Source organism: Rhipicephalus microplus, chromosome 8, assembly GCF_043290135.1.
Source record: "Rhipicephalus microplus isolate Deutch F79 chromosome 8, USDA_Rmic, whole genome shotgun sequence".
NCBI classification, from domain to species: domain Eukaryota; kingdom Metazoa; phylum Arthropoda; class Arachnida; order Ixodida; family Ixodidae; genus Rhipicephalus; species Rhipicephalus microplus.
Window position 1 is genome coordinate 76,439,801 of NC_134707.1, and position 72,089 is coordinate 76,511,889.

Here is a 72,089-nt window from a genome sequence, read left to right on the forward strand (position 1 = left end):
TTCATTGGCTGGACTTTCTTTCGATGACAACCTATATGGTGCTGACGCTCGCAAGCTGGACTGGCATGTGATGGCAGGTCAACAATTGGTGTTGGTGCTCATCGACTAAATTCCTCAAAACTTACATGATAAAAATTTTCACTTGTGCACATTAAGTGGGTAGTCTCACGGTGTGAGCCTGTTAATATTTACGTAAGATCATCTGATTCCTGTCCTACCATGGCTGCTTAACACTGTCCACATTTGATCATAAAATGACGTCTTGAACATTTCAACTAAACATTTCATGCAGTGTTCCAATGACACCGAAGTGGGGGAGGCGATCGTTCCCCTGAAAGAAGTCGACAAGTTGGTGGAAGATCCAACAAATCACATGCTAGAATTGGAGCTGAAGAAACCTAAGCAGGTGAAATATTTTCACTGCATACTATTTTGGGTGATGTTTATAGTATTGTGTCTGTGGCGTATCTTCGGCTGCCAAAACTCTTGGTGTATGCCTCATCGCATCGTCTTTCCTTCAGAAATATGCTTCTGCTGGTTTCGCCGTGCGATCTCGAAGAAAGTTGTCTGCAGTGTTTTTTCTAAACGCAGTAAGCAGGCAAGATTGTTTAGAAAAAATACTTCGCTGCTGTAGGAACCTGATAGGGTGAGATGGGGGAACATACATAGTGAACGTTAGGGTCTCGAATTGGGCTGGTTGATATATACTGATTTTCAAAGAAAAAAATTATTCTTGTGTTCGTGCTGTTGGCGCACAAAGAAAAGAAACAAGTCAGGGTTATTAGAATTTCCATCTGGTCACTGTGCACAGCATGCTTACGAAGGATCAGTTGCTCCTAATTGGCTGCTGAAACAGAGCAAAATTTATTTGTTTTCACTAATGGCAACATTGATTGGCTCTGTTAATTCACGAGTCTTCTTTCTCTCGTCATTGCTTCTTCCAAAAGTCGCAACGATGTTGTCTTTCTACTAGCGTGTCGTAAGACACACTGGCTGAGTTCCTCATCTCAATGTTTGAGACATTTCATGAAGCACAAAGCTAATTAATAAATTATCTTTAAGCACTATTGTCTAATGTTTGAGCCTCTAATATTTTTATAAAAACATGTTATAGGTCTGTGCTGCATACGTGCCTCACTTGTGTTCTAAACAAGATGCTCAATGAGCTGTATCATTGACAATTCTATCCACTCACTGGATTGAGGACGCAAATTTCAAAAACATTGGCATGGTAAAGACAGGATCACATTTAAGTACAACTATCTCCGTGGCTCAGATTGTGAAATGTTCGCATGCCTTATGGCAGCTGCCACGTGGCATACAATGAGTTGGAGCTATTAAAACACAACTCAATAATCACACTTGTCAACCACGATGATAACATTATCCATAATATTTACGACGAGAGGCCAGCAGTTGTCTATTTCTTGGGTATTCACAAATTACAGAAGTTAATGTTGGAAGTAGAGTTCTCTCAAACAGCATAAATATAAATAGTATAATGGCATCATGTGAAAAAAAGACATGCCCATGTAGTCATCAATATTGCTGCGACATTCTAGAACTGAAATTGCGAATTCTATTTTCTGCTCTGCAAACAGTTCAAGGGAGAGATTCTGTTCGGGCTGAGCTACCTGCCTACAGCCGAGAGGCTCACCTTTACCATAATGAAGGCCAGCAATTTGGCATCGCCCATGAACAACCTGGAGTCTTTCTGTAAGTTCAAGCACTGTTTTTTGTCTGATATACTGAGGATATTTTTTGCTTGCTCTTTGGATACACATATCTCAGCTTACTACATCTGTATATGTCCTAGCCTTGCTTCTATACTCGCTTAAATATTTCCATGAAAAATGATCTGAATAGAGGGCTTAGCTTATGCAATAATTAGAAATATTGTCGTTGTGTGAAACAGTATGCGTTATGGGAGGAACGGTTTCACTGTAGATACCCTAGACTATCAATACTTATGTGCTCTTCACAGAAATTGAAGCCATCACTTTTTCAGGCTCTATCAAGTCGTTGTCTTGCTTGAAAAGCACTGAATCAGAGCAATTCTTTATATCTATAGAGATATGCTGGCATTTTGATGAATGCCTCACTAAAAAATGCAACAAACATATTCTGCATAGCGGAACATAGCGTATTCTTGTGAAGTGCTAGTTGTGCTCCAGTGTTTAAGAACAAGTTGTCTAGTTATTTCACCATCTTTTCAGCTTGATGTTTGATAGCTAAAGCATGCTATATTACAAATGGCTAGGTCAAGAGCAGAAACGCAGCTCTATTTTTTTATTCATAGCACCCATGTTTTGCAAAGCATGACTTAGCTGCTCCACTTTGCTCCTAGCTGTGTACCAGCTTTGTATACGATTGTGAATAATATATCGAAAGCTTAAATGTATTAGGCATGTTAACAAACAATTTGTGTGAATGAAACACAGGTTAACATTTTCAGAAATTATTTATATACAGCAGAAGAACAATATTTGCAATACTCAAGAAAGGGTTACAAATTTACGGATGCATGCACTCTCTTTTGCAAAATAGAAAGTATAGTAGTCTTTCTTTACAAACACATTACAATAGTCATTACTTTTAAAATGGCCGACAACTTTTGCCGCGGCCAATACACACATACAGAAAGCTTTGCAGAAGCCTTTCAAAACTACTGCAAAAATGCTTTTTAGGGGTCTATTAAGTCTAAAGAAGAAGCAAAGAAGCCTTCCTGACTTCTTTTTCACATTGAAGCATGTGGAAATAGAAGCTAGTTTATATAAACTCGCTCGTATGGGTGATATAAACGAGCGAAAATTCAGTGTGAAGTTGGCAGGAGTTCAGTTGGGTGAACGTTTTTGTACTTCAAAAAAAATAAATGATAATAATTGTTCATCTTGGGTAAGATAGAATACATTTCTTGAGTATGTACTCGTTGTTAGTAATATGTGCATTTCGGCCATATATCCTTGTTTTCAGAACCTTGTTCAAATACCTTAAATCTTTGACGTAGAAAAACTTCCCTTTGAAGGAATTCAAAGCCTGTATATATCAGTTTTACTACTTTTTGACCAAATGGTAATCCGTTCAGCAAGAAGCTTAAACAAAGCTTTTCGCCTGTCCAGTACAAATTGTTAGAGCAAGTCATAAGGGCAATTTTATTATAGAAGTGCAACAATGAATCCAAATACATGCATATAAAAGGAGACAACCAGAAGGATAGAGAAGCTTGCGTGTAGCAATGGCAGTGAAGTAAGTGCAAAGTTTTTCGAACATACGGGTCAATATTTTAGTAATGTTTATCAATAATTTAGAAAAATGAATGTGTTTGACACCCACATCAAAATTTATTGCCAACATAGTGCTGCTTTAACCACAACTAAATTCGTTTTGATGGTACCATACATGAATGGGGCATTGAAAAACAGAAGTATAAAGAAATCGATTGGTAAATAGAACTTTTTTATCCTCCTTCGGAAATTGGGTCACCATTGCACCTGGTTAGAGGCGCATGAAAAAATAAAACTTAAGTCACAATTTTTTTTCATTTGAGCATGCTCCGTCATAGTGTTCCAACCCGAATGTCATCCTGAGATGTCATGAACTTGATGGGCTTTATGTAGATTCACCAAAAGGACAACAATAACTTCATTCGTTTTGTCATGTTATGTTCCCAGGTCTAAAAACAAGCAAGCTATATTTCAAATTCATCCCATTGATTATGAAGGCTCTTACAAGCATTGTTGAAACGCAGTATGTCGCTGCTAATCAGAGAGAAAGCATATATTGAGGGTCGACACTTGTTTGTGTGATTCTTGTGGTACGTCTAGCTTTTTTATCGTAGCTAACTGAACTCAGCCTTTATTACTTTGTATCCTTTTTCATCCTTTTATCTGTCTTGCGGCTTGTTAGGAAGCTTTTTGTGGGAGGAGCAATCTACCTGTATTCGCAAGATGTTTTCTCCTTTTATTCTATTCATAACGTGTCCTTGATTGTATTCTATATCGCAGATCCGTGTGTTCGTGTGCTCCTGTTCCATAGCGGGAAGCTTCGCAAGAAAAAGAAGACAGCCGCCCAGCATGCTACGCTTTGTCCTGTCTACAACGAGTCGCTGACGTTCGACGTGCCGCAGACCGAGCTGGACAACGTCGTCTTTCTGGTGGTGGTCAGCCACCGGGACCCTTCCCAGACCGTCTCCTCACCGGAGTCACCCACGACTCCCGTGGCCGGAGCCCCGCAGCAGCACGTCGGCAAAGTGGTCGTCGGAGCCTGCGGCCGCAGCAGCGTACTCCACCACTAGAACGCCATGAAACAGAGCCCGCGCAAGCAGGTCACCCAATGGCACACGCTCCAGTGAATGGACACGTTTCGCGCGGCGAGTGCAGCCTGGTATGGACTAACTTGTGTGGACATTACAGGAGGCGAAACAAGCAGCGAGCACGTTCAAATATCTGAAGCGATATTTGCTTACGTGCAAACACCAGAGTCACCCTGGGGCAATCGCACTCCTCGCATGTGCTTCGAAATTGTTAAACCAAGGCAATTAATGTGCACAATTTGGAGGAGTGGCCATCAGAGGTGCACGAGCACTTTCTGAGGGCGACATGTCAGTGGTGTTTAATAGCACATATGAATAGGTAGAAAGCAAACCCTCCGATGGATCTGAATATACACAGGAATGGCAATTGATGGTATTGTGAAAATGAAACTGGTACTGCGATTTCCTTCCAATACCCACCCACTCCTGTAGTCTTGTACGATTACTCATGTCCCTATTCATGTTGGAAACTGACTGAGAGAATTTATGGAGGCTATCAACTGTAGTTTACAAGTCTCATAAACGATGACAATGTGGCATTGTTTGTTTCCGAACTTAGGATGCCGTCTTCATTGAACAGCTGGGAATTCAGTCACCCAATGCCAGAGACAAACTTCCCACATTCGTTAACCAGTCACAGCATGCCGTTTGTTGCCATCCTGGTTTATTACGGTTCATTTCCTTTCAAAATTCAGTGTATATTGTCAGACTTGCATGCCAACACGACCGTTTCGTTTGGAGAAAAAAATCCCCGGGTTATTTGACAACTTCCGAGTGCACAGCTATATCTTTGGCATAAAATGCACTCGATTTTTTCACTTTGGAGTGGCGTGGTGCTGGAGACAGTCAGAGAGCAGTAGTAGCGGACGATACCAAGTAGGAAGGTACATCGATTTTCTGTGGAATCCTTTCTTCGGGGCAAGAGCGTTCTCGCTATGAAATGACCATCATAAGAAGGAAGTTGTTACCAACTTCAACTCGTGTCTCCATTCTAATATAAACCTATTTCTCTATACGCAGAACTCATCACTCTGGATTTACATAAACCACAAATTGGAGGAATAGTGGCAGTTTCATCTCGCGACGTTGCTTCATAATTCACACGAAATAATTGTCGTGTATTATTTTGTCACCGTCCACGTTTTTTGGCGTATGTTGACATGAAGTAACTGTACTTTCGTTCATTTTAAATACTGTAGTCACAAAGTTGGGCTACTATGCTCAAGAAGGCGTGTTCGATTCCCAGCCGTCGTGACTGCTGTACCATTTGAACTAAACACAAAATGAAAAAAAAAACTACCTTGTACTTCCATGTCAGTGCACTTTAAAGTTGTCCTCAATTAATTTTGAGTCCTCTGTTGTAGCATGACTCCTAATAATGTATTTATTTTTCTACGCGAAACCTGAGAAAAAAACTATCATTAACCGTACTTAGAAAATGGGGGAACTGTGAAATTTAGACAAGCAGGTTGGCTGTTTATCTGTCTCAATGCTTATCAGCTCTCGGGAACAGTTTCATTGATAGGTGAAATTTGGGCAGGAAACTTGTAGCGTACAAATCATATTCTTTGAAAAGTTTTGAAGAAATCGCAACCAGCGAAGCATTCCCCATCCTGTGTGCTAGACTATAGGCCAACTCTGCACTAGTACACTAAAGTGGTATTCTAAGCGAGTGCTCAAACTCATGGCCATTAAAAACCAATTTCGGGGAAACAACCATAAGCGGCACTATATTTACATAAACTATGGCATTTTTATTGGCTATATATGTTTTAGGCTAGGATCGATTTTTGAAAAAAAAAAGTGCATGCAATGTGGTAAAATTTAGTCAACTTGGACGTGGCATCTGTTATGTATATACATAGATGCACCTCTTAGAAGTTCAAATTTGGATAAAATACTTGATTTGTGATATTATACTGACTGTTTTTTAATCTCGAAGACTTATCACTTTTTACTGTCTAGAAGTACCTTGGTTCCGTTGGGAGGGCAACTGATGAAGTTGTCGTAAAAACGTGACATAGTTGATAGGCAAAGGCACGCTTGAATTTTTTTCTTGTGCTCCTCTTCATATGCACCACTCGAATAACAGGCAAAGGAACAATGAGTTATTGTTTTACGGCATATTTATTGTTCCAGAGTGAGAATCCAGGCTTGACGTTCCAACACTACAGCACGATGCTTTGGAGATGTTATAGTTTCTTTGTCTACCTGTATGCCTCATAAAAGTACCTCCCATGAAGTATTTGTTTCCTCCTCCTTCCTAACTCATACCACAAAAAATTTATGACATAGTTGGTAACATTCTGCATGGTTAATTGGGGCTACAGGCATGGTGAAATAATTTGTTAAACCCTTTATTGAAGTCCCAAGGTTTATGACACAGTCATCGTGAGCTTCGGTACTAATTGCTGATGCTGGAAATGCCAACTAGTGACGTTTCGAAATATCATTGAAATATCTGTGCTTCCTTGACATATGTTTTTTGTCCTTTTGATGTCCTTTTTCTTCAAACAATAACACTCCCGTTTTGTTGCGGAAGAAGAATATGTGTGATGTATAGCTACCTTTCCCCATACACTGTGCTCGCACGACAGGGATGTATTCTCGCTGTGAAACATCCAAGTCCACACAAATTGACAAACTTTTCATATTCTGCTAATGAAGTTTCTCGCATGTGTATACTTGTACACTTCTTTTTTTGCATGGGGCAAGTGCATCTAAGCAAGCAAGTTTATAGTATTGCAAGAAGTATATAAACAGCTGAATACAGAAATAAATTAGTAACAATTGCCTGCAAAAAAAACAAGTGGAAAACACTGAAAATATTAGAACATTTTTTCTCTCACAATTATTAATATCTGAACTTCTGTGACATCTACAATATAATAATATTTTAATGTTAATTTGTGGAAAACAACAGTTCAATTGGACACTTCTTCGCGATTTTCAGATCAATCTGCAGAAACATTTACTTTTTTTGTTGCTTACCACTAAGGCACCTGAACTCACCAGCTTTATGCGTAAGGGGGGTTTCAGTGGCGGTTCTCTAGTTCTGTCACAAGGTGCCTATTTCAATTGTAATCTGCAGTTACATTTTTAAAAGGACCTTTATGAGTGCTTTGCAGCTTGTTGTGCCACCAGTATTTCTGGCGCGAATAAGTTGCTTGCCATGGTCAGGATTTATTTCTCGCAGCTTTTCCTTCACTTGTTAACATTTGCACTGTTGTTGAAAGGAGATGGAAAAATGATGTCTCACACAGTGAGAATGGTAATTCTTGTTTGTAAATGCCAGTGTTGGATGTTGGCTAGCATATATTTCAAGACGGACTCCTGTAAACTTAAGAGGCTTTCCTAGCATAGTCGGTAGGACCTGCGACCATGGATCTGTCAAAAGTCAGATAAACAGGATGTACTCGTTAGAGATGTTTCCCATTTCGTACAAAAGTTCTTCAGTTAAAATAAATATGGTGTCTGGGCTTCTTATCTCTTTATTAATAGCACTGCAAGTGCCACGATCCAGACACACAAGTTTTTAGGGGAAGGTACATGCTTATATTTCGCATTTCTGCTCTTATGGCATACCTTTGTCCACTGCAGAATTCACAAAGTTTTTGTGATGCTTTGCCTAGTAACAAAGTAGTTTGGACCTGTCAATTTTAGTGCTCAGATCAAACATTTCTTTGAAGAGTGATATCTTTTGTCGAAAGTATTGTGATTCGAAGCTTCCATAAAATGGGCCGCCTGTTAAGTTGTTGAAAAATTGTTTTTGACAAAACTAACTACTGGCTAGTTTGCTAGCATAGCTATAAACAGGCAAATAATACTGATATTTCACTATTCTACAATATCCTGTACTTTCCCCCAAACATATTAGATTACCTAGCTGTATCATTCTCTGTTAGGACTTCTAGGCATTACAATTACTTGAGATGCCTTTTCAGTGAGCTACCCATTTTACTGAGAAGGGTAACAATATGGTTTCAGGTAATTACAATGCATATAGTTGTATTTTAAGTGTTCTTTATCATATTAATTTGTAAACCACTTTCTAAACTGAGCGATATTGAATCACACAACCTTACCCGCACTTCACATTATACATGAATAATGTTTCCCACTCACGAACAGAACTTGTTAGCTATTTATGACATTTTTTGTACAGTGAGGTCATCTCACGAGATATCTATTTGAAAAGGTGCTATCAATCCATGAAGTGTTCACGGCGCTTTGCTAGTGTAGCAAGAAAAAGTCTTTGCGAAGGCATATCTTTATGACAAGGTAGATGACGACTGAGGGATGGCAACAACGCGTTCAGTGGACCAGCAAAAAAAGAATATATAATTTTAAAATAAAATTGCTTTCAAATTTTGCTGGAAATAACAATAAAAACTTGTAGTAGTAAGTTATGATTCGGTATTTGTCTCGACCCTATTCAAACAATAAAGTGTGTGTGTTATTTATGAAATATCTGAATTAATTACATTTAAATTAATTTTTTATTGCATTTATTTCTGGCAGTACAATTACTGTGATATGAAGCCCCACCTAATATTTTTTCTAATTATTTATAGCAGCAGCTTCCAGCACAAAACATGTGTTTATAAATATTCGCAATTCATAATGGCCCTTAAAATAGAAATAATGCCTATTCTGGGTGCCCATAATGTAAATAACGGATATCACGTATAAAGTTTTTGTGTAATAGTTTTTTTTGCTTTTGAATAAAGGGCTACTTGCTAATGAGAACAGAGCGCCTATTTCACGCTGTAACAGGGTTGAAGAACCACAAAGCAATTCCAACTGAAGGGAACGCTTATCACACATTTAACCCAGCGCTGAATAACGCAAGCAACCGGAGTAGTAAACCTAAACTAATAGCTAACATAAGAAATGTAGTGGTTTTCTTCCTTAGTATACAAAGTTTCTAACGGCACACACATCTTTAACTTTTCGAATACAAATTGGCAATTGAGGTTTGTCTGGTTATGGTGGTGTTTCGAAATGCTGGGCGACATTTTGAAATAAAATGACATATATTTTATTACAATCAAGCGACATTCAATATCACGGCTCGGTCACTCAGTGTACATCTGGGATCACTAATTGTATCCATAAAAATATTGGTTCTTTTAGGTTTTTTCTAAGTTGAGCCCCTTTTATATATCAAATTATTGTAAAATATTAAGGAAATACATTACATCTACACTTCAAAGGGGTGAGCTGCAACAGACAGCGTATTTTTATCTAGAATATTAGAACGTCCGTGAATTTTGAAGTATTAGCGATATCTCTGGTCAGTGCTATTTTTATACCAATGCCCACGAACTACATTCCATAAATGAAAACAGTAAATGGCTTTCCGTGCAATGGAAACTCCTACACAGAAATTTAGTTCAAATAGAGGCATTGCAATAGCACAATATTTTTGCTCTTGGCTTAGAAGATATTTGAAATCACAGGCAATTTCAGACTACCAAGTAAACTGGCGTAACTTGTATTGGCTGAACGATTGGTGTCTCAATAATCAAACGGTAAGTTGGAGCCCATCGGTAGTTTATGGTAAGAAAATATTGTCACTTTCCCCGTAACATCATTCCCCGTAACAATATTAACAAATATGCACAAAGCGGACAGTGCTTAAAGCAGCAAAGATGCACTGTTTTTTATACAAAAGTATGAAATGCCACATAGCAAACAATTGTATTAATATAAGTATGACTTGCAAAGCAGCAAATAGATACATATTTTTTTCCCTGTAACGAGAACTTCACATATTGGAGAATGAAATTTATAAGACAAGGACAAGCTGATAGCGATTCGTCGCGCCCCTTCACTTAGGTTGATTTTATTATTCTCTGTAGAAGCCTGTTCTAGCATACCACACGTCTTAAAGACGGTTTCTGTGTGCTCAAGCTGCAGTGTAATTTTATTGCTGGCGCAAATTCAGTAAGCGCCATGAACGATCTAACAAATCCTCGTGAAACATAACGCTAACACATTGAGTGACACATGCTGAACTAATTTATTATGACAGAAAAAAACTTTGTTGCCAATAATTTAACTCATATGTCAAGGATGTTGTAATGCAAAGGTGCATTTCAGTGTCATGCTTGCACTGAGCTAATTATTCCAGGCTATTTTATGCAATTTAAGACTACTCAGGAACTATTTAAAATAACGATCTGGTGACTAATGTGTTTTAGTAATTCAAGCTGTTTGAAACTCTAACGCTCGGTTGTTTGTTTCATTTTGAGAAATATTCTTTGCACCCTGTGACGCGTGAATTATAACTTGCTAAAAATGTTTTCATTGATCTTGCGTCGGTAGACACCAGGTAAAGAAAGAAGGCCCAACAACTAGGAGCCCAATTCACAAGCAAGACAAAACGTTTAGGTAAACAGGATAAAGGTGCATTCGCAGAGAGCACAGAATGATTAAGACCACAGCTGCTAGATTATTAGGATGACGTACATGGCCATTGACTTCAGATGTGAAAAATTGTGCTAACATCAAAGTTTCTGACACTTATCTCCTTTAGATACAGATGTATATTGCTAATGCGATAAGGAAGTGCACTAGTGTGTTCGCTAGAGATCCAGGACACACATATTTAAAATGCAGTGCGTGTTCGTACCGATTTTCATGTGACTGTGATAAGACAAAAATGTGCATTTGATTCGCGGTAGAGCGAAAGTGAGACTGTTAGTGTTTTATAGAGAGCGTAGATGCCATATTTATTGCGAGTGACAAACACACGTAGCCTTTGGCCCGCAGTGATGTAGATTTCAAGATTGGGACTCGGAAAAGTCCATTTGTGCGTTTCTCACGCAGCGTTTTACTGGAGATTGTGTATCTCTAAAGCTTATTTCTTTTTCAAGCACTTCATCATTTGCCCATCTTTTAACCTCTCTAAGGACCCTTTTATTGTGCACTTTATGTTACCAGAGGGCCTGATGTCCGCAAGCACAGTTGCGGTTGTTTGCATTGCATATCCAGCTTAAGTGAAGCCTGGCGTTTCCTGAAAGAATGATAGCTTGAAGCGTCTTTCTTGAAGGCTAAGTGCCATTCTTCATATCTACATAATCACTCTTTCCACATATCTCTGGTGTATGTACTCGTTGTTAGTAATATGTGCATTTCGGAAATATATCCTTGCTTTCGGAACCTTGTTCAAATGCCTCTTTTTGAACGTACTGTACATGTAGTGTCCTCAACCTTATGTGACGACATGCCTTGAAATAAACGTGAGCCGACATTCTCCTGGAGATGCTGGCATATGGGTAACTGTCTGTACATTTTCAACTGTCTCAGAATAGTCAATATGAGACAATAGTACCTGTATTTTATTTAGTAAAAGATGTTAAATAATCGTAGTAATTCCTCCCAAGTCAAGTATCTACATATAAGCTGTAAGCCTACAGCGCTAACTTTTCTAAGCTATCTTTCATTCTGGTTAACACATAACGAATGATTGGGCCGCACGAATGCGTGGTATATCTTCCAACGGTGCGCACTATCTGTTGAAAGTACCTCAAGCTTACTTGAACTTGTGTCCAGCAATCAAAGCAATCAAAGTTCATAAGAGATTTTTCGAAAGGGTGCCTTTTACAGTTTCAGTTAGCGCACTTCTATCTTTCCGAAGCAAAGAGAAAATGGCAAATTCACTGCTTTTGTATCAGAATGTATCCCAGCTTACTTTAATCGTCCCACAATATTTTATCTTAGTTTTATAAATGCTTTTTCAAATTTAACGTCAGGGACAAGAATGAGAGCTACAGCTTTCTTTGTCAAGAAGCAATCTCGAAGGCATATCGTCACATTTTGTGTGTTCTCCTATTTTACTTCTATAGCACTGTAACATGTTGCCACGTATGCTATGTGAGCGCCTGTATGTTGTATGATCCTATCTACATAGTGTACTTACCATTCGTCAGGACTTCTTTCAGAGTATTGCATGTTGACTGTTCTTCGGCGTCGTTGTACCCTATGGATGTATTTGGTGTTCTCCAATGGCCAGTTTTATTCTGTAACCTTTGTCTCTGGATCTTATTTCCCCATGAAGTGATCAAGGTGCACTGCTCTGGTACCTTCAGGCACATGTCGGGGTGGAACGTATTCAGCGGTGAAGTTATTGTTTCTAGAGTTGTTACAATTACAGGTACATTGAGCCCCAGTCTCTATTGTTCGTTATCATCACCAAGCCTCACTCTACGTAACACCTCCCCACACATTGAGTGAACGCCACTGCGCTGCGCAATATTTCCTACAGAATTTGGTACATAGCAATCGACAGCAATGTCGCAGATTATTAGACCTCATAATAGATCAGCTGGTATTTTCGCAGGTATTTTATTGCCTACAAGCCTTGGCACTAAGAATCAAGGTCATGTTCCCAACTTACAAAGGGCATCAAAGTTCATGTGCAATATGGTTTTACTAGAAGATGCGACAGCAACAAAAAACTATTTGTCATACCTCGAAGGAAGATGGAAATTTGGGTCCTTTATTTATCGTTCCATACTTCATAAAGGGCCCCGGAAGTGTAGTTTCGATTTTTAACCTTTGGCTTTTTCAGGACGAGTTTTCCAAGGAAGGATGCCCGTGGAAGCTTTGTCTGCGGTGTTAGATTCATTCCGAATGAGATAATTGTATCTTCAATATTTTTATTTGACTGTGCAACCTTGCATAATCTGAACCTACTCTAAAATCAAGGCAAGCAAAAGAAATATTCCCTGCCTCTCGGTAATATTTGCGTGTGTATTTTTTTATTATGTCGTGGGCATTCGGCTGAAAACCAATCGTGGCGATAAAAATACAGAATTTACACATGATTTTTCTTATCTTGAAAAAGCAATATCTAGAGCATAAAAATCTAACTTTTTATGCGAACTCTTTGGCCAAATGCAAGTTTTAAAATAATATTTAATTAGAAAAGACAAGTAAGTCATTTAATATAATTAAGGAACTGCATCTTCATGTTCCCTTAAAAAGTAAGAATAGTACATGGTACTATAAGTTCACAGCTCCTTTTTTCAATGCAGTGCCTCATCCAGGCGCTGTAGCTCACGTTGTTATTCCTTCCGTGCTTGGTATGGTTGAAGGTTGACTAACAGAGCTACTAAAATTGTTTGCGTATATCAGAAGTAAATTCAAATTTAGTTATTTCAAGTTTGAATTGAAAACAGGAAAGTTTGTCTTTTTTATTATCAACCCTGCCTACCGCTAGATATTTTATTTTACATAGTATATAAGCCTTACAGATGGCGGGATTGAATGGCTATAGTTTAGATGAGCAAAGCGTTCACTATTCATTGCCGGTTTTTGATGTGTTTTCCCCATGGCTATTTTCTTTTTTTTTTCGTAAATATGCTCTTATTATTATGAAGTTTAACCTACCCAAGAGGGTATGCGAAAAAAGAGTGGGTTAAAAATATATGAGAAACCTCGCCTGATCAACGTTTTTTTTATTATAGTATTTGCCCTATTCGCGCCTTTATTTTTCTACCGGCTGTACACAAAAGCATCACGCCTGTCTGTCATTTCACTTTCGGCAGTAAAGCGGCATAATTGAAGATGCAAGCAGTACCTGGAGTATTTTATTTCCTGGCTCTTCTCTCAGGATGAAAAGTGAGATGACTGGAAATATATAAATATATATTATATACATGCATTTATTAACTCCTATTTATTAACCTTGACGCCAAGTAGTTTTGGAATGTACGATATAATAAAATGATGTTCATCAAATTTCAAAGGATTGTGTTTTATTCTGGTTACTCGAGTACACAGGTAAGCTGAACGAGATTTGTCTTCATTGTTCTGGTATTGACGCTGGTCTCTGAACTAATTGTATACTTGGTCGATTCAAGCCCTTTTATTAAAGAGACTAAGTACTGGCGAGAACGTTCAATTAGATCCTAGCAGAAAGACAATGAAATATTGGGGTGGAGTTGAACTTCATTGGCGTCTGCGTATGAATATGTTTTCTACAGAGTTTGAAAATAACAAAAGAATTGGTAAGTCGTGCAAGCCCAGTGGAACAGCCGCGGATCTGGATTATAGATTCTATCAATTCACTGTTCACAGTTTCGCAGTCTGAAGCTGTCACGCACGTCTTATTTAGGGCTCAAAGTTAGAGTATGTATATTAATATTCATACCTCCTCTATCTATGCTCGTTACAAGGTAAATGATCCACACAATGAGAACTGTTACTGTCTTCGCAGTAGCCAGTGGACCATCTGAAGCCTCGGCGCGTGCACGGTAAGATGTCATACTTGAACACGCACCGATGTCAGGCTCCCTGTTTTCAGCATGTGTGGAGATATGTGTGTAAGACTTTGTATTTGCCGCAAGAGTGAAAATTCTGAATACAATACTTTCACGGCGGTTTCCAAGTTAGCATTCTGTGATAAGAGGCTCTGACTGGTGAACTTTCTTTTGTGCCTTAGAAAAATAGGTTCCAAAAAAATTTGGTTTTCGATCATTTTAGCGATAACTGTTTTAACCGCAGAGCCGCTTGAGCTTACGGTTAGTTAGTTTGTGCATGGTTAAGACACATTATCATCATAATGAACAGTTTTGCGAGGCAGTTCATGTGCACAACCATCTTGCTCTACCACGTGAACGCATACTGCTGTGGAGCAGGCTACCATTTTGCCAGCCCAACAAAGTCATCTCCCATTCACAACGCTAGCAACAACTCATAAATTTTCGTAAGGAAATGCTATAACTGTATTAGCTGTCACATCGCGCAAGCAGCTGTATAAATAAAAAGAGAAAATGATTGTTTAGATCACCATGAAACGTAATCTACGTTTCTGGTGCCACATGTCAACAGCGGCAAAGTGTGGGGAACATGATGATACAATCAGTGCACCACGGTTACACATACTTCAGTGTTTATTCCACGCCACTCTTCGTCCAAGCTGGAGTAAGCTCTCTGCCGTGCCTGTAGCTTCAGGCGGCAGTGATCTGGAGGTTCCAGAGTAGTGAACATTTGTACGAGACGAGTCCACAGTGAAAACAAATATTGCGATAAACAACCCTTGTTAGAGGAGCAATAAACTCTACACAAAATTAAAAAAAAACAGACAAAGAAATCACCGAATGGTGCAAGAAATGAAAACGTATCTGTTATATAAACCCTGAGCGGTGATCGGTCCCTCTTGTGAGTACTGATCGCTGTGGTCGCAGAGCTAAAAGTGAAGTGTAATATCGAAAGTTGTATAAAAATTTCGCCTTGATTTTGTAGTCTTATTCATAATTCAAAGAGACGCCATAGTCTTCATGAAGTTAATTTGAATGCCTTATGAAATAGAATTATGATAGGGAACAATGTTGCCGAAAAAGTACACCCACCATGAAATTTTTATAGTTTGCAAAGCCTTTTGGTTTCGCCAAGGCAAAATGACGCTTTGCAACAAAGATCCCATAGTCAATTTCATAGCAACAAGTACAAGGGAGTTTCCAAACCAAAGTTTCCAAACCACTATCTTACCAATTTCTATGGCAGCATAGCTGGGAACTAGGACTGTACTTCCCTGAATCATTATGATTACCACGTCAGAAGTTGATTTCAATAATGCAGTAAGATTCAATTCAATCTTGCGGCGTTTCCACTTGATTTAAGTCTGTCGCCCACCGTTGTAACATTCGTGACATTCAAGAATGTTAGGCACGCGCTTAAACTTCATTACACTATAAGTTCTCGCGTAGAGGCTCTGTGTTGCAGCGGTCAACGCACTGGTTGTTCTTCGATCTCCTGAAAGAAATATTACAAACATTGTAGACAACAACGTTTCCCCCTCCCCCCAAACAAACATGTGAGAGGCTTATAGGGCTAATTACCTACAAACTTCTTGAGCCATTTTTTTCACGTTATTCATTAATTGCGCACAAAAAGCTTTTAAACGTTGTGCATCCTGCTTGAACAGAACTAAAATATTTTATGATTGGCCGGATGTTGTCTACAAAAGAATGGGCTACGATTATGTGCATATATCAATATATCCTTTAGCAGTTGTATGACATGAGATCAATGTGTGATGACTCATCACCTTAATGAACAAGTCAACGCTGACCGCTCTCTCAGACATGTCTTATGAATTCCCGGCTAGTTAAGGTGATAGATTTTTCAACAATGCCTTATTTTGTACCGCACGTATTCTATGTCAGCAGTTCATATATATACACACATACACTAGGAGGCGTTTCAATAAATGCGCCCCAAAATTTTTCATTGTAGGAGAAATTGAATATTTACTCACCCCCTTCCTAATTACTTAAGATGTAGCAGTAGCTCACCAACATTATCACATACAAATAATATGACACCAATCATATCAACTAAGGTAAATTCTATTTAGAGGTGCAGGTCGCTCGTGTTATATGGGAAAATTGAACCCCTCCCTTCATAGAGCCGACTGTGCTCTGAAGTGTTTAAAAAGCAGCCTGTGGTAATTATGACAAACTTCAACTGATTGTTTCAGAATAGCCACTTATGCTTTAGTATACTTAGCTGTCATATGTATTCATTCAAATGTCTAACAATGTTTTTTTTTAAACTTCTCCATCGTTGGCTCTCCCAGCGAAACGTCACCGCTAAATCCAGTGTGGCATAGAACACTTGATTAGAAAACATAAAACGCTGCCTCATCTTAAGGTGAAAATGATACTATGGGTAATAATAAAAAAAAAGATGCCACTCATCGCTCTGTTACTTACTTCGAGTTTCCCAGGTGTACGGATTCATGTATCGTGTCGGGAAGTGCCACCCTGAACGTCTCTGGTAGCAGCAGCATCAGCATTGAAGCAAGTGTCGCGAAGCCAACGAGGATAGCCATTGGCAGAGAGTAACTGGCGTACGTTCGCTGCGTAGAATCGACGTATGAGCGTGTCACACTTCTGAACACATCTGAATTATCGGTTTGAGATAGCGCAACTTGGTAGTGGATATTAAAAAAAACGTACTAACGATAACAGGGCATTCTGGATTACAAAAATTAAACGTTTCCCATGCACAGCGTGATGGTAGCTTACTTGGAGCTTTCACGAGGAAGAAGGAATTAGGAACGAAAAGAACCTCAACATTTCTTGCATGTCATACTCAATACGAACACATATGACAAGTGAACTTGTAATGTTGCGTGGAAGTGTTAAAATACCCAAATATAGTCGCATTTGTATCTCACATTTGGATGTGGAAAGCTTGTATTCCGACCTCCACTGTCATCACCACCTCAAAAACTGCACGCTAATAAAACGCCATCAAAAGTTCACAGACAAGGCGCAGTAGCTATGAACCTAGGTGCTGATGTATAATTTACCTAGCACTTTTGTGACGAACATTATCACTCTAATACTCGTTTCACGGGAGTGTAATTAGGAGCTATCACCTATCATGCTGTTATGGGACACATTTGTGTACAGATATTTTCAACTTTAGGGTGCATATTTGTTATTGAAACTTCTTTCTTTAAACGATTGGCCTTTGTTAAGAGAGAAATACTTAATCGAAGAGCTGGAGATGTTTGTCTGGCGTTTCGGCTCACATGCTACTTTTCGTTCTGGGTGATTATTAATATATATAAACACTTATAAACACATAAGACAAAGAGCCACACACGCACGTATACTAGACTGTTTGCAGAGTTTTTTTTTCAGGCTTGTGGGCCGCAAGAAAGTCAGTGGGGTTTTCGTGGTGCGTAACCTGCTCCAGCTGCTTTGGCGTGGCTGAGGTTACTTACCAGTTCGAGAAGCAATGGTGCGGTCGAGGACCCAATGCGTGTGCCGACCAAGCAGGCGCTCACACCGAATGTCCGGAACACTGTCGGGAATATTTCGGCAGCGAAAATCCAGAGCAGCGCAAGAGACACGGACGCCAGCATCTTGCCCGCGATTCCGCATATCTGGCGTAGTACAACCCAATCTAGGTAAGATTGGAAGCGATGCGTTAGGAAACGGCAAAAGAAAATTGCGTGAAGCAGCGACTCCATATAGTCACTTACGTGAATTAGTGTTAAGTTCGCTTAAGGATATAGTGGAGACGCCTAATAAACTTTGGTGAACTTTGTTATTGCGAATGAAACACCTCTCAACGATTTGCCACTAAGATGTGCTACTCAAGGTACAATACTTATGGGCCATGTCGTGAGCGTTAAATATGTGGTGTTGAGAAAAGTAAAATATCTCTGTCACTGCGGTGTGTCGGCTCTAAGCCGATAAGTGGTATCAATTGATAATGTTACGAGTAACTTGTTTAATGAGCTATTTACAGCGCAGAGAACCCGACGAGCAAGATGGCGTCAGACCAGCATCCAACGGAAAAACCCACTTCGTCCTCCTCTTTCATGCAGCCGTGTTTAGCGGCTGTTTTGTATCATAACCCCCGGCGGTAGAAGCACCGTCCCGGTGCTAAATTTACGCAGATGATGTCGAAGGGGGTAATAGGGCTTTAGCCGAGCCACGTGAACGGTGTCGCTCGGAGCTGACGATGACGTTGTTGGATCGGTTGGAACAATCTCGTACGTGACGTCTGTCACTTGGCGAACGATACGGAATGGTCCAGTGTAGGGCGACAACAGTTTTTCCGACAGTCCCACACGCCGAGTAGGTGACGAGAGGAGCACGAGAGAACCCGGAGAAAAGTGCACGTCCCTATGGTGAGAATTGTAGAGCTGATGTTGGCGCGCCTATGAAGCCTGTAGACGGTTACGGGCGACTTGGCGCGCGTGGTCGGCGCGGGCAATGGCTTCACCAGCATATTCAGTGGCCGCAGGTAGTAACGTGTCTAAGGGTAGAGTTGGGTCCCGGCCATATAGTAGATAGAAGGGCGAATATCCGGCAGTGTTGTGACGAGATGAGTTGTAGGCGAACGTCACATACGGCAAATGAATGTCCCAATCATGGTGGTCTGGCGCAACGTATTTGGCAAGCATATCGGTTAGGGTCCTGTTAAGGCGCTCCGTGAGGCCATTTGACTGGGGAAGGTACGAAGTAGTAAATTTGTGCTTGGTATGGCAAGACCTCAGGATTTCATGAACGACAGCTGATAAGAACGTGCGGCCACGGTCGGTGAGAAGTTGACGGGGAGCACCGTGCACTAATATTATGTCGTACAGCAGAAAGTCCGTAACGTCGGTAGCGCAGCTGGTCGGAAGTGCTCGTGTGATTGCGTACCGCGTCGCGTAGTCCGTGGCAACAGCAATCCATTTATTTCCGGCTGTGGAGAGTGGAAAAGGGCCCAACAGGTCGAGACCAACTCGAAAGAAAGGCTCGTTGGGAACGTCGATCGGTTGAAGGTAGCCGGCTGGGAGGGCAGACGGCGTTTTGCGACGCTGACAGGGCTCACAAGCGGCGACATAGCGTCGAACAGAGCGGGCAAGTCCAGGCCAAAAAAACCGACGTCGTACCCGATCGTATGTGCGAGAAACGCCCAAATGGCCCGTCATGGGAGCGTCATGAAGTTGATGCAGGACAGTGGAACGCAGGTGCGCTGAGATGACAGGAAGTAAGTCTGATCCGAAGGAATCAAGGTTCCGGCGATATAGGATCCCGTCTTTCACCAAAAACATTCGTAGGGACGGGTCGCGAGGCGTTGACTCCAGTTTGACAATGATGGCTCGTAAAGAAGCATCCCGACGTTGCTCTTCGCCAATGTTTAACAGCTGCGACACGGAAAAAACGTCCGTGATAGCGTCAGTATCGGTTGCTTCGTCAACAGGGTAGCGGGATAAACAATCCGCATCCTAATGTAATCGCCCTGTTTTGTACATTACAGAGAACGTGTACTCTTGAAGGCTTAGAGCCCAACGAGCGAGACGTCCCGTGGGGTCCTTCAGGGAGGCTAGCTAGCAGAGCGCGTGATGATCCGTGACAACACGGAATGAGCGCCCGTACAGGTATGGGCGAAACTTGGCGACTGCCCATACAAGGGCGAGGCACTCGCGCTCCGTGATGCAATAGTCGCGCTCGGCTGGAGATAGCAGTCGACTTGCGTAGGCTATAACACGGTCGTGTCCGCGTTGTTGCTAAAATAGCACAGCTCCTACGCCGTGTCCACTGGCGTCCATGTGAACCTCGGTTGGGGCTAATGGATCAAAGTGAGCCAAGATTGGTGGCGTTGTAAGCAATGTCATAAGTTGCGAAAACGATGACGCTTGGTCATGGCCCCAGGTAAACGAGGCGTCTTTCTTCAAGAGTTCTGTGAGTGGGCGTGCAATGGTCGCAAAGTCCTTAACAAAGCGTCTGAAATATGAGCACAGCCCCACAAAACTGCGGACATCATTTGTGGTCTTCGGAACGGGAAAATTCGTGACTGCGCGAATTTTATCTGGGTCTGGACGCACGCCTTGAGCATCGACAAGGTGACCGAGCACGGAAATTTGACGACGAGCGAAGCGACGCTTGGAGGCGTTAAGCTTGAGTCCGGCTCGACGAAAAACGTCCAGAATAGCTGACAAACGATCAAAATGCGAGTCGAATGTGGGCGAAAAGGCAATAACATCGTCAAGGTAACACAAGCAGGTGGACCATTTCAGCCCTTGGAGCAATGAGTCCATCGTTCTTTCAAATGTGGCTGGTGCATTGCAGAGTCCAAAGGGCATCACTTTAAACTGATAAAGACCATCAGGAGTGATGAATGCGGTCTTCTCGCGGTCCATCTCGTCGACGGCTACCTGCCAGTACTCTGATCGAAGGTCAATAGTTGAAAAATAAGTGGCACCGTACATGCAGTCGAGGGCGTCGTCGATGCGAGGTAAAGGATAAACGTCTTTTTTGGTAATTTTGTTAAGGTGACGGTAATCGACACAAAAGCGCCATGTTCCATTCTTCTTCTTAACAAGGACGACTGGAGAAGCCCAGGGGCTGCATGAAGGCTCTATAATGTTTTTCGCAAGCATTTTGCTGACTTCATGTTGTAATATTGCACGCTTCGACGCCGACACACGGTAGGGGCGTCGGTTAATGGGGGTTGCATGGCCAGTATTTATGCGATGGGTGACAATGGTCGTTTGGCCCAAAGAGTTGCTGGCAAAGTCGAAAATGCTACGATAGCCCTCAAGAACGTGGCAAAGTGCTGCAGCTTGCTCAGACGTGAGGTTCGATGACACCAGTCGCTCGATGTCGGCGCCCCAAGAACGTGATGGAGTGAAACCACTGACTGAGCTGCAGCAATCGTGAACTCTGAAGGGCTCGACATGGTCATCTTGGAGAGCAGTAGTTTGGGCCAGGGAGATACCCTGTGGCAGAACTTGGGTGGTGAGTGAAAAGTTGACCAGTGGAAGGAAGGTGCGGTTTCTCTTAATCGTCAGAATCATATGCGGCACAGCAACCCCATGCGTAAACATCACTGCAGGAATCGGGGCCACCATGTAATCACCATCAGGTACTGGTGGCGTGGAGGATAAGTCGACATGTGTGACAGAGTTAGGAGGGAGGCGCGTGAAATCAATGCAGCAGAGGCTGGTTTGCGGTGGGCTGGTCGGGTCGGAAAAGAGGGGTAAATCGAGATGGAGAGAGCCAGCTGAACAGTCTATGAGGGCAGAGTGCGTGGCTAGAAAATCCATACCGAGTATGAGTTCATGAGGGCAATGTTCGATAACGGCGAAAAGAACGAAAGTGCTTCTCTCCCCAATAGACACTCGTGCACAGCACATGCCAAGAATTGCGGCAGTTCCTCCATCGGCGACTCGTACAGCTCGGTTGAGGGCGGGTGCGACAACTTTTCTAAGTCGGCGGCGAAGGTTAGCACTCATAATGGACACATGTGCGCCAGTATCTATCAATGCACTGACACGAACATTGTCGACAGTAACGTCCAAAAGGTTCCTGTTCAGTGTTAATGTTAATCGAGAATTTCTTACGAAGGTCGTCAACGCAGTTCCACCTCCAGAAGCTGCACGGCCTAGTTTTCCAGTCGGAGATGCTGCGAATAGGCCGGGGAGGCAGCACGGCGTTGTGGGGGCGACCGGGACTGACGACGAGCAGGGGACGGTGACCGGTCGTAGCGAGGTCTGCTCAGAGGTGCTGTAGGAGCGGAAAATGTGGTCGGCGTTGATGGAGAAAGTGGTGGGGATGTCTGGCGAGCAGAAGTGGTGTGATACTGAGGTGCATTATGGGACGGTGGAGCCCAGCGGCTGCGGCAGTGACGAGCGATATGACCAACGCGTCGACAGTTAAAACTAATGGGCCTGTCATCAAGAGTAAGCCATTCGGACGAATGGCGTTGTATGCGAGGTGCAGAAGGGGTACAATAAGAAGGCTCAGCAGAATATACGGCAGGAACAGGATGTAGGCCGACATTCGAAAGCTCTTGATGAACGACCACTTGTATTAAAGAGATCGTGGTCGGGGAAGGCGCAGGCGTCGGTAATGGCGTGGCTACCGGTTGTGCTGCCTCGACCTCTCGACGAATGATGCGTGTAAGGTTGTCACATCCAGGGGCCCGGTGGAAGGCGTCCTCACATGAAGAAGTGGCCGCTGTGTTCGGAAGGCGCACGATGCTTTGGGCTATGCGGCGGGCTTTAGCTTGTGCGAGACGTCGGCATTCTTTAAGGATTGTGTCGATGCTGGAGACGTTGTTAAAAACCAGCAGGTTGAAAGCATCGTCAGCAATGCCTTTGAAGACGTGGTTAACCTTTTCGTCTTCCGACATGCACTGGTCGGCCTTGGAACAAAGGGCCAAGATGTCAAGAATGTAGGAGACGTACGATTCGGTAGAAGACTGGGACCGTGTGGCAAGAGTCTTCTTCGCAGCGAGCTGACAACCAGTTAAATCGCCAAACAGGTCACGTATCTTTTCCTCGAAGAGATCCCAGCTTGTTATGTCGGCTTCGTGGCTTTGAAACCATGTTCGGGGAGTGCCGTCCAGGTAAAAAGCACGTTGGTGAGCATGAGCATGGGATCCCATCGGTGAGTAGCACTGACGCGCTCGTACCGCTTCAGCCAAGTGTCCAGATCGATCGTATCATCACCGGAGAAAGTGCCGGGATCCCGGAGGTGCGGTAGTGTGACGTAGGTGGTGGCTTGGACTGATGAGGGCGGCGTAGAGGAAGTACCAGCAGTCGAAGCAGTCGAAAGGTCGCCGATGGTGCGACCGCTGCGCGTCTCCATCGAGGTACGGGGGTCGTCTACCTCCACCAATAATGTTACGAGTAACTTGTTTAATGAGCTATTTACAGCGCAGAGAACCCGACGAGCAAGGTGGCGTCAGACCAGCATCCAACGGAAAAACCCACTTCGTCCTCCTCTTTCATGCAGCCGTGTTAAGCGGCTGTTTTGTATCAGTATGTTTGTAAACATGTGTTTGTAAGATATCCATGCTTCTATATTTTTTTTTATTCATGGAAGTACCACACTGAATATTACAGAACTCCAGATGATGTTGTTTTGAGAATTATTTTCAGATCAGATTTGTCAACCAGGGAGGCGAAAGTGTTGTAAGCGTGTGTGATCAGATTTGGGTGCACGTTAAAGAACACCAGGTGGTCGAAATTTCCGGAGGCCTCCACCACGGCGTCTCTCATAATCATATAGTACTTTTGGAACGTTAAGCCCCACATATCAATCAATGAATGAACTGCCATCCGGGGAAGAAAAAAGTGCTAAACCTAATTTATCACCCCATTACACTGAGCTCACGTTCATACCGTGATTCTATTCACCATTTCAGTGAACCTTGGCATTCAGATTTTTTTTCAGCCACCAAGTTTTTTTAGTGCTCAAGAATGACATCAACGTATAGAGATGCAGTAGCTTGGCACAATACAACATATCCACCTAAACGTTCTTTTATTTTGACAGAAATTAGTCAAAGATTTATGCATTAAGACTAGCTCCTCTACAAATATGTATTTATAAAAATTTCTGGTTGTGTATACATGAAACTTCGGCATATATATATATATATATATATATATATATATATATATATATATATATATAAATATATATATATATATATATATATATATATATATATATATATATATATATATATATATATATATATATATATATATATATATATTGTAGTCAGCTTTTCTTTTGCTGCAATGCCCAGTGAATTGTCCTTTATGAATGCGAACGTTTTCGCCGAAGCATACACGTGCTCATGCGCTAGAAAATTTCTACGCTCACCCTAAATAAAAGCAGCTCTAAACATCTTCAAAGTGTGAATTTATTATTAGCTGCAGAGTAACTAGAGGCGCCTTCTTGCCATCATAAGCATATGCCCTATGGTGATTGACTGACATCGTAACAAATTGAGTGTTGAATGTTCGGTTATTTAAAAGGCCGTCTTATTGTATCTGCGCCAAGGCGCCACGTCATAATCAACGTCACACGTAGGTGTCAATGCATGCCGGACTAATACTTTAGCTCATTAATTCTTTCCGCCCTGTCGAGGTGCTAAATCATCACCCTTGCGGCTTCACTTCCATTTAACGTAGTTTTTTTTCTCTTTTTGATAAACAGTTGTTTAAATTGATGTCACGTCAACTGGGCTGGTTTTCTTCGTACCTCATTTGCATACGCTGCATCTTGCATCTGAGTTATTCTTGAAAGTTTAATTGTAGGGGTCTTCAAAACTGCAGCTTTATAGGTATCTAAAGATCATTAGATATATATTGTGATTTTCTTATTTTGTGTCTCTATTTTTACGCAGCCCTCTCCTGTTTCGATGAGCACTCGTGCTTGAGTGGCTAATGAAAAAAAAAGTAAGTTATCGCACCTTGCTTAGGACGCTCACGTCTGATGTAAAAGCAACAGCGAATCGTCCGAAAAAGACGTGACTCACCCAGGGAAAGCAAGCACACTGCAAAAGTGCACAGTGCGGTGCCGGCGTACACGGCTAACATTGTCGGACGCCTCGGAAACCAGCGCACGGCTGTGTAGCAGACGAGCACCGCTGGTATCTCCACGAGGGCAGCCAGAACAAACGTCAGGTACGGATCTCCGCCCAGGCTCGTGACCGAGAGCTGAAGTCCGTAGAATGTGATCCCACCGGTTACCCTGCTTGACCAAAGCACGGGACAGGAATACGTAACCAGTTGCAGAGGGCCGCATTTTGTGTGTGTGTGTGTGTTTCTGTATCTTGTTTCCAGAGCAATTGGTAAATGGGCACGATGTAAGGACAAGAAATAAGCCACTTCTAAAACATGATGACGCATTTCCAACTAGTTGAGGTAGATTAATTTCACAAGTACCACGTCTAAGACATCAATCCTTAAAACAAAAGTCAGTGTATTTGCCCACCACACGTACATAATGCTTAGGTTGCAGTGGTCGCTTCACCTATCAAGTTCTCAACGGAGAGTAGCCATGAAAGTATGAGGTATGCATAAATACGCCTCATTTTTATTGGTTTATTTAAATCTATTCATATATGAAGTTTGTTATGACAAATAAAAACTAAATAAAGATCACCAATGGTCAAGGTATCATTGTTAGATACCAAAAATTAATACTTCATGAGCTATATTGGGAATAAATATTGGGAATAAATATTGGGAATATTGGGAATATTATCCGTGGAAAGTCTCCACGGCAATATCTACTGTCTCAGCCTAACAATGTGTCGACATAATTACTCTCCTAATCAACACTGCTTGCGGACTAGCAAGTTGCTATATATTGATGACCTTCTTAGCAATACGAAGACTGCTTTGCTGCTTTGTTTATAATCTTATTCAGCTGGAAGTAAAGATCAATCTAATTTCAAATCATTGCGTTTACACTTCTTCATCTGAGCCTACATGATTTGCCCTAATTCAGAAGCAAACAGACTGCGCCTTTAACGTGTTCACTGTTGCGTTAACTAAGCACAATTTTCCTCGTATGCAATTTTATGTTGCGTGGTCTGGTCTGTTGAAGGCATGTGAAAGCTGTATGCCGCCGCATGAAATGAGGACAGTAACAAAGAAGGCGGCCACTTCTTAAAAACTGCAATAATAGCATCCAGGGTAGTTGTCCTTGCTCGTCTGAAATGAGAACGTATTGCTGAACACCAGGCTGAACCGCAAGTGGTAAAGGAGCAGTACCTCTATTCGATACACGAAAAAAGGCTCGGACAATGTGTTGACTGTGTTATTTGGCGCAGCGATAATTTTGAGTCGGCTTAATGAATTGAGGTTTCGGCTACTTCGGGAAGATGGCACGAACGGTATCAACAGTTCACATTTCCGGTGTTCTAGACAACAATACCTGCATATTTCGGATATGCAAAGTGCTACAGCGGAAAAGGCGTGAATGTATTGACGTGCCTTAGTTATCGCAAATGTACAGGCACAATGTTTTGTGAGATTTCACGCACTCTTTTATATTACAAACGACAGTGCAATAAATCCGCTTGCAGTGGACATATAGATTAGCGCAACAAACTTGTTGATATGTAGAATTAACATCTATGAATTGTTTATTTAATTATCCAGAAACATGAAGGAGTTAGTAGGAGCAGGAATACTCGTCAGGCCATAGAGTTTCGCAGAACGCGTAGCACTTCATATCGGAGCAGTAGTGCGTGGCGCAAATTCTGACTATCTTGAAAACTTTTGCTGTGGTGCCCAAGTAAAAAATGTGCAACTAGCTAGTGCGAAACAGTGGCCGATTGAGATACTGCCAATGTCTGCGCCTTCAAATATCGGACAAAAAGCTTTGAATTACACTCTGCTTCTAGGGACACCACTGAACCATCATGGTGGTTCAGTGGCGCTTTTTGGATCACTCATCTCGAAGAGGACAAAAACAGTATAGCAGACGTGACAGTTTCGCGCACTACATGGAAGACCAAAATGAACGCTACTGTTACGTAGTGAACTTCCGCAGATGTAAGAGGCCGAATACCAACGTTTATATTTACCGATTTCTATAGCTTTCGTACGAAGCATGGTGGCTAGAGCACTGACTGGGGGGCTCTTGAACGTTTTGCGTAAGGGCCGTTCCACGCGCTTCCCGCACAGCCGCAACGCACGTGCCGGGACCCCTGCCGCAAGCAAGCGGGGGACAAATAAGCCCACAGGCGACGCTCTTTCACCCTCCCCAGCGTCACCAATTGGCTTATTTGTCCCCCACTTGAGTGCGGTAGGGGTCCTGGCACGTGCGTTGCGGCTATGCGGGAAGCGCGTGGAATGGCCTTAAGTGAACTACACGCTTCCTGTATACAGCTGTTCGCACGAGAAAGTGGGATGATTCTCTATTGTTATCGTTTTGTGCAGCATTCACGAGAACCGCGGTGGCCTTCATCATGAAGCTGAGCAAAGCCTCTGGGAGCTGAGCGTGCAGGCTAACACGGAGTGTACAGCTAGAGGCAGACTGAAGAGACTAAAAACGCTTGAGGAAGAGACACACGTATCGTCATTTGTATTGTTTACAAATTAAAGACAACCGTTAACAGAACATTCCAGTATGCGAAATGATACAGAGAGTCCAACATACAATAAGCGACACATGCAAAGAGATACGGCAATTGAATAAGTGAGAATTGCCCTGGCCATTCGTCCCATAGATAGCAGGATAGGTAGGTAACTAAATTATTCGTGTTTGTGCTTCTTTGCTTTCACACTTCGTATACCCAATATTAACCCACTTAACGCAACAAAATGAACAGCGAAAGTCTGCCTTGAGCTCGATGTCGTGCGATACTCGCTTGTACTTTCAATTTTAATAAATGATACTTATTCCGACGCAATTCACTCAGATAAGCTTCCGGCATTTCGGAAGCTTTGTTGGAAGGAAAAAACTTTCCAAGACCTCGATATTCAGGAAACTTCGGCTCGACAATGACAAAAGGGGGTGTTATAATATTTGTGCGATAAGATAGCTCGCCAACTATGGAAGCGTCAGTTTCGGTTGCTGTAACGCCGTGATGGCGCTAGTGATGTGGTCGCAAAAGCCACTGCTTACTGATAATATTGACGCAAGGTAGGCTGGCAACTATAGTAGCCAGCCTCTGAAGAGGGCAACGAAGTAGTTCTGTGTGCGCGTGCTCTGGTGTTCGCGTTTCTGGCCCTTGGGTTGCGAAAGTAAACGCCCTATTTTGTACCTGCGTGCCTGTGTCTTTGTGACATTTTCTGGTGGAAGTGCTGGGTACGGTAGATGATACGGTCCCCTGAGAGCACCCCTGACGCAAGTCCATCGAGTATCTCAGGCAAGCTTACCCCTGTGCACGTACGTTCCAGCCGTCGTCTCCAGGGACTCGAGCCACAGTACGGTTTGCTGCCTGAACGTCAGAGGACTATGAATCAAACACCGCCAAACGTCACCGCGCCAGCACCAGCGCACCTGGTTATCAACCAGCCCAAGACGCCGAAGACATTTCATGGAGCTGCTTCTGAAGATGCCGACGACTGGCTCGAGCATTTCAACCGATTGGACCCCAGAGCATTTCAAACGATTGGACCCCAGAGCGTAAGCTACGCTATGTGTACTGCTTCCTGGAGGACTCCGCGAAAACGTGGTTTGGGAACCATGAAGCAGCGCTTACGTCATGGGATGAGTTTCAACGGCAGTTCCTCAAGGCATTTGCCCGAGAGGACAGGAAAGAGACAGCGGATCGTGCTATAGAGGCAAGGATTCAAGGCCCTAACGAAAGGGTGACGACCTACGTAGAGGACATGGATCGGCTTTTCAAGCGTGCGGAGCCCTCTATGTCCGAATCCAAGAAAGTTCGCCACCTAATGCGTGGTGTTAAAGAAGAGATTTTTGGCGGCCTGATTCGAAACCCGCCTGCGACACTTGCGGAGTTCCATGAGGAAGCCACTGCCATAGAGAGGGCCCTTCAACAGCGTACCAGGCAGTATAACCGTGGTGTAAACCCAAGTGAGGTCACTTCTGTCACTCTCGGCAATGACATAAGCGCGTTGCGAGAGCTTATCAGAGCTCTCATTAAGGAAGAGCTACAAAAGATGCAGGTGACTGCTTCACCTGCAGAACAGCTCTCCATTGCGGAGATCGTACGCGCCGAGCTACGGCAAGCCGTTCACGCTCCCCAGCCGTCCGAGGCGCCACAACAGAGGCACTGCGTCGAGATGAGCTACGCGGAAGCAGTGCAACGCCCTCCATCGTGCAGTTCAACCAGCGTATTTTACCCCAATGAGCGACACGCTCAGCAAATGGAGGTTGGCTTCCGCCCTCGCAGCTCACCATTGATCGCCGAAGCAAGACCGAGAAAGAGTGACATCTGGCAAACACCCGACCACAGGCCCCTTTGTTTCCACTGCGGGGAAGCCGGACACGTCTACCGAACATGTCCATACCGTCGTGTGGGTCTGTGGATTTTCGCCTAATGCCCCTCGTCCACGACCTGGCGAGCGATCACTGGAAATAGAGAGTTTCATCTCGAATCGTCGCAGTATCGAACATCGGTCGCAAGAGTCTCGCTCGTCGTCGCCTGCTCGCTACAGGTCACCGAGCCCAGCCAATTCACGCAGCACTCCGAGACGCCAATCACCCAGTCCTGCAAGTCGGGAAAACTGAGTTCAGCGACCTCTGGAGGTGAGGCCACTGACGCTGACTCTACGGAAGATCCTCCACTACGACGACCGCGACAGCAGCAAAAAGATGTACAGACGCAGTCAAACGTGATGCGAAGAGGGGTGACATCAAACATTGCGGTAACTGTGGACGACGAAGAAGTAATGGCGCTAATTGACACTGGAGCAGACACTTCCGTTATGAGAATGGGTCTTGCCTGCAGGCTGAAGAAGGTTTCTACCCAGTGGGCTGGGTCGCAGATACGTACGGCAGGAGGCCATCTTATTCCGGTGGGGCGGTGCACAGCGCGAGTCAGTATTCACGGATTTGCGTATCTCGGAGATTTTGTGATACTGCCGAGTTGCTCGAGGGACGTAATTCTCGGACTGGACTTTCTCCGTGATAATGGAGCCGTGATTGATTTGCAACAGTCGCAAGTGACGTTTTCTACGGCACACGCTTTAGCGCGCAACCCTCACAGCAGTTACGTCAATGCTTCGAGAATTGTTGACGACGACGTCACGTTACCGCCGAAGAGTAGCGTGTTCACCTTGGTAGCCTGCGACGTTTTTGACGAATTCAACGACTATGAAGGTATTGCTGAGGCAAATATCCCGCTGCTGCTCAAACGAAACATATGCATAGCCCGATGCCTTGTTCGGTTAGAGAATAAACGCTCTCGAGTTCTGCTGACCAACTTCAGCAATGAGTTTCAGCACGTTCCTAGAGGGACTACTGTCGCTTTTCTCAGTGAAATCGCCGACTTTTTCGATATCGGCACATTGGATACGACTTCACCGCATGCAAAAGCTTGTGCTGACCTGGGAAGCCGTATTCACGTTAATCCAGACTTGCCGGATTCACGAAAAGAGCGGCTGCTAAACCTTGTGAGGGAATTCTCGGACTGCTTCTCCACAGCATCGAAAGTTCAGCGTACCACCGTTACAAAACACCGCATTGTTACCGAGGAGTCGGCGCGGCCTCTTCGCCAACATCCATACCGTGTGTCCCCGAAGGAAAGAGAGGTGATTAAGCGTCAAGTTCTCAAAATGCTGAATGGTGACGTCATCCAACCCTCGACAAGTCCGTGGGCGTCACCTGTTGTCTTAGTAAAGAAAAAAGACAACACACTACGCTTCTGCGTCGACTATCGATGGCATAACAAAGTCACGAAACGCGACGGTTACCCCCTCCCACGGATTGATGACGCCTTAGACCGTCTACGCCACGCCCAGTTCTTCACATCACTAGATCTCAAGTCAGGGTACTGGCAAATTGAAGTTGACGAGGGCGACCGTGAGAAAACGGCGTTCGTGACGCCTGACGGGCTCTACGAATTTAAAGTGCTGCCTTTCGGTCTCTGTTCCGCTCCCGCCACGTTTCAACGCATGATGGATACTGTACTAGCTGGACTAAAGTGGCAGACGGGTCTTGTATACTTGGATGATGTCGTTGTGTTTTCAACCACACTTGACGAGCATCTTTCAAGGCTAAAAAGTGTCCTCACTGCAATAAGGAGAGCGAACCTTACCATCAAGCCCGAAAAGTGCTACTTCGGCTATCAGGAACTCAAGTTTCTCGGCCACGTGGTTAGCCCGGGGGGTGTTCGACCAGATCCGGAGAAGTTGGCTGCCATTGCCGATTTCCCTCGTCCTGGAGACAAAAAGGCTGTTCAGCGATTCCTCGGACTCTGTGCGTACTACCGCCGTTTTGTCGAAGGATTTCCGAAAATTGCGGAACCTCTTACAAGACTGACACGGCCAGATGTACCTTTTGTATGGACGGAAGAACAACAACAAGCCTTCGTAGAGCTTCAAAATCGACTGCAGACAGCTCCAGTGCTGGAACATTTCGACGACACTGCCGACACCGAGATCCGCACAGACGCCAGCAACGTGGGAATCGGAGCCATTCTAGTTCAATGGCAGAACGGCGCTGAGCGTGTGATCGCTTACGCGAGCCGCAGTCTCACAAAAGCAGAGGTTAATTACTCTACCACCGAAAAAGAGTGCCTAGCAGTCGTTTGGGCCATTAGCAAGTTTCGACCCTACCTATACGGCCGGCCATTTCGAGCGGTCAATGACCACGATTCGCTCTGTTGGCTTGCCAATCTACGGGATCCATCAGGCCGCCTCGCCCGCTGGAGCTTCCGCCTTCAAGAGTACGACATAACAGTGGTCTACCGATCAGGACATAAGCATACAGATGCTGACTGCCTGTCTCGTGCTCCTATTTCCCCGATGTCATCTGACACTGAACAAGATTTACCGTTTCTTGGCATCGTCGATGTGGTGCGGATGGCTGAGCTTCAACGTGAGGACGCTGAGCTACTTCCTGTCATCCAGCATCTTCAAGGAGAAGACGTTATCGTCCCACGCCGACTCTCGCGTGGTTTGACTACGTATTGCCTGCGGAACAATGTTCTCTACAAGAGAAATCTTGAGAGCAGCCAGGAAAATTTCCTCCTCGCCGTTCCAATGGCACTGCGTGAGGAAGTTTTACAGGCGTGCCACGACGATCCTTCGGCCGGTAACTTAGGCTTTGCTAGGACATTAGCGCGCATCCGACAGAAGTACTACTGGTCACAGCTGTATTCGTCCGTTCAGCGCTATGTCCGCACCTGCCGTGACTGTCAGAGGAGTAAAGTTCCACCCGCAAAGCCCGCCGGTTTCCTCCAACCTTTAGATCCAACTCGAGCACCATTTCAGCAAGTAGAAATAGATCTTCTTGGTCGCTTCCCTACGTCATCCTCAGAAAATAAGTGGATAATTGTCGCGACTGACTATCTGACTAGCTATGCAGAAACCAAAGCTGTGCCTAAGAGAACTACAGTTGAAGTCGACAGATTCTTTGTCCACGACATTTTTTTGCGCCATGGTGCACCTGCTGTTCTCATAACCGATCGCGGAGCAGCATTTACGGCAGAGTTATTGCAACAGGTCACCAAGCTGACGCAAACCAACCACCGGAAAACAACAGCTTATCATCCCCAAACGAACGGCTTGACGGAGAGTTTAAACAAAACATTGGCCGACATGCTATCTATGTATGTTGATGTAGAGCACAAAACGTGGGATGAAATTTTGCCGTACGTCACGTTTGCTTATAACACCGCTGTGCAAGAGACCACAGACCTAACACCATTCGAGCTTGTTTATGGCCGTCGCGTCACAACATCGTTAGACTCTATGCTCCCCGTAGACCATGACAACAGCGGAAATGACAGCGTTGACGACTTCGTTGAGAAAGCCGAGGGAGCCCGCCAGCTTGCACGGAACCGCATTCGCGCGCAGCAAGATATCGACGCTCGCCGTTACAACCAAGGCCGAAGGAGCGTCCACTATCAACCAGGTGACTATGTATGGGTGTGGACACCAGTTCGACATCGTGGGCTTTCGGAGAAGCTATTGCGGCGCTACTTTGGCCCTTACGAAGTTGTGCGCTGCCTCAGTGACGTGAATTACGAGGTAGTTCCCCAAAGCTCCGACACCAGTTTAAACCGAAGACGTCCACGTACAGAAGTAGTCCATGTAGTACGGATGAAACCGTACCACGCCCACGAGTTATGAACACTTCGAACTTTTTCCTTATTATCCACAACAGCGTGGGCTTTTTTTTTTCGTTGACGTGATCATTTTTTTCTTTCATGACCAACTTTAGCATCTCAGTCAATCGACCGGGACGGTCTCTCTTGAAAGGGGGGAATTTACGCAAGGTAGGCTGGCAACTATAGTAACCAGCCTCTGAAGAGGACAACGAAGTAGTTCTGTGTGCGCGTGCTCTGGTGTTCGCGTTTCTGGCCCTTGGGTTGCGAAAGTAAACGCCCTATTTTGTACCTGCGTGCCTGTGTCTTTGTGACAATATAGGGGGTTCTTCTTGGTTGCTGCATGCAATAAGAAAATACGTTCATTTCTTCTTGTCTCGGCGCGACGTAAACATGGTGTCAGAAGTGGCACCCGCCGATCGTAGACGCTATAGCTATCGAATGTGATACTATAGCCTGGAAACGAGGACGCCGCCACCGCTTGCCCACTGAACAGTGACAGACGACTGGACGACGTACATGCCACCAGATATTAAGCAAGAAAATACCAAGTGAGATGACTTCTTTTTGAATTGCTTCACCCAAGCCCTTCAGATTCGCAACGCTTATGGACTGCCCTGCCTTTTCTTGCTAAAAGACGGCATACGGCTCTTGTTTGTTAGTGTGAACAAGGAACCCATATTGGTCCTGAAAAATCTCTGGGTTTTCATCGCCTTGATTTTGTCAGTGAATGCATCTACATCTTTATCATATTACCTCACCAGGTGAACTTTCGTCGAACTCTTGACAATTATGTATCATACAGGGTTGTGCTGTTGCCGTTTTATATAGCGACAGTGAACGTACAAGCGTCGCTTGGAAACTCGAAGTCAGTACCATAGTCTCGGGAGGGTTCTTCATAACGTGCTGCACAAGTGGCGAGGCTAAGCACGTCACCAAGACAGGGTACCGAGATGGGTACCAAATTGGGCTAACAAGATAGGATACCTCACCAAGATGTGGTACCAGTGCGGCCTAAAATCAAGTTCATCATCAACACTCTTTAGGTGAGTAGTAATTTGGATGAAATGTGTGCGGGAAGAAGTAATCGGCTCTGCACTGCCATGCTACATGCGCGTCTTCTACAGACTGCCCATACCAATAACAAAAAAACGTATTGTACGGCACTTCATCAAAGAATATGATAGCGAACTATGGACAAAAGTTTCTTTTTTTTTTCATTCTGCTGACTTCATTGAAGGACCCCTAGAATAGAATGGCTTCTTTGTAGCTCACAAAGCATTGCTCTATTGTTTCAGGTACACCAGAGACAAATGACCGTAGAGATAAAAATACCTTTGTATTCTTATCAAGTTAGAGCGGGTAGTGTTTCAGAGTGAAGCTTATAAAACAATGTTTTTGATTTGGAGATATACACTTTAAGAAATAAAGAGTGCTTGGGGAATAGTTAGTTCTGCTACACAACAATAATGAACTGACTTGCTCACGTTTTTTTTTTTTGAAAACCCGGTCTTGGTAAATTTCATATCAATAATGCTATGTCACACTAATAACGCACGCCGTTCGGCACCGTTAACCAGCGGAACGCTGGGGACAACGCGAGGAAAATATACTCCAAATAGGTGACGTATATTGTTGTGTGGCGGAAACACTCCCCAAACACTCGATTTTCAGGGTGTATACGTTTTGCAGACTCGCTCCCATACATCAAGGCCTTGAGGATCAAAGTATAATGGGTGGTGAGGTACATAGTCAGTAAATCTTTATATAGTGACTTGTGTGAAACTGTAAACATGCCGACATATACTTTCATCTCGGTGGAATGTTTACTGAACATACCAATTCACCGTTTATATTCAGTTTTGCATATCGCATACTCAATATAGAAGGAATATGCTCGGGCTAATAAATATTGCGTATTTAATAAACACAAACAATCGCTGCCGGTAGTGACTGTCACTGCGATAATGGCATCAGCGCTAAATTTTTGTTACCGTTCTTAAGTCAATAAAACAAATAAAGTGGGTGGATGAGCAGATGTAATTTACCGGTGGTTGCTGCCGAGTTTATTATCCGTTTATCACTCGTAGGGAAGTGCGGCATGTGCAGCAGATTCATGAAGCCTCTAAGCTCATTCGAGGAAAACGCACGTTCATTTGATTCCGTATTCTGATTTTTTTCCCCGCAACGTACGTACGGCTCAGTTGTGCCAGCGCACTGATCTATAGCTGCATTGTTAGCAAAAATTACATAACAGCTTGGCAAGAAACTAATGAAGACTGTGAGCAATAATTCCATGATATCGGTTCAGTAAAGCATGCGAATCGACAAGTCTGTGTTCTCGAATAAGAGGCAGAAAAGCGCCGGTGAGCGCTACCGGTGGCTTTCAGTGACTGCAAACGCACGTCGCCTCGATGTCTTCTCTTCTTGGTAGGAGACATACATTACACACAAAAAAAACAAGCTTCATTTAGGTTAAATGATGCCACTACCATGCTGTGTTGTTATTCACATATGTCGAAATCATCTGTTCTAAAACACAGAAGCGCCGATGACGCTTGGATGGGCTCGGTCAGTAGGATTAACATTTGTTGGAAACCATGGTTGTACAATAGAATGGTGAAAGCCATACTTTCTGGGGCTCGTCTCGACGCAGATATAAGGTAAAAGCTTGTGTATTTTAGCAACGCACGCAATTTCGCTGTTAACCTAAAGCACGGCTCTTGTAATTTTGTATGCAAGAAATGCCAGGGTTGCGTTTCTAGCATGGCGACAAGTGGCGGCTGTATTCTAATTTACCGTTGAAAGGGGCAATTGCAAACCAGTGATCACACTTTTCTGGTAAACTGCGTGGCGATGTAACACGTTTACAGTCGCTCTTCACAGCGGCACCTTCAGTCTTCTAAGAATCACAACAAAGAAGCACATCGCAGTTTTGAAGCTATGTAAGTACGTGCACAAAATGTGAACATGCATGGTCAAGCTCTGCGCTCCCCGAAAATTCAGATGGTCTCCACGCCGCAGAATAAAAATAAAACGTTTTAGAAAGCGTGATGGTGGCCTTTGGCTTTTCTCGACCATAAATATATTTTACTGCATATTCCGAAAGGAAACACGGGAAATAACAAGTGATTTCACATACTGCCACGTTGTTCTTCATCATGCCAGCATCATCCTCCAAGCTTGCATCACGCGACCGTCATTAAACTTGTTCATCAAGTCATCCTTCAAACAAGTTCTCCCTGGCCACTCTCAGCCATCATTTTCCACTGTCACTATCATTGGCTCTCCACCACTACCCCCTGCCACCATTTTTCCACTCTCGCCATCATCAGCCAATATGAACAGTAAAGCTTCCAGCATACCCACTGTTATTTACTCCACAATCACTGTTCTTTCTGCCATATCCACCGATTCCAGCATACACCTACCCAGGACTTTCATTTGGGGAGCCAAGCCCCCTAGATGTTGAGTTTAGCTTGAAGCCTTTCTGAAATGAAAGCCAAAGCATTGACCACGTGAAAACGGGCTCTTATACGGCTCTGGGATAGTCATCTCTTCGACACTACGAAACTCCTTCAAATAATTCACGAGAAACTGTGGAATCGAGAAGTGCCGGGCACATTCAAAGAACTCAGTTTGGTGGTCAAGTATTGACGAAAAAATTTAATGAATCGCTAAGACCTTCCACAGCTGGTTTAAGCAGAACACCAACCGAAATGTACCTCTGCAACACACGAACCTTCCAGATAGGTCCTGCCAACGAAGGGCAAAATAATTTTTTTTGCAGGGAAGAGAGCAGTAGCTAGTAGTAATGGACTAGTTTACACGATGCGCGCAGCTGGTACCGCTGATTAACCTGTCCTCCTCAACAGTAATAAACAACTGCAAAAACATTTTCGCGAGACATGAGGTTAAGGAAGTAGCAGTGTCCGTTGATAGGTCACAGTTCTCAAGAGCCCTGGTTGCTGAATTTGCAAAATTAGCAGCCGAGTACAACTTTCAACACGTGACCTTCAGTCCCCCTATCAACACAACCGAATGGCAGAATTCATCATAAAAAATACCGAAGGGTCCTTAAACAACTGTTGCCACTTACAAAATTATTCTCGCCTATAAGGCAAGTCTATTGAACAACGAATACAGCCCCACCAAGTTGCTCACGGGGATAACATAGCGCATGCTATTGCCCCTGTCCATGAAAAACTATCAGCCTCAACCATCAAGCTTTCAAAAATGACATCTTTCAAGACGTCGCAGTGTCAGCGCCAATAGAGCTACTACGACCGATGTCATGAAATGCGTGATCTGCCACAGCTATTCAAAGGAACAGAGGTATGTGTGGCTAAACCTACAAAAAGATGGGGTCATTAGACGAAGCGTTGACGAGCCCAGGTCGTACTGGGTCGACTACGGGGAAACCTCTCGGCGGAGAATTGTACTCCTCCCGTCCCGCTGCCTACGGTAAATTTAGGAGACGCTCGAGGAACAACGCCACCAAGAGTGGGATCGCCGGGAATTCCCAGCGATGAAACAAGCAGTGCGCAGCAGTTTCACAACTCCTTTCATTATCGCACACAAAGTGGAAGGTGCGTGCTCCTTCCAAAACTTTTCGTGCACCATAACAAGAGCATATGAAAAAAAAAGAGGCAAAGGAAGATGTTTGATAAGATACATTGCCACGATGGCACAAGTGAAGCGGCCGATAGAATTCGCTGGTTTCTTACAATAGGGCGGTTCTTTTCTGTTGTTGTTGTTGTTGCTTGCAAAAAAAGATGCCCGCCCACTTCTTTTCATTTCGACGTGACGCTAACATTATCGTGGCCTTGCGTATGCCCTTGTGGATGGCTCTCTGTGCACTATCCTGGGTGGTGATGAGTGGGCTGGGGGTAGTGTTTGCATCGCTGCATAGGCAGAGTTTGATGTCTACAATTTGGCTTGAGCCCGTAAGGTACTCGTCCTTTTAGTGGTCGAGATTTCATATTGGCATCACTTACGAGGCGTAAACCAGTACGATGGTGCACAGGAGCATTCTCCGGCTTCTTAGGAGATCGACGAAGCTGGCTTTTTTCTTTGCGGATTCTTCTTCCTAGTCATATTGGGACAACACAACATAACACAAATATCAATAATGAATTGGAAAGCATACGCCACCTTTTTAAATAAACGCTTTGTGCTCTCTTTTATATCGATACAAACAGAGAGACTGTGACATATTGATTTTATGGAAAGCTGGTAATGTATCCTGAGTGTCGACCCGCATGCCTCAGCGACTGTGTGCAAGATAGAATGTACTCTAACGCTACGTTTGTCAATTTCACACATTGTAAGTTGATGATGATGAATTGACGATTGTTGAATTGATGATGATAAATTGATGATGAATTGATGAATGTAATCTTCGAAGCCATCAGTACTCCTGTATCCAGTGAATATTGGTGGTCATATGGCAATGTCGCCTAAGCACTCTTGACACGTGAAAGAGAAAAACATAGCGGTTGGAATCATAGAGAAGCCCACGCAAGAACAACCTAATGTTTGTCACATAGAGCATGGCCGGTGAACAATAACACATGTGCTGAGGCAACAACTAGGATATCGCGGGGGATGTTGCACTTACCTGCAAAATTTTCTTTCTCAACTGCGCCAGAACAATGTCAATGTCGTCGACGTGCAGTCTGTTATCTGTGCATGCTTTGAGGATTACTTTACGAGCTGCGGACATCTTGCCTTTTGCTACAAGCCAGCGCGGGGACTCTGGAAGGAACCTGCCGACAGAGAGGAAAGCAGTAAACAGCGGTAACGACAAACCAAGATATGGTTATGAAGTGCACCGTAGTGGAGAGCTCCAGAAACCAAGGTCACCTACCGTTTTTTAGCGTCCATTACCATTACACATTACAGGGGAATCTATCATTTCACGTATGTCTAAATAGTAGGCCCTGGATCGAACCTACGACCTTCGGGTAAGTGGCTGAGCGCCATAACCACTATACTTCAGAGTGGTACACAGTTTACTACAATGATAATTACAACAATTACAACCACGCTTTCTGAGAAAACGGTAGTACCAGGATGACGTGTTCCGTAAGGTTCCCTGTTTGAAAGAAGTACCATGCACTACAATGCCAGTAAAGCTGTATCAAAGCGATCTTCAAGGAAATGTTGACAAAATGCAGCCATGGCACCAGAAAGTTAAACGCCTTTGAAGTACCTCAAGATCTTTGTTATTACGAAAAAGGCCTGTTAATAACAGGCCGAAGTCGCTTACTGGAAGGACAAAGATGTGAAGCTTCCGAATCCTTCTAATGAATGAGGCCAATGCACAATTTTCTTCGTGCACTAACGAAGGCGAAGTAAGTGGAGCCTAGGACGTGAGGGAATTAATTTGCGCGAAACTACGGGAAGCTCGTGGGCATACAATAGGATGTGCCTGAAAAAAAACAGGGCCAACATCAATAGTTGCAATCGTTGGGTTGGGTGCTTTTAAACCTGTGGCGATGTGCGTCTTCCGTGAAATATTGTGATTGCTTACGAAAGCTTTTTAAAAAGCGCTGTGAATGAACTATATCGATGTTTTTTGGTTGTCAGATCAGTAAATGTTGCTCGCCGTACCAATTTCGCCCTGTACAATTCACAACAGCATCATCAATTTTGCAAAGTTGTAATAAAATAATAAAGCTGGTTTAACATTTTGAAACAATTTCGATAAAGTAGCCACGTAAATTACGAAGAAAAGAGATATTTTTTTCTTGCCGCGTGCTAGTTTGACACAGTACCCCGAGACTGTAAATCAAGAATCCTTGCCTTAATGAGCCCAGAAAACTGGGTACAAGGCAAATACCACACGTCCACAGTGCTAACGTTTGGTCCTGCGTGCTTGTAGCCTTTTCCCTGTTTGCACATTTTGCTCTGCTTTCTACACTATTGTAATGCCAATTGGCTTATAGACCAACTCTTCTGCAGCTGAAGAATGCCGGGTACCAAATTGAAGTCATACGTATACCTCACAAGTTCTCGGGTTATGCTGAACACACCAAACATTTTCTATATCACAATGAAGCATCATCATAACGCCAAATAATTTGGACTTGGTCTCACTGACTCCAACAGACAAATGAGTCATCCGGACATTTTGCGCGAAGATATTTTCCAAAGGCTAATTACTATGGTGATAATTCACCTTGTGAAAAAAAAAACAAAGACACACGCTCTTGCTTCTCACCAAGACCAAATGATGAAGGCCAGAAAAGGAGTGGTGATAGCCCATTGCAGCATCCTCCAGTCTTGTATGAACCACGCCAAGCCAGGAAGCATGATGATGCCAAGTGAGAAGCCAACGCCGAGCGCCAGAGCGGCGGCGGTCCTCTCCTTAAGGCCGATCACCTCCATAACTGCAATCGCGTGGCGCAGGACAATTTCGACCAGCGTGAAAGGTTGAGATACCACGACACACAATATAAAGCTGAACATACCCGCTAGTTTCGCAGGTAACTTTGGTTTAAATTACCGCGTTGTTCGAAAGCACGCCGACATATACTCTGCAGTTCCGCAGAGTAGACCTATTATTTGCTCAGAAATTCAAAGGTCCCTCCGACCTAGTGTTCCAGAAACAGCGCACATCAAGTATGCCGAGGAAAACTTTTAAGCCGGTCGTTGACCGTAGGCCATAACAAATCCTGCAGTTTCACGTACCAAGCCCAATATATCATAGACACAAACCATAGGGACCCCCTGCCGATAATTTTTCAGGTCCTGGAGTTCTATAAATGCGATGAAATTATTACGCTGCCCGATTGTATTTGGGACTACCGAATGCGGCTGCCGTCTGTTCAAACCGAAAGAACTTTCAGAAGCCGGACAGAGCTAGCAACTTCGCTGTTATGCAGCAACGATGGGTTTGGTCGGTCACGTCAAGAAATTTCGAAACACGCAGTAAATGTTTACGAGCGTCATTTTCAATTATTTAATGAGGCCTGTCACATGGACAACAGCCACCAGCCTAAACTTTGATGTAGCATTTGGCAACCCTGTTTTAGATAGCCAAATGCAATAGCAGGTCTTCGCCTGGCCCTTACCCACTGGCGTGTCAACTTTGAGAAATAATCAGCGCTAGAAAAGCCCTCTGGTAATGCTACAAGGCGGGATTTTTCTAATGGAAACCACTCGCTTCCTACAATAACATATTCAGCCAGTGTGTGCTTTGTTGTTTTCTATGAACACTAGGAAATTCTTCAAGAAACTCAAGCTATACCGGGAATGTGTAGCATGTTTTTTTTTTTTCCAAAGCAAGGTCTTGCACAATGACGGCCCAGCCGTGGTGGTCTATTGGCTAAGGTACTCGGCTGCTAACTCCCGCTCGTGGGATCAAATTCCGGTGGCGGTGGCTGCATTTCCGTTGGAGGCGGAAATGTTGTAAGCTCGTGTTCTCTGATCTGGGTGCACGTTAAAAAAACCACAGGTGGTCGAAATTTCCCGAGCCCTCCACTACGGCGTCTCTCATAATCATGTGGTGGATTTGGGACGTTAAACTCCACATATCGATCAATCGCAAAATGATGACACTACTTTGCATTACTTCCACCCTTTAAAATCTCTTGATTACTAACTCCTTAACACGTATTGCAAGAAATTCTCAGAAACACAATCAACGCAAGGCCAAGAATTCGTGAGCCCAACCATTTGGAGGCAGGCCGATATACAGATCTGCTCAGTCGTCTTTCGATGAGGACTGTCAAAGTATGTGCCCCCCCCCCCCCCCCCACAATTGTCTCAATTAATTCTTCTATCATACGATAGCACTTGTGGCAAATCACGTCCACGTCCCGTGAGCAATATTATACGCGTGTTCGGCAAGCAACAAGGTTATATACGTATAGAGTAATGAAAGCGGCAACCTTACGCAAACAGAAAGATGACGACTGCCCCATTCCTAAGCCAGAGCCGAGTAGTGCTCTTGATGCCACAAGGATGGAAAATGACGGAGACACTGCGACGCAAACACTTCCGAACAAGCAGATGACGTAACCGGCTATTATGATGGGTCTCCGGCCAATCCTGACAAGTACGAAAGAAAATCGATAATCAGGTAAAAGTATACATACCTCGATTGAATAAGGCATAACACATGGGTACAAAAAATGACAAGTACGTGTGCATTTTCCTAGCTCGATGTTGTGCATCCTTACAAACCTGTTCAACTAGCCACACTTATCAAAGGATACTAATTACTAATGCGAATTGACTCTTGATCTTAGACTGATCAATAAATGATTTATTAGGGTACCTTTGACACAATGTCAGTACATGCGAGTGGTTAAATTAGCACTACAAGAAAAAACTGATGACTTAAACGCAAGTTGTCATTAATTGAGCTCAGTGTGTAATGTTGCCTTAAAAGATGATGAAGCAACGTGGACACTGAAACTGAAGTAAGGCAAAAGAAAACAGCATGGCAGAGACTGGCGATTAGGCTATAAAATGGAGTCTGTTAACATTTATGCGTCTTATATAGGATCTGCATAGAGTTTTTGCAGAATCAGTAACTATAATCTTAATCAGAATAGGTGAATGGGCTACATAGATGAAGGACTGCAGCAATAAAACCTTCGTATACTTTGTATAAGCGCTACGTACTGTTTTCACATAATGAGAAAGCGTACGCTCCATCAATTCTATGCGAAATAGTTCACTGTGTTTACGTGAATTATGAACACAATAATCGTGGTTGTTAGTTGATGTACTCACTAATCAACAATAAACGAAAAGAAGTAAACTGCAGTCCATATGCCCAAAATTCTTGATCATATGTGCCTTAAGGCATTAGTGCCCTGTAACCAACTCAATAACATGGTCACACGACTGGCCTAACGTTTATGGTACGAAGCGAGGAACGACTAACGCAAGTCCGTTTCAGTGTCGGGAACACTCAGCTTCCAATTTCTCAGCTTTATTTGCCACTGAACCGAAACTTTCAAAACGCACGACTTCACATACTTGTCTCCGAGTGAGGACATCAGTGTGCCCACGAGCATTCCGACCATTGTCGCAGTCTGTGCGAGACTTCGCATCCAAGCTCGGTCGCAAACGAGGTCCCACTGTGTTGAGCATAGAAATACTTGCTTCATTCAGTACAATATGTTCTGTGTAATACGAGTACGCTTGTACTTCGCGGACATCTCTGCGTCTAAATTCAAAGGCATGTAATGGGTGCTTTTTTATCCCCCTTTCCTATAAAAATGGGATGTGACTCTTACCCCTGTCTTATGTTTCGGGCACCTTAATAGCAGTCGCCTAATAACAGTGTTCAAAAATGCGAGGCCATAAATTTACACACGGAGGTAATGTGGCCAAGATGAAATTATATAGACTGTCGAAAACGGGAAATGAGCAAAAGATCATCAAAGTTAACGAATCTGCTGAGTCTATTATGAGTAAATACGAGTTTCAACACAAAGTGCTGACCAGAAAGCACAATTCAGCTGAAACGCAAAATCAAACGCGACCACGTTTTTTTTAATTATTGCGGCGCATGGAATTAAATAAATAAGGAGCCACAAAAAAACCCGCTTCGAAATTCGGATACTTCAACATGTTTAAATGGCTTCAATGAACCTTATCAAATGCTCTGCGGATTTATATAGTGGTCTTAGGCCTCGTTAGGTTTCGGCCAAAGGTTGTTGGTCGTTGGTGGCTTCGTCAGCTGCCTGGTTGTACGCAATGAACTCTAATTGCTTTTCACATACAAGGCGAATATTGCAAAGGTGCTACAGGAATACTTCTAACCTTTCAAAAATACTTACGCTCGCCACAAGGGCGCGTACTAACAAGACATCGTATGTCTCTGGTCGGCGCGTTTTGGCCCAGTGTTTCCTGCAAGATTTACTGGGTTAACTACGTGTAAAAGTGTGTTGCTTTGTGATAATATACCCTATCTTGCCCATAATAAAGATTGGTAAATGCAGCTGGTCACAGCTATAGTTAGTGTGACGGTTAGTTCGTGTAAGCTAGTGTTATCTCTCAAGTAACTGCATGTTACAATTATCGCTTACTTAAGACTGAATCACGACTGACTTTGACCCTACTTATGTTTTATATCGGGAAGTGTAAGCAACCACCATCACTTTTCGAGTGGTTGCATGCTGGTAACGAAAAGCTTTAACATGCGAATACAGCATCTCCACTCTACCTTACCCCAGCACCAAAAAAAGAAGCACATGTAGCCAACTCACTTCTTGTACCATGGATCCTTTGTAGTAGCTTCGTCCATACTCCCACGTTTCACAAGGCATTGACGTGTTTCCCAGTACCACAACTCTTTCTACCGTAACATCGAACTCAAGGAATTCGCATTGGTGACGGGGATAAGAGGATGAATTGGGCAAGGCAAGTAGTTCCCATTGCACCGAAGTTATGTTTCCTACCAGTGTTTCTGGCATGGCACACCAGTACTCCACCGTCGGAAAGAAGAAGCTGTATATGACGAGGTGAATGGCACTCGGCGCTTCTCGAAGCAGCGTGAACAGATATACGTTCCTCTGAAACTTGCCGTAATCTCCAATTACATTCGTGACGTCCATACTGACTTGTTCCTGGAACTTATATCAGCGTCAATGCTCAAAACATTGAGTGGGAGCAGCCCTGCATCACTGTTCAAATGCGATCACCTATAAAAAAAGAAAAAAAGCTCGCTTTTACCTTTCAACAGAATACGACAGGTTTTCAGGTCTTTATGACAATAATTGAGACGAAATACACATATTTCATTCGGAGAAACACGCTAATTAGCTCGTGGAAAGCGCATTGTGCCCACCTGGCTGTGTTCAGAGTAGTTGACATGAGATACTGTACTTGCAATATCATTTAGCCCACGGGGCGAAGAAAAACTGCGGACAGGTGCCACCACATGTCTTTTGTTGTTATCTCGCCATGTTTTTTACGCCGCTAGAGCGATATGGTGCGGTGGTACACGCCGCATGCAAATGGCTCCGCCGCGAAAGAACTTCAGTACTGAAGCTCTCTTTATGCGCTCCCGATGATTACATGTGTTTTCGTAAGAATCTTGAGGAAGTATATGGTAAATATGGGAAAATGTAGACTTTTTTTATGCTATGTGTATTGAAACCTGCGCACTTACAGGAATGACGTGTGGAATATTTCAGTAGGGTTTATTTGAATACCAGCGTTCAATTACCCATGGCTTCTACCTTTTTACCGCTTAGGTCAAAACCTCTCTTCCGGATTATAAGCGTAATCATCACGCATTGAATGACCCACTCGTCACGCACAAAGATCACTACTGCATGACAGTGCCGCCCTGATCGAGAGGCGCCTTCAGAGAGGAAACAAAATAAAAAAAATGACGTGGTGGTAACCCGCTAAATAACTGGGCAGATAGATGGAGAAACTTCATTTGTGGTCCTGAGAATTGCGACAAGCGTGCCGTGGGCTTTTGTGAGCAAAGTTTCTTTAGCTGCGTGCATACGACCATCCTCTACAACTAACTGCGTAGTTTAGGCATCTTCGACATTAGAAATATGTGCCTGGCAGGTATTTTACGAAAGGTAAATATATATAACCAAGGCTTGAACCGTGGATGGCCCATACTATCACAGAATCATTTATTGCCTTATTTTATATTCTGACATACAAGTTGTACGTGGCTAGGCAAAACGAAAGTTTGTCTTTCTTACGAACGCAAAAACTCCTAGCATGCATGTCCAACATGAATCGGGTAAGCCACCCTGCTTAAAAATTGTTTACTAAAGAATGAGAGAGAAACACAGATTCCAAACACTAACAGATTTCTCCCCACACATAAGCAATCTTTCTATGCTTGGCATTAACCCCCTGATAAACCTTGAGACGACACATTTACACTTTGCTTGTTAGTCATCTGTTTATGAAGCGCTGTCCTGGTATTTTTTCTTTAATTTTGATTCATTTTCTTGTTTGATGATTCAAATAAATTTAAATATTCCGAATAAATAGAATTACAGTTAGAATTGCAATTAGGAATTTAAATATTCAGGTAAACTCAATAGCCTTGATTCATACCCACGCTTCTTTTTGTTAGCGGCTCCGTCATTCTGCTGCAAAACATTGCTGCGATACAACTGTAGTAGGTGTGAACTCAAAAGACGATACATATTTAGCATACATGAAGGTGAGCATATTCGACCGAGATCTGTCTGGCCCGAAACGGGGGGTCAGTTTCCAGTTTTTAATTTTAACATGAGAAGCGTTCGACAAAAACTGGCCGGAGAGTTTATTTTATTCCTATATGTTTATGTGAGTAACACTAATTTTCACTGTACTAATTGGTCCTATTCTTCTGCATTAGACAACGAAGCTGTGGTAAAGTCAGCTACACATACTACTTACACTTCGGCTCGAAACGTCCAAGACGACCCAATGCAAATATAGACTTCATTATTGGTTCCTGTATGCGTGTATTCCTCGCAGTTTTCTAGGTTCGCGTATGCAAGATCGCCAAAGCTATAGCTTGATTGAAGAGCCAAGTTCATGCATTAGCTGCACTTCTATTTTACGAACGAGCAACTTACATCTCCGACGACTCTGGGAATTCGGTGTGTCTGTAGCTCTGCAAGGGCTTGGTTTAGATACGCTTTTGGTATTTCGTCAATCCTAATGCAGCGGGAAATTTTGTCAGCGTGGTCTCCTGATAAGCACCACGTGTATGCTCCCAAGTCTTATCTAAATCACTTTATGATATGTGGGCGAATGACCTTTTCATCGGGTATGCCTCTTCTCGTGCCGCCATGAAAGACTTCTTCCGTATTTTGCTGCTGTATTGAAATGTCCGCTATACACTACCTCAGACTGCTTGTCATATATAATATTTTCTATGGACAATATTTTCAGATGTTCATAAATCAATCCTAGGCTGCCCGTGTAGTTAGTATTTTCGCATGCATTTTTTTTTTACGCTGCCCACAACATTTATTATACATTTGTTTTAGTATTAGGAGGCCTCCCTGTCAGTTCATGTGACTATGGGACCTCCCAATTAAGTACTTATTACTAATAATTTTACATTGTATTCGAAGAACCTGAATAAAGTTGACTTGATTTGAAAGCAAGTTTTGTGCAATTGCGAAGCATTGTAAGACTTTGAACTTGAGCAACGTGAGCAGACCAATTAACCCAACATAACCCTGTAAGTTGGTCCCCACGGAAGGCTTCAAAGGCAGTACGATAGGATATCTTGGACACAAAGTGCACCAGATATTGAAGGTTTGACCTTCAATATTTGAATACCCAGCCCAACGGGATTGCACTAGTTTTGCGCCTCTTTGTTCTAACAGTGTCATTAAAAGCGCCGTTATTACGCCAGCTTTTTTCTTTCGCAGAATGAACAGAATAGAAAACACGATATCAAAACTGCATCGGGAAGTCTCTCACAAGAAAGTGATGGTATGAACCGCGTAATTCGTATCGGCTACCTTCTGAGACTCAAGATATACGTGGTTGCTTTTTTCAACAAATATGAGTAATTGTACGCACTTCGTGAACTAGCGACCGAGACAATGAATGAGAAATTCAAGTGTTTGCAGCATACTCTTTGTTAAACCCGCTAAGCCCGTGCACTGAAGCACATGAAGGAAAAAGCAAATAAATTGTTTACTGAGTTCTGAGATTAGTATTAACAAACCTATACGAACATTTGGCCGAAATATGCCAGTATTGCACCACCGTTTAGTTCGTATCATGCTTGATACAGTGCGCGTATTTGCTACTTGAACCTGTGGAGGAACCGGGAGCTTATTGCTTGTGAAAAACTCAAAAGCAGATTTTCTTTGTTCAGACGAAGTGTCGCTAAGCATTTTGATCAAATAACAGAAAGTAACGTGTTTTAATTTGGAGAACAGTGTTTTTATCGCAGCCTCTTTGTTGATATTACCGGAAAGCGGGCAACACTTTTGTTCTGACATCATTACGGGGCTGTTTAAGCGCCAGTTTCTTTTTCTTTGGGAAAAAATATGGGAGACTAGCGGACAATTCTCTTCTAGTCTTTTCACAAAGCATCAAGAAGACGATGCTACAGTGGAGCCACCGCAAAAGTAATCTACCTCTCCGTCTTCTCTTGAGTCATCAGGGGCATTAGCACTTGGTGCAGTTCATTGTTCCTTGTCATATTTATAGAGGTCATTTATGTGACTCACATCGTCCTCTGAAGTAACACATGCCAGTATATCATTCAGGCTCCACTTGAAACTAAGGAAAACAAACCGTCATCAATAGTGAACGTCCCCGGCAAGGAGCAGTTGGTGAATTTAAAAACATGAATGTAACTACGCGGTCAAGTTGTAAAACTTCGCCTTATGCAGAGAAATATATGACGTTCAAAAAACAAGGGTAGCAAAATAGCGTATCGCGATCAAGGCACACGATTCCCCAGGGGAACGAATCCGTGACATAAAAAAAGGCTTCACTATAGCTCACTGTACTATATAAATGTCAACCGCCATAGATATCAACGTACCAGTAGATACTTCATTCCTGGATTTCGAGAAAGCTTTTGACAAGGTTTCGCATAAAAGACTTTTTCTTAAGCTATCGCGCCTGAACCTTCATCCACTTTACTAAATTGGATTCAATATTTTTCGACCAACAGAATGCAATTTGTCTTTGTTAACACTCATTCTTCTCAGTCATCTCACGTTAAGTAAGGGGTTCCTCAGGGGTCTGTTCAGGGCCCTGTACCCTTTCTAATATATATCAACCACCTACCTACTAACATTTTATCTAACAACCGAATAATTGCGGACGACTGCGTCTTGTATCGGCCAATTCCCAATAATCACGACATTCTAGCGCTTTAATCTGACGTAAACCACGTAAATAACTGGGGCTCAAACTAGCTTATGTCACTAAACGTCAATAAAACATCTCTCTTTTTACCGCAGGAAAGACTATCATGTACCTCAATACCTTCTTCGTAACTCCCCTGTCTAATCTGTTACTTCCTATACATACCTCAGCATTGAACTCACCGCTGATCTCTCTTGGATGCTCCACGTCACCAATATAACTAACAGAGCTAACCGTGTACTTGGCTATCTGCGCCAGAACTTACACCTAGCCCCATCTTCCGTAGAACTATTAGCATATAACACGCTACTGCGACCAACGTTAGAATACGCATGTGCCATATGGGATCCCCATCAACTTAACTTGAATAAAACACTAGAATGTTTTCAGAATTGTGCGACCAGGTTTATTCTTTCCGATTACTCATATAGCAGCAGCATTACAGAGCTAAAATCTCCTACTAACCTTCACAATCTTGCTCTTTATTGCAAAATCGCCCACCTTTGTCTTTTTCATAAATTCTATCATGCTACGCCTCGTACATCTGTGATTATTCTAGCTCATCGCCATTCTAGCAGACTCAACTACACAAAACTCATTCATCGCCTCATGCTCGGACCATAGCTCACTCATCGTCCTTTTTCGTGCTGACGCCCAAAAACGGAACGTTCTCCCTGCCGGTACCGTGCACCACTCCAGCTCGATACTCTTCAAAGAACTTGCCAAACATGTGTTATGCTAACTTTTTACCACCCCTCAAGTAAAACCTCTAAACCAGGGTATAGAAAACAGATTGATGATGGAGCTCGGAGGCGAGGAAGAAGTGGCCAGGGGCGCGCTTTCCATATTTTTTAATTCTCGTTCTGTCAACAATAAACTGAAGACGTATTGGTTCTGTGGTCTCTCTGGTCATTTTGAAACATGGTGCCGTGACCAGGAAATCTGAAGACAGATGCAAAAACTTCAACCTCATTCGCAACAACGGGTTGAAGAACAAAACAGTGGCGTCTGGCTCAACGACGAACCGTCGAGGGAAGGACCACGACCGACGACTGTTGGCGACGCACATACATAGGGAAGAGCTCTTCCAACACGTTTTAAGCATGAATGAAGAGGTCCTATCGAGGAAGCGCAAGACGCTTCGAGCAAATGTGACAATGCTTACGAGTGAAATTGATAAAAAGATAAAAGAAGGCGCCGATCGAGTGCAACTTAGGACGCTTCTAAACCTGATGAAGAGTGTGTCACAGACGCTAAGACAAGTTAACGAACAGATTGAACCACTCATCGAAGAAGACGTGGAGCCAGAATTTGAAAGAGGTTTGCTGTACGAGATGAAGATCGTCGCCGCAATGACAAAAATAGAGGAGCGATTGCGCGAGTTAGAACAAGCGATGCAACTGACAACCAAAATAGTCACAGAACAGGCGAGCTCTGTACAGGGTACTAATCAAATCTCGGAAACGCAAGAGCTTGTTAAATTGCCATGCCTTGAGACAATAAAGTTTGATGGGGAAAAAACAGCATGGTAAAGCTTTTGGCATCAGTTCGAGACATCGGTGCATCGCAGGTTGAGCATACCGAAGAATAAAAAATTCAATTACCTTTTGGCGTCTCTGAGCGGGGAGGCTGCGTCTCTAATGGAAGGTTTGCAGTTTTCTGATCAGAATAACGAGCATGCAGTCTCTCTTCTGAAAGAAACCTTCGGATGACAAGATATTTTAAGAGAGGCATACATAAAAGAGCTACAAAACGTGGAAGTAGTGAAGAGTTCCAAAAATGTAGCTGGGTCGAAGAAACTCTTCCAAAAGTAGCAAGGGAACACACGAGCATTGCAGTCGTTAGAAGTGGAAATGGATAGTTGCGCCACAGTGATAGATTCTGTTGTAAAATCTGCGCTACCGGTGCATATGAGAATTGAGATGAAGATGAAGGAGATAGAGAAAGGCGACAACAAACCCGCAACTACAGAATCGGACTCAGCGTCAAGAGACAGCATGAGTGGTTTTAAAGAAATTATGGAGTTTTTAAAGATTTATATACGCAGCAGAGAAGAAACTCGGCAGGAAAAATACGACGTGACCCAGTCATCGCACAGTATGAGGCGGACTAGAATATCTACGCTTCAAAGTACCTCGATGAAAAAATGCACCTTCTGTGAGATGACTGAACATTACACGGAAGATTGCAGAAGAAGCATTACTGTGCAACAGAAGAAAGAAGCATTGCAACGGGAGCGATGATGCTTCAGATGCACCAGACCTCACCACGCGGTGAACGTATGCCGCGCTAAATTACGCTGCAAAACATGCAAGAGAAGGCATGTGCACTCATGTGCCGACCACGTACGCCTGCAGGAAAGCCAGCACAGCAGCAAAGTGGTGCTGATGTTGAGCAAGTACACATAAGCGCGCTACCTGACCAATTAGACACCGGCAAGTCCTGCAACATGTACGCACAGTAGTCTGGTGAAGCGAGTGCACACTACTGCAGACAGCTTTACCGTGGATGGAGGGAGAAGGCAGTGGGTGTTACGCACGGATACTGCTGGACAATGGGAGCCAGAGGACATTCATCCTCAAAAGACTGTCAAAAAAACTTGTGTGCAAGGTAAAAAGATCCGAAAGGATTACTGTAGGATCATTTGGAGGAGGAGAGATGGAACCAGACATGAAAGTCGTCGAGGTAAGCGGGAGGAAGGACCCCACATCGGAGGCAGTCACGATTAAGGCGCTGGAGATAGAAGTTATATCCTGTGACGTGCTACCATCGCCACCATTGACAATACACGAAAGAGCAAGATTGAGGGAATTTTTTTGGCTGATGACAGTGAGAAGACAAAGAAAGAAAAATTATGAAATCTTTTATGTTAATTGGAGCAGATTATTACTAGAGCATAGTTACTGGTAACATTCGCGAGATTCATCCAAAAGTAATCGCAATATAAACGATGTTGGGATGGATGGTCCAAGGTCCTGTAAGACTTCAATATGTGCCAATGAAATCATCGTCTGTTATAGTACTCAAGGTCAGTGCCAAGTGGGACACGACTGTCGACAAACTGCAGCGATTCTGGCACTTGGAAAACATGGAATTTAAGGAGAAACCACCAACAAAGATGAGTGATGACCATGTGCTAGAGCACGTCCGACAAATAATGGAGATCAAAGCAGGAAGACACCACGTGCGGCTACAATGGTATGAAAACGTAACATTGGGCGACAACAACACCATTGCAGAGAAGAGGCTTATTCAGGTGACAAAGAAATTATACAAGGATAAAGATGACCTCCTAGCCTACGACAAAGCTATCCGAGAGTACTTCGAGCAAGGAATAGCAGAAAACGTCGAAGAAGATGCCGGATCAGATATACAGAACAAACTTGTATATTACAAGCCGCATGAAGCGGTAGTTAAGAAGGACCTAAAAATGACAAAGATACGAATTGTGTTTGACGCATCGTCAAGCCATAATCAAGGGGAATCCTTGAAGGACAACTTAACAACCAAACCTAAACCCTGACATCACAAGTTTGTCGATGAACTTTCGACCCGACAAGAATTTCATGTCATACGACGTGGAAAAAGGCACTTTTACAGATCTAAATACACAGAAATGACCGAGCCGCACTGCGATTTATGTAGTGGGGAAGAATACCTAGCGAATATATGCCAAGACCGAAAATAAAAACGTGGAAGATGGCGAGGGTTACTTTCGGAACTACACCATGTAGCTTTCTTCTAGCGGCCACAATTCATCGACATTTGGATAAATTCGAAGAGAAATACCTTGCAGTTGTGGCACAACTCCGGTAAGGAATCTACGTCGATGACGTCTTACTAGGAGCCAACGAATACTTGACATCGACAAAAATATACAAAGAAGCAAGAGACACTTTTTGTAATGCGGGAATGAATTTAGGAAACTGGACTTCAAATGACGCTGAACTAAGAAAACTATTCGATGAAGAAGAAGATGATCTGAATTGGGGGATAAGAAAACAGGGAGAAATCAAGATTTTGGGACTGAAATAGAATTTCGTAGATGACGTGTTGAGCTTTCCCGACACTACATGGCGAAATGACAAGGACATGAGACAACTCTGAAAAAAAAGCAGGTTTTGCAAGCCACGGCAAGGCTATGAAACCCTCTAGGTATTTGACTCCATCTTCAGTTAGAGCAAAAATATGGCTGCAAAACATTTGGACGGAAAAATTGAAATGGGACGACCGGTTACCAAGCCAGCATCGATCAGCTTGGAAGGACTGGTCGGAGGAGCTTCACCTCTTGGATGACTTCACCGTTAACATATGCTATGACAACAGGCATGCTGAAGTGAAAGCATCGACTCTACACGTGTTCTCTGATGCAAGTCCAATGGCATATGGAGCAGCGGCATACTTTGTAACAGAATACTACGATAAAAGCAATGAAGCCAATTTATACAATGCAAAAGGTAGAGTCGCTCCAATCAAAAAGATTACACTAGCGAGGTTAGTTTTTGGTTGCCACATTATCAGTCAGATTGGCCAGCCACATAACTGAGAATTTCATCAGGAAACCAATGAGTGTGAAATTCTGGACTGACTCGCAAATGCTGGATAAAGTCAAACAAGGCGAAGATCTCTTTGTTTGCAACCGTGCAGCAGAAATCAGGTGCAAATTCAACGAGAGTCAATGGGACTATGTTAAATGTGATGAAAATTTTGCGGATGTGATGACTAGGTGGATGAGCATAAAACGTTTGCTGAACAGTTAATTATGGTGGAAATGCCCCACGTGGATCAAGAATGAAAAACAAAGGCCTGATTATGACATCACGCAACAAGCAGAGGACAGTGATGACACCAAAGATGATGGAAAGACCGTGGCAAGCTTAACTACCACCACTAGTGAAGAAGAGATGATTGATGTGAACAGGTTTGGACTATATACAAGAAAGCGTTACGAGTTACCGCGTGGGTGATGCGTTATGTAGGAAACCGACGAAAAGAAAGGAAAACAGGTTCGCTCACAGGAGAAGAATTGGACAAGGTAGAGTTTGTGTTGACAAAGCAGGAGCAAAAACGTTACAAAAGGCAGTAACACAAATATATGACAACATGAATCTGTACGGCATGAACATCTTCAAAGATGATCAAGGTGTCCTAAGAATAAAAGGAAGGCTTCAGTGGAGTGCTTTGAGCTTCGATGAGAAGCATCCAATTGTTTTACCAGGAGAAAGTCACTTTTCAAAACTCCTAGTTCTGAACGTGCGTCAAGTGACAATGCACGGTGGCGCCGCGGAGACATTGACACATCTACGAACGCAGTTTTGGATTGTGCGTAGCCTACAGATGGTGAAATATGTGATAAAGAATTGCATCACAAGTAGGAGGTTTATATCTAGACCATTGACACAAGAAATTTCACCACTACCAGCTGACAGGATAACACAGGTGAGGCCATTCGACAAAGTTGGTATAGACATTCCTGGACCGCTAAATGCTCGAGAGGAAAAAGGCGACAAAATCACGAAGTTCTACCTTGTGATATTTAGGTGTGCAGTAACAAGAGCCGTGCAACGGGAGTTGGTCAAGAGGATGTCATCAGAAGCGTTTATACAAGCATTCCGAAGATTTTTAGCTAGAAGAGGATTGTGTACAACTATTTACAGTGATAATGCAAGGGCGTTCACGAAATCTGAGAAAGATATGAACAAGATATAAAGATGGAAGAATGAAAGTTGCAACAGTATACCAGTAACCTGAAACTAAAACGGAAGCTTTTTGTAGAGTTAGCTCCATGATTTGGAGGATTTTATGGAATACTTATCAGAAGCTTTAGGACGTCCATGGCAAAAACTATAGGTGCTCGAGTTTTGGATGAAGAACTACGGACTGTGGTTTTTGAAGCAGAAGGAGTAATTAACAACCGGCCTCTTAACTATGTGTATGACGATCCTAACGAGCCACAGCCCATCACACCAGCGGACCTTATAGTAGGCAGGCAAGCAATGAACAAGCAGGAGGAAAACAGACTCGGAGAATACAGTTTGCTGAATTACTGGAGTACAAGAAAACAGGCAATGATAACATGGTGGACCAGATGGAAAAAGATGTACCTGAGGGAGCTTAAGTGTGCCACCAGAAAACTATAGGGTCACACAAATATACAAAAAGGAGATGTACTTCTGCTTAGAGAAGCGCGAAAAAGGACACAGTGGAAACTCTGCAAGGTCAAAAAGATTTCCCAGACAAGGATCGACTACTGAGAACATGCTTAATGGAAACTAGTAAAGAGGATGATTCAACTGTTGTATTCGCTCGAAGGTTGCTTCAGTTGAATCTGGCCGGCTGGAAGATGTAGAAAACAGATTCAAGATGGAGCTCGGAGGCGAGGAAGAAGAAGTAGCCAGGGGCACGCTCTACATATATTTTTTTTTATTTCCTGTTCTGTCAACAATAAATCGAAGACGTATTGGTTCTGTGGTCTCTCTGGTCCTTCTGAAACACTCCTATTCCAGATATATCCAATGTAACTCTTGACTTGCACTTGAATCTAAGCGCACGGGCCTCAAGGCATTTTCCTCGAGGCATTGTCCTCAAGGCGTTGACACCATACAGGCTCATAAAAAGAGTGTGCCACACTCGCTGCCCTCCCTGGCTACAGGTGGCGCTGACTGACCCTCCCACGTTTAAATTCACATATAAACCCAATAAAGTGGCTGGGGGGATAGCCACAGTGATAGCTCAGTGGTACAGCATCGAACGCGTTATTCGAAGGTCGTAGGTTCGATTCCTGCTCACAAGAAGTTATTTGTGCACCCAATTTTCTTTCTTCTTATTTACAATACATTGGTTCTAATAACTAATAACTTCCCCTACACATTCCTTGGCATTGTTGTCTGTTAGATGCCGTATATATATATTGATTGATTGATTAGTGGGGTTTAACGTCCCAAAACCACCATATGATTATGAGAGACGCCGTAGTGGAGGGTTCCGGAAATTTCGACCACCTGGGGTTCTTTAACGTGCACCCAAATCTGAGCACACGGGCCTACAACATTTCCGCCTCCATCGGAAATGCGTATGCGGGATGTCGTATATATATATATATATATATATATATATATATATATATATATATATATATATATATATATATAGTGGGAGTAATAATTCAATGAGCCAGTTAGTCTTTGTGAAGGTATGGGATATGGCACAACGGGAGCGTTGTCAACAAGGATAAATATAATTATTTCCCAACAGTTTCGGGAGGAGTCCTCCCTTCATCAGGGGATGAGTTATACTGACATGAATTTCCAAACTTCGCTGCTGCCGCGTCCCTCTCACCTTGAAACATGTTTGCGAGAGTGAGAGGAAACGAGAAAAAAAGAGGGGCGGGGAGAAAAAAAGAAACAGAAAGAAAAGAAAGAAAGTAAAAAAGTAAAAAAAGAGGAAGAACCACTGTCAACACTGAGAACGAAACCAACTGTCCGTGTATGTCCACATACATTTCTTATCACGGGCTGTTCAGTTCTCGACATGTGTCGGGCCACCCAAGATTGTCGCCGCGGTGCCGGGAGGGTCCGTGGCGGCGTGCGTAAAGAGAGGGTTTCCCCGTAATGGGTCGGTCGGCATGCGGCGTGCGTAGAGGAAGGGTCTCCCATTACTGGGTCGGTCGGCTCTTTTTACCTTTAATCTTCGTCCGTTTCCCCTCAATGGTCATCAAGTGGTAGGCAAACGAACACACTTTGTATGTGCATGTGGAAAAAGAAAGAAAAGAAAAAATGAATGAAGAAAAAACGAAAACAAGAATGGACAGTGTACACGTACGAGTCAGTCAGAAAAAAGCATGGTCTCCAGCTATCAATCTTTGTCACCAATTTCCTCCTGGCTTACTTCTCGGAGGCAGTTGAGTTTACCGGGGTCCTCGTTGATGCCGGCTACTAATGTTCGAAATTTGAAAATAAAATATGCCTCACGCTGTTCGCGCTCGCGTCTGTTTGAGAAACCGGACTCCAAAAGAGTTACGCTGACATTTTCAAAACTGTGGTTTGGCAGGCGCAGATGTCTAGATAAAGGTAGCTTCGGCAGTGAAGTGGCGTGGTACCGGTGATTATTGAACCGCAGCCAAAATGGCGTGTCTGTTTGGCTGATATATTCTTGTCCGAAGATGTTGCAATGTAGCATGTATATTACGTTACTGGAGTCACAATTAGGGCTTTCAGTTATGCAGACTTTGAAATCCGAGAAGTTCGCTTTGGATTCACGTGTTGTGACCATCTGTGGGCATACCTTGCATCGAGCTTTTCCGCAGGGATGGCACCCTGATTGAAATTTGGGGGGGGGGGGGGGGGGGTTGTTTTCGCTCTGACAAGAATGTCCTTCAGATTTTTATCCCGGCGGTACACCACGTGAGGTGGCTTCGCAAAGATAGAAGTTAGTCGTTCGCTTAGCCTGATTATGTTGAAATGGCGGGACAGTATGTTGTTGGTTCGTGGCGCTGATGAGGAGTAAGTTAGTACAAGGTTCGTTTGGGAAGTCGTTTTAGATAGTCTGTTTGGTCCCTTAATAATATCATTCCTGTTCACGTTGCGAGCACGTAGTATGGCATCGTCAATAATGTCTTCCGGATAATTTTGTTTCAATAAAGAATGCTTTAGGTGTTCCGCGTGTCTGTCCAATTCCCGCATATCGGTGCATATTCTTCGGTACCAGTAGGCCTGAAAATATGGAATACCCGTTTTGCAATGCTTTGGGTGGCTGCTGTTGAAATGTAGGTACATTTGACGGTCTGTAGGCTTTTTGTAAAGGTTTGTTGACAAGCGGTCATTTTCGACCGTGACAGTGACGTCCAAAAAGTTAATGCTAGTTTTGGAAATTTTGTGCGTGAATTTTATTGACGGGTCATCATCATCATCATCATCATCATCATCATCATCAGCCTGACTACGTCCACTGCAGGACAAAGGCCTCTCCCATGTTACGCCAGTTAACCCGGTCCTGTGCTTGCTGCTGCTAATTTATACCCGCAAACTTCTTAATCTCATCTGCCCACCTAACCTTCTGTCTCCCCCTAACCCGCTTCCCTTCTCTGGGAATTCATTCAGTTACCCTTAATGACCAGCGGTTATCCTGTCTACGCGCTACATGCCCTGCCCATGTCCATTGCTTCTTCTTGATTTCAGCTATGATGTCCTTAACCCCCGTTTGTTTCCTAATCCACTCTGCTCTCTTCTTGTCTCTTAAGGTTACACCTACCATTTTTCTTTCCATTGCTCGCTGCGTCCTCCTCAATTTAAGCTGAACCCTCTTTGTAAGTCTCCAGGTTTCTGCTGCGTAGCTAAGTACCCGCAAGATACAGCTGTTATATACCTTCCGCTTGAGGGATAGTGGCAATCTACCTGTCATAATTTGAGAGTGCTTGCCGAATGTGCTCCACCCCATTCTTATTCTTCTAGTTACTTCAATCTCGTGGTTCGGCTCTGCGGTTATTACCTGCCCTAAGTAGACATAGTCTTTTACAACTTCAAGTGCACTATTACCTATCTCGAAGCGCTGCTCCTTGCCGAGGTTGTTGTACATTACTTTTGTTTTCTGCAGATTAATTTTAAGACCCTCCTTTCTGCTCTCCTTGTCTAACTCCGTAATCATGAGTTGCAATTCGTCCCCCGAGTTACTCAGCAATGCAATGTCATCGGCGAAGCGCAGGTTACTAAGGTATTCTCCATTGACTCTTATCCCTAACTTTTCCCATTCTAGGCTTCTGAAAACCTCCTGTAAGCACGCGGTAAATAGCATTGGGGAAATTGTGTCCCCCTGCGTTACACCCTTCTTGATTGGTATTCTGTTGCTTTCTTTATGAAGCACTATGGTAGCAGTTGATCCCCTGTAGATTTCTTCCAGAATGTTTATATATGCTTCATCTATGCCCTGATTCCGCAGTGTTTGCATGACGGCTGATATTTCTACTGAATCAAACGCCTTCTCGTAATCTATGAAGGCTATGTATAGTGGTTGGTTATACTCTGAGCATTTCTCTATTACCTGATTGATAGTATGAATGTGGTCAATTGTTGAGTAGCCTGTTCGAAATCCTGCTTGTTCCTTTGGTTGATTGAATTCTAGTGTTTTCTTTACTCTGTTAGCAATTACCTTTGTAAATAGCTTGTATACTACAGAGAGCAAGCTGATCGGCCTGTAATTCTTCAAGTCCTTGTCATCGCCTTTCTTATGTATTAAGATGATGTTAGCGTTCTTCCAAGACTCTGGTACTCTTCCTATCAGGAGACACCTCGTAAACAGGGTGGCTAGTTTTTCTAACACAATCTGTCCTCCATCTTTCAGCAGATCTGATGTTACCTGATCCTCACCAGCAGCTTTGCCCCTTTGTATGCTCTCCAAAGCTTTTCTGACTTCTTCTATCATTACTGGTGGGGTGTAATCTGGGTTACTGCTAGTTCTTATAGTATTAAGGTCGTGGTTGTCTCGGCTACTGTACAGATCTCTGTAAAACTCCTCCGCTATTTTAACTATCCTATCCATATTGGTAGTTATTTTGCCTTCTTTGTCCCTCAGTGCATACATCCGACTTTTGCCTATCCCAAGTTTCCTCTTCACTGCTTTGACGCTTCCTCCGTTTTTCAGAGCGTGTTCAATTCTTTCCATGTTATACCTTCTTATATCGCATATCTTACGTCTATTAATCAACTTCGAAAGCTCTGCCAGTTCTATTTTGTCTGTTGTACTTGACACTTTCATGATTTGACGCTTCTTAATTAGGTTCTTCGTTTCCTGGGAAAGCTTTCCAGTGTCCTGTCTAACTACCCTGCCTCCAACTTCTACTGCACACTCCGTAATGATACTCGTCAGATTATCATTCATTCTATCTACGCTAAGGTTGGTTTCCTCACTAAGAGCGGAGTACCTGTTCTGCAGCGACACTCTGAATTCCTGTACTTTCCCTCTCAGTGCTAGCTGATTGATTGGCTTCTTGCGTATGAGTTTCTGTTGACGGGTGGCACTTGTTAAAATCCTCTATGAAGCGGAAAAGACTTCCCTCATCATGGTTCCATATCATAAAAATATCGTCTAAGTGTCTTCTGTAGTAGAAACGTTTCAAGGTGCGTCTCTCAATGAATGGGATTTAAAGTGAAGCCATAAAGGTGCTCGCGAAGTTTGGGGTCATTTTCGTGCCCATTGCAGTGCCACTGACCTGAAGGAAATGCTTGCCATTGAACTCAAAATGGTTATAATTTAGTACAAGTTCAAGAAGTGTAAACAGTACCTCGCCACTTACATTAGTTGATGAGTCAGATTTTACATATTCAGAAACCATAGCCGCTATTCCGTCATGGTGGGGTATGTTGGTGTACAGTGAGCACACGTCCATGGTCACCAGAAAACTGCCGCCTGGGATGTCGAGACTTGAAGTTTCGAAGATGAAGTGGTTTGTGTCCTTTAGGTAATAGGGAAAATTTGGGGGGATGTTTTTTATTAAGGAATTGATGAACTCTGATATATTTTCTGTTGATGTGCTGTTACTGGATACTATCGGACGTCCCGGATTACCTGCCTTGTGTATTTTGGGGAGCAAATAGAATCTACCGGGAACAGAATGGGCCGGTAACATTGCTTTTAACATTTTGCCGGTGATTTTCTCGTCCCGGCGGAGATTGTTTAGGGTTACTTTTATCTCCCTTTCAAATTCGGGAGTCGGGTCAGTTGGAAGTTCTTTGTAGAATTTTGTGTCTGATAGCTGTCGTTCCCCTTCCTTTAAGTAGTCCGAAGTGTTTAGAATTACTATGCAGCCCCCTTTATCAGCCGGTTTGATAGTAATTTCAGTGTTTTTTCGTAGTTCATCGAGTGCCCTTCGTTCTGACTTCGATATGTTGTTTCGAAATGGCTGATTTTTTTCATACGCTCTGACGATATCTTTTTGAACTGCTGATATATACATATCGAGGTGTTTGTCTCTCTGCTCACCCAGACACCATGATTTGTCACCACCAATCACTCTATTCTCGTCCGTACAGTCCTTGCGATCATGAAAGTATTCACGGAGGAGGAGATTACGCGCAAAGTTATCGAGGTCTTGGTACAGTTCAAATTCATTGAATTTACCAATTTACCAGATGATGGACAAAAGGTTAAGCCTCTCGACAAAAGTTGAAGCTGAGCGGGTGTGAGTGTTGTGTTTGACAGATTGAGGGACATTTTTTCATAAGTTTTCGGCTGCTCTTGGCTATCACGTGGCACGGGAGTGTCAGCGTCATATTCGAGAGTAAGGATGTTTTGATTAGAATTGCACTGTAGTTTCGAGTTCCCATTTTTCTCCTCAAAGTTAGGTTGTGGTACGGGTGGTCCCTGGCGTGCTTGTACGGCCTCATTCCTATTTTCCTGTTGCAGAGCAGTGGAGCTACTGCAGTCCCGCTTGAATTTTCTATCTTTTACTACTGAAATTTCGCCTCTCTTTTTTAGTTCATATCCTTCCAGTTCTCTTGCCTCATGCTCTCCGAGATTAGATACCAATTTCTGCGTGGCCGCCGTGACACTGTATTCGGCGGCCTTACGCTCACTATGGTCCGCAATGACCCGAGTCAGTTGCAAGGACGCTTCTAGTAATATTTTTTTCCACTTCCCCCTTTCTGCTTTACTTAGTGTAGACATTGAGGGGTTGCAGGCTAGGCGGAGGCCCTTAGGTGCAATTTCGTGAGATAGATATTTGGTTAGTTGTTCCGCGTGTTTTTCGTATTGAACCCGCTTTTCAATGATTTTCCTAATCGGTAGAAATGAGTGGGACCATGCGTGTTTAAGACTGCCCGTACCTTTTGTTTCCCCGTGTCATTTGGAAGCCGCCGCCTTGGTCTTCGCCGCATTCGTCCGCCTGGTGTTGTAAGGCCTCGCTGGTGTGAGTGGCGACGTCGTCACTGCTGGGACCCCGGATGGCTCTTTGTGTCCCTCTGCTCACTGTTATTGAACGGGTTTGGCACTGGAGTTTGCCGTGCAAGCAGTTGCCGCCGATCTCTGACTCACTGGTGGGACTCACTGGCTCGCTGGCCTCGCTGGTGGTAGTGGCGACATCGTCACTGCTGGGACCCTGGATGGCTTTGTGTGTCGCTCGGCTCCTTGTTGTTGAGGGGGCTTGGCACTGGAGTTGTCCGTGCAAGCGATTGCCGCCGATCTCCATGCCACCGACGTCCATCGCACCTGCACCCTCGTGTGCTGTGCCAGCAGCGCGACTCCCTCGAAGCTTGCATGTAAGCCGTCAGCAGCCAGGAAGCGGCGCAGCGGGAGTGTTGAGAGCGGGAGAGTTGAGAGCGGGAGTGGGGAGCGGGAGTGTTTTTTTTTTCTAGTTTCCTCTCACTCTCGCAAACATGTTTCAAGGCGAGAGGGACGCGGCAGCAACGAAGTTTGGAAATTCATGTCAGTATAGCTCATCCCCTGATGAAGGGAGGACCCCTCCCGAAACTGTTGGGAAATAAATATATTTATCCTTGTTGACAACGCTCCCGTTGTGCCATATCCCATACCTATATATATATATATTAAGAAACCGCACAACCAGGAATTTCTTTCAAGGAGGCGCCAATAGCTGAGGGCCTTGACTATTTCAGAAAAAACACCAATTTTCACGATTCATTGTCGGTGCCTGTTCTCTCGATACAAGAACAATTTCACATTCTTTAATATTGAGGTTCATTAGTCATTTGTCACTCCAGTTAGGTATAACATTAGCGTCATTATCGTTAGTAACCTCTCGAAGAATAACACAGTTGTCCGCAAAGAGATCAACTTTAGATGATACAACTAATGAGAGGTCATTAATAGAAATGAGAAACAACTGGGCTCCTAAGACTGACCCTTGCGAAACGCCGGAATTAACTTCGCGAGAAGATGAATTGTGGCTGTTTTCAGTGACAAATTATGACCTGTTTGCGAGAAAGCATTCAATCCACATTAGTAGGTTACCGTCAACATTTAGTTGGTTTAGTTTGTAAAGTAGCAGTGTATGGAAAACCTTGTCAAAAGTTTATGCAAAATCTAGAAAAATGCAGTTGGCATGGGTTAATTTATGCAGAGTCTGATGTAAGTGATGAGTGAATGATATTAACCGTGTTTTTCATGATTATGTTTTACGCAAGCGATGTTGTGTTGCTTTGAAGAATGCGTTCATATATCAAATTTCGGCTATGTTTGTAAATAATATATGATCGAACATCTTACAACAAATACTAATTAAACAAATGGAACGATATAATCAAACAGTGCTTATTACCAGATTTAAGGAGAGGAACCACTCTCCCAATTTTCCGATAACTAAGAATAGAAGAAGTCTGCGGTGACTGTAGGGAAATTTTCGTTCATATTACGAAACTGTAAGCGCCAGTACTTTTTTTGAAATTTTGTGTTGATATCATCATAACCAGGAGACGCATCATTCTTTAGTAACTCAATGAGACATACAACTCAAAGAGTTTCAATATTCACTGATGACCTAGGTGAACAATTGCGTGAAATCATGCTAGGTAAATCATTACAGTTATCTACGAAATATTTTTTAATAAAAGATTCGCTAATAACAGCAGCGCAATAGCCTTTACTAATTTCGTTACCGGATGAGTAAATTAGGGAAGTATGGTTGTCGATTTGGGGGTGAATGATTCGCCAAACTTAATTTTGCGCTAGTTTGTAACACCGCGTCAGCCCATTGACTGACAATCCTTTTTTCTCTCTTTCGTTTCTCTTTCCTCTCTTCATCTTTCTGCCCCCTTCCCATTCCACCAGCGTAGGGTAGCAAACCAGGCATGTACCTGGTTAACCTCCCTGCCTTCTCTCTTGTTGTTCTTGTCCTTGTAACACAGATGGCAGAACGTTAGCAAGAAAGTTATATTTAGTAGATTTCAGTGCAGATATGTAGAAGGTGATGCAGATTTGTTGGTAGCCCAGTGTAGGTCGTTAATAGGTAGACGTCATCGGCTCGATAAAAAGGCTTCTTTCGGTTAGATAAACGTTTCGTGTGAGCGTTGTGCGATGGCGCACACGTGTTAGATATGACGGTACGGCAAGGAATACACTTATTGGTTAGTCGATCAACTTCAGCTGCAAACATAGCCCAGTTAGACTGCGCTGGACGGGTCTCAAAACTGCTTTAAAATGGGTCTACAAAATTTCCTACTTCTGTGTTAATCAAGTCGAAGTTTGCTTTCCTAAAGTTTTGTATTGTTTTTTATCTGCTTTATTTCAGGGTGCAATAAATAAAAATTGATAGTAATGAATTATCATTGATGCCTGGTGTATGGGTTACAGTGGTAACAAAGTATGGTTGATTTGTTAACATCACATGAGTGCCAGCATCGCTAATAGTGGCCCTACTTGGGGGCGTTACTGCATGTATGAGAGATAACCTTGAACTTAGGTTAAAAATTCCACTCGGCTGTGGCGAAGATGGTAATGAGTAAGGTGCGTTTGTGTTACGTATTATACTAGGAAAGTTAGTCCCCGAGCAGAAACAAAAGATGTGATGAAAATCATGTGAAAAATATACTAATTGCGTCGTGAAATTGATAGTAAAATGTTAAAGATGAAGAGGGAGAGCGATCGCATATTTCTAATATTATCTTGTGGTATCCAACGATTGCTACAGCCCAAACTAGCTTTATTTCAGCGTCAATATGGTACAAGAAGGAGAAGTGTCTTTTGAAAAGAATGACACCACTCTTCTTTGAGCCTTGTTCGACCACAACGGTATATGTGAAAATGGTTTGCGTCATCAAAGATTTTTTGATTACGGACATGCGCATAGAGCCCTGTTTCAGCCAAAGCAATTATCTTCCCGCTGCATGTATTAATAGCTGATGATAAAAAGTTGTATTTGTTTAGTACACTTCTGACGTTAGAAAAAAAAGTTGGCCCTGTATCTGCATGTTACACTGCAAATGTCGTCGAAAGAGGATAGTCTTGCGTCTGTAGAGAGTGACAAAGGCTTATACGATGTTCTGCGCAAGAAAATTGGTGAATGGTATTCTGGAGGCGTTGCACAAGAGTGCCTCGACCAAATCGCATGCTCCAGCTTACTAGATTCTTCAGCTCGTTCTTGTTGCAGGAGCCCAATAATGTGAGAATAGGCGGACTCCTTATCTGTGAATGGTTTTGAGCGACGTTTCGGAGAACGGCTCTTTCTTTTATTTCGAGACCGACTGTGGCTTGGCGTTGGGGACCGATTCCCTTTCTTTCGGTCCAGAATTAAGCTACGAAGTCTCTGATTTTCTTGCCGTAATTCCTGTACTTTTTGGCGAAGGCTGTTGATAAGTTGCGTGAGATCGGAAGAAGCGGGTGTTTGAGTCCAGGTTACTTTCCGAGGCTTCGAAGGCGTAGGTTGTGTGGCAGATATCGTAGATGATGAATCATTAGTGTTGCGTAGAAGGGCTGATTCAGATATATTTCGTTCAGGACAATGAAGGCTGAGTGAAATGTGTGTGGAGGCTCCACAAGCCACGCAATGAGGAAACTGCTTACAGTTTCGGTCGACCTCATGCGGAGCTTTGTCACAGTCCCAGCATACTGGGGGGAAGGAACAGTATTTGGCAACATGGCCCAAATGATGACAGTTGTAGCATGCGACCGGGCGAGGCCGATATTCGTGAACACGGATGACTTCATATTCAAACACCAAGTGTTTCACTAAGGAGTCTGTATCAAATGTCAAAAGCAGCAGCTGTGTTTTACCGAGCATGCGCACATCAGTGATTGTTGCCTGTTCACAGTGCAGATGCGCTTTGATGTACTCAATTGCTAGGCCGCGTCTGATCTTTATTACCCCGCGAGAGCTGCCGACTGCGTGTGGCTGAAGAGGCGATGTGTCAACATGAATTACCCGCACGCTACCATTGACTGTTGCCACTAAGCGCGAGAGTGTACATAGTTTGCGAAAAAGACCTTCGTCACGAAGTGTGATCCGTACGCAGTTACTGGTTATGTCAGAGCAGAGAATTGACATTTCTGCAATAAAGGTTGACAGAGCACTTTGCTCTATGGCGTGTGTAAGGACTTGTTTCAGAATGTCTGTCACATGCACTTTGTTTAGCGGCCTGATCAAAACAGTATAGCGGGGCCGACCAATCCGTTCGGCGTGCAGTCTGTTCGGTGACACTTTGCGTCGGTAGTACACGGCGTTATTCTTTTGTACTCCGTTGTCGAGAAGTTCGGTGGTGCCGGTAGAAAAGCCCGCTGCCGTGTCGTGGACACGAGGTCCGGTAGACGATTCTGATGACAACGTAGACTGCGTTGCATCTATTGTCTCGTTTTCGTCAGATAGCGTTGGGAAATCGCTTGAGTTCACTGGAACTCTTGTGCATGCCATGGTCGTTTTCATAGTAGGCGTCTTGAGATTCGGAGTGAAACGCGCCGGGCGTAACAGGTTCACCAGGCACGGCACGGCCGCGCGGACGCGGTGCGAACGCGGCCGCCAGCAGCTGTGCCTCAGGCCAGTCCAACGGTGCTCACAACACTTAGGGGGGTCAGTTCACAAAACACAGAGAAAACTCCAAAAACGCCGTCTGTGGGACACAGGCTCACCGTGTAACTGGCATTCACTTCTGCGGTAACGAACAGTGGTCTATTAGCCAAAAAACTAGTCAAACTGACAAGAAAACAAGGAGCCGAGGTCAAGTACGTCTGCCATCGTAGGCGCTCCGGAAAAGAATCCCACATCATGGGAAGTTATCGTCAGTTGTAGTTACGTGCCATCCGCACAGGTTGATTTGTGTAGCAGGGTTGAGGGCTACCATCCTTGTGAGCCCCAGCGCAAACACAGGCTCTGCATATCATCTTACTACGTCACTGTCACTAATATCCAAGTTGGTGTTAGCATTGCTATTTGACTGCTAATATAACACATATGCGGCTGCTTAGCGTGTGTGAGTGCGGGGATTTTTATGTATAATAAGGGCCACTTATAACGTCTTGCTTAATAAAAAAATAAAGCACGTTCCCCTTGCATCTACAGGCTTCGTAAAAGATCGAATTCCAAGGTGCCTGGAATATGTCAAATTGATATAGTAGGACCATGCCATCATGATCATCAAAACCTTTCACCATTCTCCAAAATGCTTCTCTATACCAACATATGCACGGGATCAAGAGAGCACCCTGGCGTCGGCGGCTGGATGGATCAATCGACGAACGGACGGAGGATCGACGAGTGGATGGACGGATGAACGAACGGATGGACGAACGGACGAATGAATGAATGAATGAATGAATGAATGAATGAATGAATGAATGAATGAATGAATAAACGAACGAACGGACGGACCGGAGAAACGAACAGACGAACCGACAAATGGACGGACGAACGGACGAACGAACGGACCAACAGACGGACAAACGGACAGACAGACGAACAGATGAACGGATGAACGAACGGACGAATGGACGAACGAACGGATGAACTGGCAGACGGACGGACGGACAAACGAACGGAGTATGCAATAAAATGCAGCTGACTTAAAATGTGTGATACGAGTTCTGAACGCCGGGTGAGTTGGTAATTCATAACTACCAAACTGTGCGAAAAAACGACGATAAACGCACTGCGCTTGTGCATATGTCTTCTCTGTTTCTTGTCGCTTTTTCGCGCAGTTCTGTAGTAAAAATGTTTCGTGGAAACAACAGAAATGAGTAAGTGGCAAACCACACGACAGTGCACGCGTCAACTTCACGTCTGTAACAGCAGCCTTTCATAGTGCATGCATCTTTCCAGTGTTACCATTGTTCAAAACTACACATTGTTGTAAATATCCTGCGCTCATAATTTCTTCAACTTGGGTTGCATGCTTACCTTTCCACAATGTCGACCGATGTTGTGCGTACCATGGACGCGTTATTGTTGCTGATACATTGATGCACAGTTACCTTGTGCCAAGGATGAAAACTGCCTGTAATTACTAAATGTAGTACGCGTACTGAAAATTTGCCTTGGGTGGTGTCATTGCAAGGCATTTCATTTTTATACAGTGGATTTGGGTCTACGCAATGAATAAGGCTTGTGACGAACTGCTAAAAAACTCACTAAGCCTCTGTATCGCATGCTTGTCTTAGTAAGAATATGTTGCCCTCTCTACTAGTTTGAACTTAAGTGATGAGTATAAGCTATTATATTCTCCAATTTATGCTTTATTGAGTCCTGCACAGAATGTCTTTATATGTGTATGAAATCACCACTACGCATTAGTTACTTGAAAAGAGCTGCGATGATACGTGTAAGTCAGCTTCCTTTAGTTCATGTAAATATTCCTCGGGCATCGACCTTTCTTATATGTGGACTCATAACTCATCTTATGTCATAATGCTCTCAGCGATAGCTGTCATGGGCATATCGGTAATTTCTTCACAATGGATATATTTGTATACATTGTATTTTTAAGGTTATCTTGCACAAATAAGCCATTTCAAGGCTTTTACCTCTAGTTGTACTTACTTAAATTGTGGCCGATATGATTTGTTGTGCCAGCCGTAGTAATGGCTTGCATTAATAATGATCAAGCCGTAAGATACACATGTGTCAAGCAGACATTGAGTCGTGGCGTTTTTTTGGTATAATCAGAAATGCTCACTTGTGTTGAAGACCTGAGTATAACTGAGAATATGGCAAAACTACACTCACGACAAGATATCGAAGTTTTTGTTTGGACACTAAAAATGCCATATGATAAATAGCGTTCTGGTATGCTGAGCAGGCTTGGCCTCGCCTTGCTAAACCACAATTATCAAGATTGATTTCTTGACATGGAGTTGTGGGTTTGCTTTGACTGAAGTGCATGAAGATATGCTCTACTTTCATTTATCGGCGCCGCAACACCAGTTCTCACCCTGGCTCCTCTCATCTGGGAACGCGGCTATTGTTCCCTTCTACGACCGTCCTGTGAACTGTTTTACATGGCCACATCTGCCTCCTATGAACGCTGTCCTCGCGTCTTTGGCTATGATTTGTGCCACCGTGAGTAGCAGAGACGTTGAGTGTTAAAAGAATACAGACTCTGTTTCTCGATCCAGATCACCAGACGGTGTCAACGTTATTTCCCATACAATCGCACGACTGCACGTCACAGTGAACGCCTTGAAAGCGACGAGTTAGGTGCTTCTTACTGAAATTTTCCCGACTTGTGCACCAAAAATACCATGCGGAGTGCAACCACCTCACAAAACTTTGAGGCCAGCTCACCCTAGAACTGCGCGAAGCTCCGGCATTCTCTCGTGAAGCTCTCCGACCAACTGGTCTGCTTGGCGTCAGCACACAAACGCATCATAACTATCGCTTTACCAGCGACGGCTGATTGAGCAGTGCCGGTGTTTTGCGGCAATCAGGACGACGCGTTCGAGTGGATTAAAACTATGAGCACGCTCGGCACCGTCAATGCCTGGCCTGAATTTCGAAAATGGCTAATTGCCATTGACAGCCTCCACAGTACTGCCGAGACCAGGCACAATTACGAAGGTGGGCAAAAACAGTCCTGGCCTCAATGGTGTGTGAAGCTTACGATTGTTTTCCAACCACTCATTTGATACCAACAGCTGCTTTCCCGACGACTCTCTGTACACTGCTCAAGGAAGCTTTGAGGCATAACACTTTGATGGGACAGCTCGGGCTTTTACCGCCCCTCTTTCTATCGATTACCAAGATCATGAAGGGTGCTATGCTGGCGGTACTGCTACACCCTGTATCAACATTTCCTCTCATAGGTACCGAGTTCTTGAGGGGCATGGCCGTGATGGCCGACTTTTTTCTTGAAGCACCTTCATGTCAAGCTTCGCAGAACACCCCGCGTCAAACAACGATAATGGCAGCCAGGTGGGTATCGCGGCTGAGGACCCACACTAAACTTCGTGACCCACTTTCAGGCAACTGACATGTCCCAGACGCAAACAACTATGAAGTCACAGCAGACGGTTAGCTTGCCTCCAAGCTGGAAAGCGCAGAAGTGCTTCGACGCGACCGCCTACCGTGAGACGTCGTCGGCTTTCTGGCAATCAGCCATACCGTTACCACACTCATTGGTCGAGTGTGCGGCTGCTCAGCACTTGCCAAGTACCGTCCCACCTCAAGACAATGTAATTTGCAGAAAGGTAGCCACAGCCTTCACTTCTTATTTTATGGCTCCATAATCTCGCAGACGAACCGAAATGCGTCTGCAGTGACGTTTCTGTCTCGCTCAACGATGCCAAGTTGATAGAGACTGGAATTACCAACCTGGCAACAGACATAATAGACAAACCACCGGGACCTAAAGTTTGCTTTCTTGCACCCACAACCGTGAACAATCACCGTGAACAATCACGCTCCCTTGCACTCAATGACCATTGCAGCAGACACATTTGCCACACGTGTGCAGTGCTACAGTGGTGGCTATTCATGACGCGGCAAGGCGGAAGCTTGGCCCGAAGACTCGGCAAAAGTGCCAGCCACTAGCCTCGTCTGCTGCTTCTTTCTCTGTTACGTCACAGCAAGGCAAAGACTTGCGGCCGCGACGAGGCAGTGTGTGCAGGATGCCTGAGATTTTGACATTTGAGGCATCACAAGCATGCACAAGACAGATCACCCAGGCACAGCCAGGACTGTCCGTCACGTAACAGCCAAGGCCGACTACTGGAGGCATCGTTGACGCCTTATGAAGTGAAGTCATTGTATGGCCAAGATTGACCAGCGCGCAGCAGCCAGTGCCGCCCTGCCGAGGCGGTTTCACAGCGAGCCTTGTAATGTCACATTGTGACTGAGTGTAATGAAACCAGATTGTCGCTGCATGCATTGGTGCGTGGTCGCCTAACGGAAGAAAAGGAGAACGAAGTTAAAATAAGGATATCTGGCCTGCCATATGGGCGGTATATATTGTTTCTCTCTGACAGTGCCTTTGTTGAGGGGCACGTTATGTGACCGGAGAAAGCGAAATGATTACGTGTTTATTATTTCAAGTTTACTATGATTGGTTCACACCAAAAAGAAACTGTGAGGAATGCTCCGCAAAGACCGCGCCTGTGATCGAGAGGTTCACAGTTGCATTAAATTATCTTCTTAGCATTTAGCACAAAACGCGAACACTCAAGCTTATTCCACAGCTTGTGCAACTATCATTGATAGGCCGGAAAAACTTTGCAGGTGGTGTATAAACGGCTGTGCATACCAATGACGATCAATAATCTTAATGACAATCTCTATTGCTCTCCTGGGCTTCGTACTCCACCTGTAACGACATGGAGGCTTCCGTACAACTGGAGAAACACGTGAAACCGACTTCTAGGTGCACTGCACCATACCCACCATGACACAAAACATCACTGCCAGATGCACTTGATGACGCATGTATGGTGGCGGTGGCAAGTACTACTCCAGCAGCCTCTGTAGAGGTAGCTGCGAACCATGCCGATGTAAACAAGCGATGGCACGTTGAGGACACCTCCGATTTTTCGATAGAAAAATGGGGAAAATATGGACCACGTGCCCTTAACGGTTGTCTCCTACAAGAAAAAAAGAGGTACTGGATTTTCTATCGTTTCCTGACCTACCGTGAAAGCAGAAAGCTTACGGAAGGTCAACCGTAATATTGTGGCATCAGCGGTTGTAACGTAGGCTCAAGAGAAATTTCTCAACCATCGCCTCAACAAGATAGTTAGCTTGGTGGTTACAGTGTCAACCCTGTCCACTGCAAACCCTTTGCTCACTGTGACTCAACTGACTGGCATAGCTGTAGAAGGCCGAGTTCTGTACTCATAAATGGCGAACTATGGAATAATACAAGATGTCCGTCTAAGCTACTCAAATCAAGAAATACAAGACTATCTACAGGATTCAAAGTGTCGTTTCAGCGAAGAAGCTCACTATCTTCACACCTGAAGAGCGTGGGAAAGTCAAAGAGGTATGTCGTTGATCTGTCATTTTGTA

The 72,089-nt window shown here is 43.8% G+C and overlaps 1 protein-coding gene across 8 annotated transcripts; it reads right to left on the reverse strand.

Moving 5' to 3' along the window:
- Positions 1-15,198: 15,198 nt before the first annotated feature.
- Positions 15,199-46,950, reverse strand: LOC119165471 (organic cation transporter protein). Of its 8 annotated transcripts, none has more exons than XM_075872151.1 (11): positions 46,897-46,950; positions 44,563-44,997; positions 43,328-43,428; positions 42,234-42,388; positions 40,557-40,725; positions 38,952-39,099; positions 38,329-38,420; positions 25,119-25,329; positions 18,063-18,248; positions 17,041-17,186; positions 15,199-15,288 (listed from the first exon to the last, which is right to left on the reverse strand). In XM_075872151.1, exons 2-11 carry the CDS (start codon positions 44,908-44,910, stop codon positions 15,210-15,212), a joined length of 1,635 nt encoding a protein of 544 aa, XP_075728266.1. In that variant the 5' UTR covers positions 44,911-44,997; positions 46,897-46,950; the 3' UTR covers positions 15,199-15,209. The 8 variants fall into 8 exon arrangements, with proteins under 8 accessions (XP_075728266.1, XP_075728268.1, XP_075728267.1 ...); XM_075872153.1 differs by having other exon boundaries at positions 15,199-16,078; XM_075872152.1 differs by having other exon boundaries at positions 18,063-18,244; positions 25,115-25,329.
- Positions 46,951-72,089: the final 25,139 nt, after the last annotated feature.

What these genes read in the sequence shown, in the direction of transcription:
- LOC119165471 (XM_075872151.1), bottom strand. Translation starts at nt 44,910, where the DNA reads ATGGACGTCACGAATGTAATTGGAGATTACGGCAAGTTTCAGAGGAAC. An exon ending in GCCTTCATCATTTGGTCTTG is followed by an intron (nt 39,100 to 40,556) that starts GTGAGAAGCAAG and finishes CTCTGTCGGCAG; the next exon opens with GTTCCTTCCAGAGTCCCCGC. An exon ending in GTACACCTGGGAAACTCGAA is followed by an intron (nt 15,289 to 17,040) that starts GTAAGTAACAGA and finishes TGGAACCTCCAG; the next exon opens with ATCACTGCCGCCTGAAGCTA.